Source organism: Pseudophryne corroboree, assembly GCF_028390025.1.
Source record: "Pseudophryne corroboree isolate aPseCor3 chromosome 3 unlocalized genomic scaffold, aPseCor3.hap2 SUPER_3_unloc_37, whole genome shotgun sequence".
Lineage (NCBI taxonomy): Eukaryota > Metazoa > Chordata > Amphibia > Anura > Myobatrachidae > Pseudophryne > Pseudophryne corroboree.
The window spans coordinates 850067-904161 of record NW_026967527.1 but is presented as its reverse complement, the minus strand read 5'-3'; the positions used below and the strand labels follow the sequence as shown (position 1 = coordinate 904161).

General features: G+C 46.5%; 1 protein-coding gene across 1 annotated transcript; it reads left to right on the top strand.

The window, feature by feature from the left end:
• Window positions 1-11295: 11295 nt before the first annotated feature.
• On the top strand, window positions 11296-51930 carry LOC134984116 (oocyte zinc finger protein XlCOF6-like). Its single transcript, XM_063949743.1, has 4 exons — window positions 11296-11366; window positions 11481-11582; window positions 11738-12325; window positions 48621-51930. The coding sequence occupies exons 1-4, from the start codon at window positions 11333-11335 to the stop codon at window positions 50090-50092; spliced, it is 2196 nt and encodes a 731-aa protein (XP_063805813.1). The 5' UTR covers window positions 11296-11332; the 3' UTR covers window positions 50093-51930.
• Window positions 51931-54095: the final 2165 nt, after the last annotated feature.

The following is a 54095-nucleotide window of genomic DNA, read 5'->3' as shown; positions in this document are numbered from 1 at the left end:
CCCTGTATATTATGACAACACAGGATGCTACCCCTGTATATTATGACAGCACAGGATGCTACCCCTGTATATTATGACAGCACAGGATGCTACCCCTGTATATTATGACAACACAGGCTGCTCTTCCTGTATATTATGACAACACAGGATGCTACCCCTGTATATTATGACAACACAGGCCGCTCCTTATGTATATTATGACAACACAGGCTGCTCCCCTTGTATACTATGACAACACAGGATGCTACCCAGTGGTGTAAGTGGGGCGGTATACAGCGGTATGGTATACCGCCACTTCTTCCACTGACCAGGAAATGAAAGTGCAGCAGGAGGCGAGGGAAGTGGCCATCCTGCTGCACATGTTGCTCCCGTCCCTGCTCGGCGGCCGGCGGCTGTGTAGAGCGCTGTGCTAGCTCACCTCCGCCGCCAGCCGCAACAAATGAGTCAGGTTATGTTCCTCTGCTGTCACCCTCTCTCCCTGTCGTTCCTGTCCCTACTGTCACTCTCTTTCTCCCTGCTGTCACTGTCGTCACTCTCTCTCCCTGCTGTCACTGTCGTCACTCTCTCTCCCTGTCGTCACTCTGGCTGTCCCTGCTGTCACAAATTCAGCTCATTCAGTGTTCTATAATGTGAATTTCAGCTCATTCAGTGTGCTATAATATGAATTTCAGCTCATTCAGTGTGCTATAATGTGAATTTCGGCTCATTCAGTGTTCTATAATGTGAATTTCGGCTCATTCAGTGTGCTACAATGTGAATTTCGGCTCATTCAGTGTGCTACAAGGTGAATTTCGGCTCATTCAGTGTGCTATAATGTGAATTTCGGCTCATTCAGTGTGCTATAATGTGAATTTTGGCTCATTCAGCGTGCTATAATGTGAATTTCGGCTCATTCAGTGTGCTATAATGTGAATTTCGGCTCATTCAGTGTGCTACAATGTGAATTTTGTCTCATTCAGTGTGCTACAATGTGAATTTCGGCTCATTCAGTGTGCTATGTGAATTTTGGCTCATTCAGTGTGCTATAATGTGAACTACAATGTGAATTTCGGCTCATTCAGTGTGCTATAATGTGAATTTCGGCTCATTCAGTGTGCTATAATGTGAACTACAATGTGAATTTCGGCTCATTCAGTGTGCTATAATGTGAATTTCAGCTCATTCAGTGTGCTACAATGTGAATTTTGGCTCATTCAATGTGCTACAATGTGAATTTCGGCTCATTCAGTGTGCTATAATGTGAATTTCAGCTCATTCAGTGTGCTATAATGTGAACTACAATGTGAATTTCGGCTCATTCAGTGTTCTATAATGTGAATTTTGGCTCATTCAGTGTGCTATAATGTGAATTTCAGCTCATTCAGTGTGCTATAATATGAATTTCAGCTCATTCAGTGTGCTATAATGTGAATTTCAGCTCATTCAGTGTGCTATAATGTGAATTTCTTCTCATTCAGTGTGCTATAATGTGAATTTCGGCTCATTCACTGTGCTATAATATGAATTTCGGCTCATTCAGCGTGCTATAATGTGATTTTCAACTCATTCAGTGTACAACAATGTGAATTTTGGCTCATTCAGTGTGCTACAATGTGAATTTCGGCTCATTCAGTGTGCTATAATGTGAATTTCGGCTCATTCAGTGTGCTATAATGTGAACTACAATGTGAATTTCGGCTCATTCAGTGTGCTATAATGTGAATTTTGGCTCATTCAGCGTGCTATATTATGAATTTCAGCTCATTCAGTGTGCTATAATGTGAATTTCGGCTAATTGAGTGTTCTACAATGTGAATTTCGGCTCTTTCAGTGTGCTACAATGTGAATTTCGGCTCATTCAGTGTGCTACAATGTGAATTTTGGCTCATTCAGTGTGCTACAAGGTGAATTTCGGCTCATTCAGTGTGCTATAATGTGAATTTCGGCTCATTCAGTGTGCTATAATGTGAATTTCGGCTCATTCAGTGTGCTATAATGTGAATTTCGGCTCATTCAGTGAGCTATAATGTGAATTTCGGCTCATTCCGTGTGCTATAATGTGAATTTCGGCTTATTCATTGTGCTATAATGAGAATTTCGGCTCATTCAGTGTGCTTTAATGTGAATTTCGGCTCGTACCGTGTGCTATAATGTGAATTTCGGCTTGTACCGTGTGCTATAATGTGAATTTCGGCTCATTCGTGTGCTATAATGTGAATTTCGGCTTATTCATTGTGCTATAATGAGAATTTCGGCTCATTCAGTGTGCTTTAATGTGAATTTCGGCTCGTACCGTGTGCTATAATGTGAATTTCGGCTTGTACCGTGTGCTATAATGTGAATTTCGGCTCGTACCGTGTGCTACAATGTGAATTTCGGCTCGTACCGTGTGCTATAATGTGAATTTCGACTCGTACCGTGTGCTATGTGAATTTCGGCTCGTACTGTGTGCTATAATGTGAATTTCAGCTCGTACCGTGTGCTATAAGGTGCAAGGGGCACCAGTGCTAGATAGTATAAGGGGTTCTACTACACTAGACACGCACCCTTTTAAGTGACCACGCTCCCTTTTCTTGAGTTCTGCATATCCCCACTTCAAAATTTCCACTTCGACCACTGATGCTACCCCTGTATATTATGACAACACAGGCCGCTCCTCCTGTATACTATAACAGCACAGGAAGCTACCCCTGTATACTATAACTGCACAGGAAGCTACCCCTGTATACTATAACTGCACAGGATGCTACCCCTGTAAACTATAACAGCACAGGATGCTACCCCTGTATTTTATGACAACACAGGCCGCTCCTCCTGTATATTATGACAACACAGGCTGCTCCCCCTGTATACTATGACAACACAGGCAGCTCCCCCTGTTTACTATGACAGCACAGGATGCTACCCCTGTATATTATGACAACACAGGCCGCTCCTCCTGTATACTATAACAGCACAGGATGCTACCTCTGTATACTATAACAGCACAGGATGCCACCCTTGTATTTTATGCCAACATAGGCAGCTACTCCTGTATATTTTGACAACACAGGTTGCTCCCCCTGTATACTATGACAACACAGGCTGCTCCCCATGTATACTATGACAACACAGGCAGCTCCCCCTGTATACTATGACAACATAGGATGCTACCCCTGTATATTATGACAACACAGGCCGCTCCTCCTGTATACTATGATAGCACAGGATGCTACCCCTGTATACTATGACAACACAGGCCGCTCCTCCTAATATGACAGCACAGGCCACTCGCCCTGTATACTATGACAGCAATGGATGCTACACCTGTATATTATAACAACACAGGCCGCTCTACCTGTATACTAAGACAGCACAGGATGCTACCCCTGTATATTATGAGAACACAGGACACTCCCGCTGTATACTATGACAACACAGGATGATCCCCCCGTATATTATGAAAACACAGGCCGCTCCCCCTGTATACTATGACAGCACAGGATGCTACCCCTGTATATTATGACAACACAGGCCGCTCACCCTGTATACTATTACAACACAGGATGCTACCCCCGTATATTATGAAAACAGGCCACTTCACCTGTATATTATGACAACACAGGATGCTCCCCCTGTATATTATGACAACACAGGATGCTACCCCTGTATATTATGACAACACAGGATGCTACCCCTGTATATTATGACAACACAGGATGCTCCCCCTGTATATTATGACAGCACAGGATGCTACCCCTGTATATTATGACAGCACAGGATGCTACTCCTGTATATTATGACAACATAGGCCACTCCCCCGGTATACTATAACAGCACAGGACGCTACCCCTGTATATTATGACAACACAGGATGCTACCCCAGTATATTTATGACAACACAGGTCGCTCCCCCTGTATATTATGACAGCACCTTTTGTATAGAAAGACAATACATGCCGCTCACCCTATATAATAATAGTAACAAGACACCACAGGCACCTCCCCATGTATAAAAGGACAACACATAGCGCTCCCCTGTACAGTACAATGCCATTATATGTATAGAATAACAGTAACGGCGGGGTCTGCGCCACCTGTATTACAGTAACGGCGGGGTCTGCGCCACCTGTATTACGGTAACGGCGGGGTCTGCTCCACTTGTATTACGGTAACGGCGGGGTCTGCGCCACTTGTATTACGGTAACGGCGGGGTCTGCGCCACTTGTATTACGGTAACGGCGGGGTCTGCGCCACCTGTATTACGGTAACAGCGGGGTCTGCGCCACCTGTATTACGGTAACGGCGGGGTCTGCGCGGTCTGCGCCACCTGTATTATGGTAACGGTGGGGTATGCGCCACCGGTATTATGGTAACGGCGGGCTCTGCGCCACCTGTATTACAGTAACAGCAGGGTCTGCGCCACCTGTATTACGGTAACGGCGGGGTCTGCTCCACTTGTATTACGGTAACGGCGGGGTCTGCGCCACTTGTATTATGGTAACGGCGGACTCTGCGCCACCTGTTTATGGTAATGGCATGGTCTGCGCCACCTGTATTACGGTAACGGCGGGGTCTGCTCCACCTGTATTACGGTAACGGCGGGGTCTGCGCGGTCTGCGCCACCTGTATTACAGTAACAGCAGGGTCTGCGCCACCTGTATTACGGTAACGGCGGGGTCTGCTCCACTTGTATTACGGTAACGGCGGGGTCTGCGCCACTTGTATTATGGTAACGGCGGACTCTGCGCCACCTGTTTATGGTAATGGCATGGTCTGCGCCACCTGTATTACGGTAACGGCGGGGTCTGCTCCACCTGTATTACGGTAACGGCGGGGTCTGCGCGGTCTGCGCCACCTGTATTACGGTAACGGTGGGGTATGCGCCACCGGTATTATGGTAACGGCGGGCTCTGCGCCACCTGTATTACGGTAACGGTGGGCTCTGCGCCACCTGTATTACGGTAACGGCGGACTCTGCGCCACCTGTATTACGGTAACAGCAGGGTCTGCGCCACCTGTATTATGGTAACGGCGGGGTCTGCTCCACCTGTATTATGGTAACGGCGGGGTATGCTCCACTTGTATTACGGTAACGGCGGGGTCTGCTCCACTTGTATTACGGTAACGGCGGGGTCTGCGCCACCTGTATTACGGTAACGGCGGGGTCTGCGCCACCTGTATTACGGCAACGGCGGGCTCTGCACCACCTGTATTACGGTAACGGTGGGCTCTGCGCCACCTGTATTACGGTAACTGCGGGGTCTGCGCCACCTGTATTACGGTAACGGCTGGGTCTGCGACACCTGTATTACGGTAACGGCCGGGTCTGCGCCACCTGTATTACGGTAACGGCGGGGTCTGCTCCACCTGTATTACGGTAACGGTGGGGTCTGCGCCACCTGTATTACGTTAATTGCGGGTCTGCGCCACCTGTATTACGGTACCGGCGGGGTCTGCGCCCCCTGTATTACGGTAACGGCGGGGTCTGCGCCACCTGCATTACGGTAATAGGACACTAGAGTGTCAGCCACCTGTACAGGGATAATGCAGCACCAGAGGCTGCTCCAGCTGCACTATAACAAGGCACCAGAGGCTGCTCCCCCTGTAGTACAGAACCTGACACCAGAGCTGCTCAGCCTATAGAATAATAATAATATCATTACCTGCTGCCAGACACAGCAATGGCTGCTCTCTGCTCCTGCTGCCTTGTGGGAATGATAGAAGGAAGGCGGAGCTCAGACCAGGGGAAAATGGCCGCCACTCCTGACGTCACTACACGGCCAGCGAACCTATTGCTGCTGCTGGACTGGTCTACAAGAAAATGGCCGCCGGCCTCCTGCACTGATGACATTTATATTAATAATCGTTACAGAGGGCTGGGCTGTGGGCGGGGTGGAGGAGGGGAGGGGCCAGTAACCAGGTAGCAGCGTTGCCAATCATACCCTACTTCCTGCCTGTGCGGTCCACCATACTTCCGTACTGTGCGTTCCACATACAGGAAGTGAGTTTTCGTCGACTGTTGCAGCCTCCCAGTGTCCGTGGAGATCAGGTAATGGCGTCTTACTATACAGGGGGAGCAGCCTGTGGTGTGGTGTCCTGATATTATTATTATACAGGGTGAGCAGCCTGTGGTGTCCTGTTATTATTATACAGAGGGAGCGGTCTGTGGTGTCCTGTTATTATTATTATACAGAGGGAGCAGCCTGTGGTGTCCTGTTATTGTTATTATACAGGGTGAGCAGCCTGTGGTGTCCTGTTATTATTACTATACAGGGGGAGCAGCCTGTGGTGTCCTGTTATTATTATACAGAGGAAGCTGCCTGTGGTGTCCTGTTGTTATTAGTGTTATACAGGGGGAGCAGGTTTTTGTGTACAGTTGTTATTATTATACAGGAACAGAAGCTTGTGGTGTCCTGGTATTATTATTATTACACATTGGGAGTGGTGGTGATGTCCTACAATACTGGAGGAATGGCCTGAGGTGTCCTGCTTTTACAGACATCTGTTGTTATTTTTATACTGGGGTGCAGCCTTTAGTGTCGTTATTATTGTTATTATTATTAATTTTATTATATGTAATTGTGGGGATTGAAAATATTGCTCAGTATGAAGCAAATGTATATCACACACCTGGGAGTGTCACAGTGACATCACTTATATCTATAGCAATAATTCCGGGACAGGACTGGGGAGGTGAGGGGATCTGGGAGCATCACAGTAACATCACTTATATCTATAGTCATAGTACAGGGACATGACTGGGGAGGTGAGGGGATCTAGGAATGTCACAGTGACATCACTTATATCTATAGTAACAACACAGGGACCTGATTGGGGAGGTGAGGGGATCTGGGAGTGTCACAGTAACATCACTTATATCTATAGTAATAATGCAGGAACATGACTGGGGAGGTGAGGGGATCTAGGAGTGTCACAGTGACATCACATATCTATAGTAATGTACCCCCTCTTTTACCTGGGGGTACAGTGTATATGTGCAATGTGCCTCCACCCAAGCTATTTAGAGCCCAATACTCTAATCGCTTAGGAAATAACCTACCCCTGTAGTGGTTGCCTATAACATTAGTATGTGATATAAGCAGATAGGACTATGCACATTTACCTATCATACCTTTCCTTTGTGATTTCAGGCTCTTCCACAGATACGAAGACAGTTCCACAGGTAAGTATACTAGTTTTAATATGTAACAATAGGCCACCTTATACAGTTATATCATATAATACTCAAACCATGAATGGTTCTAATAATATACCCCACCTATACATAATAATATACCCCACCTATACATAATAATATACCCCACCTATACATAATAATATACCCCTCCTATAAATAATAATATACCCCTACTATACATAATAATATACCCCTCCTATACATAATATACCCCACCTATACATAATAATATACCCCACCTATACATAATAATATACCCCACCTATACACAATAATATACCCCACCTATACACAATAATATACCCCACCTATACACAATAATATATCCCACCTATACACAATAATATACCCCACATATACACAATAATATACCCCACCTATACATAATAATATAACCCACCTATACATAATAATATAACCCACCTATACATAATAATATACCCCACCTATACACAATAATATACCCCACCTATACACAATAATATACCCCACCTATACACAATAATATACCCCACATATACACAATAATATACCCCACCTATACATAATAATATACCCCACCTATACATAATAATATACCCCACCTATACATAATAGTATACCCCACCTATACATAATAATATACCCCACCTATACATAATAATATACCCCACATATACACAATAATATACCCCACCTATACATAATAATATACCCCACCTATACATAATAATATACCCCACCTATACATAATAATATACCCCACCTATACATAATAATATACCCCACCTATACATAATAATATACCCCACCTATACATAATAATATACCCCACCTATACATAATAATATACCCCACCTATACATAATAGTATACCCCACCTATACATAATAATATACCCCACCTATACATAATAATATACCCCACCTATACATAATAATATACCCCACCTATGCATAATAGTATACCCCACCTATACATAATAATATACCCCACCTATACATAATAATATACCCCACCTATACATAATAATACACTCCACCTATACATAATAATACACCCCACCTATACATAATAATATACCCCACCTATACATAATAATATACCCCACCTATACATAATAATATACCCCACCTATACATAATAATATACCCCACCTATACATAATAATATACCCCACCTATACATAATAGTATACCCCACCTATACATAATAATATACCCCACCTATACATAATAATATACCCCACATATACACAATAATATACCCCACCTATACATAATAGTATACCCCACCTATACATAATAATATACCCCACCTATACATAATAATATACCCCACATATACACAATAATATACCCCACCTATACATAATAATATACCCCACCTATACATAATAATATACCCCACCTATACATAATAATATACCCCACCTATACATAATAATATACCCCACCTATACATAATAATATACCCCACCTATACATAATAATATACCCCCACCTATACATAATAATATACCCCACATATACATAATAATATACCCCACCTATACATAATAATATACCCCACCGATACATAATAATATACCCCACCTATACATAATAATATACCCCACCTATACATAAGGTAATGCATGCAATACAGAGCATACGATTCCACAAGAAAGTTGTGGGGCTGCGTTTGAAAAACCACCCGGGTTCTCTTACTATAATCGTGCACGGTTGGGGCCCTTTCGTGTCTGTGTATAAGAAGTACTCTGGGTTATATGGGTATCCACTTGGAGCAATTGTCCTCACGATTGTTGAGCAATCCCTACTTCACGGCAATGAATAGCATGGTTTCCATGGAAGATCTAATTGTAGCGCTCCTAGACAACCTGAAACAGGAAGGTAGTACGTGGAGCTCTACACCCTGGAATCCCTGACACCCGTGGTCTACTCGTTACATATAGTGGGGTGATGATCTGTGTTACCTGTCCCAGTATAAGCATAGCCCCACTGTAGATCCGTGGGGGTGGCTCCAGAACGTACAGAAGTCTCTGTTATTGGCACCTGTCTCTGATAGGTGGGGGGTGCTTAGTCTCCCTAGTGTACCATTTCCAAGTTTAGGTGACCCTGCGCCCTCTCCGAGCTGCTTTCATCATTATACACCCCGCACTCTATGACTGCTACCCTGCTGGTCATTATCTAATGGATATGGAGTCTCTAGAGGTGATATTCATACTCCTCAGATCCACCGATGCTGCTGGTCCCTGTGTTACTGTGCTGGGGGCTGGTACTTTAATAGTTAAAGGATGATAGGGGAGTATGCAGATTAGCAGGATTTATATGGGGGCATCCTGCACTTACAATGATAGTGTGCCCGGTCTGGACCTCCCCCCGACTCCGCCTCCACCAACAGCCGGGTTCTTCCTGCGGGTTGGATGGGATGAGGGGCACAGCTCTGCCTCGGGGGGAGGGGGGGGGGACTGTCTGCTACTGCTGGACTCCTGGTAGCTGCTGCCCGCACTGTGGTCTCCTCCCATGTACTAGCCTGCCCCACCAGTGCTCTACCTCCCAGCACTCTCCATGACAACCAGGCACCGGGATGTCCCTGCTCGGATCCACCAGGGGAAATTAACACAGCGCTTCTCACCCGCAGCGGGAGACATCCAATTCCTTTCCCCCACAGGGGCTCTCTCACTCGCAGGGAACCGCCTTCCTGTAATCTCCCTTGTCTCAGCCGCCAGCCTTTTTCTCTCCCCTTAGTCACCCCACCAACAAAACCGCCACTACACGCGCCCAGCCACCTCTCTCAGCACACGGGACCTCTGGAAGCTTCTCCGTGATCTCCCCCGCACACTGCGCGCTTACCAGAGTCCCCTCACCTTCAGCAGGCACAGAATAATAACATGCATAAACACTATACATTATTGGATCACTAGAAACATCCAAGTTATTATCACATATATGGTATACATCAGTTGGCAGCATCTCTATTACCTTATAGATCTACACATTCATTCATTGATTTGCCCCTCATAGTGTCCCAAGGCCTTCAGATCACTAGAGTACTACAGTAATAATACAGGGACATGACTGGGGAGGTGAGGGGATCTGGGAGCGTCACAATAACGTCACTTCTATCTATAGTAATAATACAGGGACATGACTGGGGAGGTGAGGGGATCTGGGAGCGTCACAGTGACATCACTTATATCTATAGTAATAATACAGGGACATGACTGGGGTCTGAGCAGACTTGGGAGTACAGTAACACCAGGGGATATGTCTGGGTGATGACTGGAGAGGTGACTGCTGGGAATGGGACATTATACAGTGGCACCGGGGGATGTGTCTGGGTGATGACTGGAGAGGTGACTGCTGGGAATGGGACATTATACAGTAACACCAGGGGATGTGTCTGGGTGATGACTGGAGAGGGGACTGCTGGGAATGGGACATTATACAGTAACACCAGGGGATGTGTCTGGGTGATGACTGGAGAGGTGACTGCTGGGAATGGGACATTATACAGTAACACCAGGGGATGTGTCTGGGTGATGACTGGAGAGGTGACTACTGGGAATGGAACATTATACAGTAACACCAGGGGACGTGTCTGGGTGATGACTGGAGAGGTGACTGCTGGGAATGGGACATTATACAGTAACACCAGGGGATGTGTCTGGGTGATGACTGGAGAGTTGACTGCTGGGAATGGGACATTATACAGTAACACCAGGGGATGTGTCTGGGTGATGACTGGAGAGGTGACTGCTGGGAATAGGACATTATACAGTAACACCAGGGGATGTGTATGGGTGATGACTGGAGAGGTGACTGCTGGGAATGGGACATTATACAGTAACACCGGGGGATGTGTCTGGGTGATGACTGGAGAAGTGACTGCTGGGAATGGGGCATTATACAGTAACACCAGGGGATGTGTCTGGGTGATGACTGGAGAGGTGACTGCTGGGAATAGGACATTATACAGTAACACCAGTAACACCAGGGGATGTGTCTGGGTGATGACTGGAGAGGTGACTGCTGGGAATGGGGCATTATACAGTAACACCAGGGGATGTGTCTGGGTGATGACTGTATCACTGTGTGTCAGGTTCCTATAAGGTGTCAGGATGTCACTGTCTATGTCTCCATGCAGGAGGGGGAGTAAATAGAGGAACACAGGGGTCTGTACAAGGACGTGATGATGGAGAATCACCGGCCCCTCACATCACTGGGTAAGACTGTCATGTATTGTACAGGGGAGAGCAGGTATGGGGGCCCCCTATATACACACATCACCTGATAATCACATATATACACTGTACTCAGTCACTGTGTGTCTCCTACAGATGGGCCCAGTAACAGAGATACCCCAGAGAGATGTCCCCGTCCTCTGTATTCCCAGGATTGTACAGAGGAGAATCACAGGACCCCACAGGAGGATCAGGTAGGTGGGATTTAGGGTCTCATCCAATATATTACAGTGACTGTCACTATATGATGTTCAGAGAAGCTGTGTGTCTTATACACTGATATTATACTGTTTCACCTCAATTTAATCAAACAATATGCAAATGCCATTGTATTTTTTGGGTTATTTAGGTAGAACATCTTTCTCGTATAAAGGCAGAAGCTATAAGGAGAGTAGAAGAGACGTATGTGACTGATATAAAGGCTGAAGATATAGAGGAAGAAGAGGAGACGTATGTGACTGATATAAAGGCAGAAGATGTAGATGGAGAAGAAGAGACGTATGTGACTGATATAAAGGCAGAAGATACAGAGGGAGAAGAAGAGACGTATGTGACTGATATAAAGGCAGAAGATATAGAGGGAGAAGAAGAGATGTATGTGACTGATATAAAGGCAGAAGATATAGAGGGAGAAGAAGAGACGTATGTGACTGATATAAAGGCAGAAGATATAGAGGGAGAAGAAGAGACGTATGTGACTGATATAAAGGCAGAAGATACAGAGGGAGAAGAAGAGACGTATGTGACTGATATAAAGACAGAAGATATAGAGGGAAAAGAAGAGACGTATGTGACTGATATAAAGGCAGAAGATATAGAGGGAGAAGAAGAGACATATGTGACTGATATAAAGGCAGAAGATATAGAGGGAGAAGAAGAGACGTATGTGAGGGGTGATCAGCAGTGTAAGGAGGAGGAGATCCCTACAGATATCAGCACAGGTGAGTAATAAACACTTATTACAGAAGTCACATATTCTCATTGCTCAGTCACTACAGCAATCTTTTATTGTACACCCTTCTCCGCCATCAGCCCTGTTCTCAGTTGGGTGTTTTTAACACAAGGCTATCCATGACAAACATCAGATGAAGAGAGTTATTACACACATCACTATAGTGTTATTAAAAGTAACAAGCAGAAGTTTATTTTTAGGGATCATATATAAGTAGTATTGTGTTTTTTGTGTAGCGTCTAATTTGTATGGGATCTAAATTTCTCAGTTTAGCAACCTTTTATTAAATAACCTTCATTTTGTTAGATGATGCAGGTATTAAATAACTTCTTGTATATAGTAGACCTATTTGGCCATTTGTGGTCAGGTTTACTATATCTTTACATTTAGCGAGGTGTAGTCGTGGTGTAAAGGACAGAGTGTGATTCCTGATTAGTTAAAAAAACAAATACCAAATACAGAGCAACATCACCAAACAGGTAATTTCAACTTTAAACTTGTCATTTATTTTGTACTGTCTGGACATGGCTACTAATAACAGATGCACAGACATAATTCTTATAGCTATGTGTGTAAATGCTAGAAGCTTAGGAGACAAAATTCCAGAGCTAATTGTGATAATGACCAAGGATAACCTGGATATTGTGTCAATTACAGAGTCATGGTGCAATGAGAATCATGACTGGGCCATAGCTATACCAGGATACAATTTATTTAGGAAGGATAGAATGGTCAGTATAGGAGGAAGGGTAGCAATGTATGTGGGAAAAAAGCAGAAATGCTACTTCAATTAATACAAAACATTGAAGAAAATCTGAGGCCCTTTGGGTCACCACAGAAACCGTGGAGAAGGACATTATTCGCATTGGGGTGATCTGTAGACCACCTGGCCAGGGGCAGGATTTGGACAGGAATCTATTGTTGGACATCACTAAAATGGATTTAAAGGGAGAAGTCATAATCATGGGAGACTTTAATTTAACTGATGCAAATTGGGAGGGGTCTTTTGCAAGTTCAGCTACAAGTGGCAAATTTCTATATTCCTTACAGGGAGCATCTCTCAATAAACAGCAGATATTTCCCTTCGGCATAGAAGAGCGGTCAGGAAAGAAAGAAGTAAACCTCCTTTCTCTATTATCCACTAGAGGACACTGGAGTCTTATACAGTAGGGGTGTGAAGCTTGCAACCGGAGGTGTGGCACAATCTAAAAATTAGTATTGTCTGCACAGCCGGCTCCTCCCCCTTCACATCCCTCAGTTTGAAAAATTGTGCCAAGGAGGTACAAGCACAAGAAGGGAGCACCTCCTCCATTTCAGTACTGAGACTGAGTTAACCTAATGTAAAGGGGGACGAAAGTCTTAAGAATAGAGAGACAATGATCCCTACTAAAGGGGATCTGCATCTCTCCTCAGAAAATCCGGAGCACAGAGTCAGCAGTGAGTACTGGTTGTAAAGGGGCCCTAGTTACAGTTAAACTTACGGTAACCATAGCTTCTTCATGGATCCAGGAGGCAGTTTGACAGACTTCCTCCCAAGGACCGCACACAACGCTGCTACCTTCTGGCTCTTAGCCCTGGGACTCAGCAGCGCAGCTTCCCCGCTGCCCCCCTCCTTCCGCTGCCGCTGTGACAGAACAATCGGTCTGAAACACTCCCTGGCCGGCTATACACTCCCGCTTCATGTCAGCTCCCCCGCCCTCCTTCCTCTACCGACAGAGGGCTGAGGGAGAAGCAGCGCGGCTGTCAGCGGCAGCGTATACCGCCACCTCTTAAACACACAGCGGGGCGCTTGAAAAGAGCGCCCCCTCCCGCCGCCCGCTGAAACGACATATCTCTCATGGCTGCAGCCACAGCTTCCCCTGCACTCGCCGGGACCCGGGCTATATCCCCCGCACACTTCCTCCCGCCATCGGCGCTAGTACGAGGGCGCGTAGGGCTGGAAAAGATGACGGGGGGAACGAGCAGCAGCGGCTTCTCATACGCTGCTGCCTTATAACTTAAGACCTGGTAGGCTAGCAGCGCAGCTCCTCCGCCGCTCCCCTTTTAAAGAGAGTAGAGGCTATTCCATTTGGGGGTTAGATGATGTTTGATGAGTTAGACAAGTGGATTTCGCAGGCAACTGCAGTGACATCTACCTTTCTACCTACTTCTTACTCGAGCACCACGTCACACGTTAGAGGAGGTTGCTCGGGACCAGTGTTTAAATTCATTTGATCGCTGTCGTAACGAGCCAGAAGAGGTTTTGGAGCAACAGACTCGTGGAACCAGAGGTAGAGGTCATTCACAGTCGACACCAGAAAAGCAGGACAGACCTGTTGACAAACCCGTGGTATGATGGTTTTCCTGCTCACCTGGGGTCCCCCTTGGGGGGCGCAGAGTTGGAAGGTTTTCGGGACGCCTGGACCAAAACATCACCAGACGTCTGGATCATCCAGATATTTCCCAGGGTTACAGGATAGTTACAAGAGCGTCCACACAGTCCATTTATTTGCAGCGCGAGGGCATAGGTGCCTGTTGTGAGCAGGAGCGTTACAGGAGGCAACTTCAAAGACTCCTGCATACAAAGGGTTAAGTCGCCAGTCCCATATCCTCAATGAGGAACAGGATTTTATTCAAAACTTTTGGTAGTGCAAAATACCTTCATATCCCGATTTGGACCCCTCACCAAGCTTACTTAAGATTTGCACCGGTGTGGGATCACTACCGAATCAGTGCCCTGCCATTCGGTCTATCATCAGCTCCAAGAATCTTTATAAAGATCAAAGCAATATTGGTGACAGGATTGAGACAGGGGTCGCGATCATACCTTATCTAGATGATCTACTGATCAAGGCCTCATCTCAGAAACAGCTGATAAAGGATGCTCAGACATCTCATCAATTTCTCATTCAATATGGGTGGATTGTGAACCTCCAGAAATCCAACCACATGCCAACTCCACAGATTCATTTCCTTGATCTCATCTTGGACACGATACAATTAAGAGTATTCCTACCAGAGAACTAGATCTAGGACCCACAGAGGTTAGTGGCTCAGGTACTAAGGACACAGACTGGTTCTCTACACCTCTGTGCTACTTCTCGAGAAGAGGGTGGCGTCGTTCGCAGCTCTCCGGTACGGCGGACTTCATTCCTGACCATTCCAGATGAAACTCATTGCTCAGGGAACAGTTTCGCACTGGCTTCTACATCGAAGAATCCAGCATCCACCACACATACGAACCTACTTGATTCTCGCAGCAGGCAAGAGATTCGGCATTTGGGATTGGAGGATCCTGACAACGGACGCCAGTCTCAGAGGTTGCGGTGCCGTCCTAGTGTAACTAATTCCTAACGGTTTGCAGATTCAAGATGGAATAAATCCAGTCAGTTATTGTGGGTTTAGAACATGGAGGGATCATGGTATCCATGGACATAAAGGATGGACGTTACAGGAGAGCAGCCTACCCATAGACATTCTCGAACTGAGAGCAGTTTACAATGTGCTTCTCTTAGCCGCAGACCTAGTCATGGGTCAACACTTAAAGATACAGTCGGACAATGTCACGATGACGTCTTACATAAACCATCAAGGAGGAACAAAGAGCAGGATGGCGTTAAAGGAAGCCACAAAGATCTTTTTGTGGGCAAAAAGGCGAAACATCATCCTCTCGGCAGTGTTCATTCCAGGTGTAGAAAACTGGGAAGCAGATTATCTCAGCCGCCAGGACATGCATCCGTGAGAGTGGTGCCTACATCCACGGATTTTCGAAATGGTGGTGAGGAGATGGGGTCTATCTCAAGTCGATCTAATGGCGTCTTGGCAAAACCATCAGCTGCCTAGATATGTGTCCAGGACAAAAGATCCAGCAGCAGAAGGAGTGGACGCATTAACACTTCCTTGGTGTTACAGGAGGGTTTACATTTTTCCACCTTTCCCACTCATACCCAGGGTTCTGAAACGGTTGAAACGAGAACGAGTGTGGGCATTTCTAATCGCACTAGATTAGCCCCACAAGAGTTGGTACTCAGACCTGCGAGGGTTACTAGTGGAAGATCCTTGGCGGTTACCTCAGAGGGAGGACCTGCTGTCTCAGGGACTGTTCCAACACCCAGACCTGCACAGGCTGCATTTAACGGCGTGGCTATTGAAACCCGGATCTTAAGAAACAGAAGGATACCAAGAACGGCCATTCCTACAATGTTTGCCGCTAGGAAGCCGGTCACAGCCATGCACTACTACAGGATTTGGAAGAGGTACATGGACTTATGTCAAGAATGTGGGTGGAATTCATCGATCTTCCACTTATTCAGACTTCTACTTTTCCTTCAGGCCGGTCTAGATGTAGGACTGAGGCTGGGCCCTCTGAAGGTTCAAATTTCGTTTCTCTCTATACTATTTCAACAAGCGGTTAGCATTCTTGCCAGAGGTTCAAACCTTTTTACAGGGGGTTCTGAGGATACAACCCCCTTTTCGTCCTACCACTGCGCCATGGGACTTAAATTTGGTGTTGGAATTTTTGAGATCTCCAACTTTTGAGCCGTTAGCAAGAACAGACCTGAAATATCTCTTTTGGAAGGTCACATTATTGATTGCCTTGGTTTCGGCCAGGCGGGTTTCTGAGTTGGGAGCCTTATCGTGTAAGAGTCCTATGAATGTTTCATGAGGATAGGGCAGAACTCCGTACAAGAGCAGGTTTCCTTCCTAAGGTTTGTTTCACGTAAACCAGCCAATTGTGGTCCCATCTTTTCAGGGTCTCGCAGATGGGGAAGTGTCCTTGGATGTTGTCTGAGCTTTAAGGGTATATGTACAAGTTACGTCGTCCTTCAGAAAGTCGGACCATTGTTTGTTCTTTATGATGGGCCAAAGAAGGGGTGCCAGCACCTAAGCAGCCTTTGTCTAGATGGATTCGACTTGCCATTCGGCAAGCTTATATTTCCTGTGGCAAACAGGTTACGGTTCAGACGGGTGCTTATACCACCAGATCAGTGGGTGCCTCATGGGCGGCTGCCAGATGTGTTTCCACTACTCAACAGACAAAGAGGAGTGGTGCAAATCCCCTCCCCTAAATTCCCTTCCGCAAACTGAAAATTACCCTATGTGTTAATAAAATTCAGAGAATTAGTCATAAATGTTTGCAAACACATGTTTAGCTGCTGAGCCACGTCACGCCTTCTCTGATACAGCAGTCCTAACCTACATAATAGCAGTGCCCACATAGGGCCATGTAATTTGTCACAGTAGGCCTCATGATAAAGGCTATTACTAAAACACTTCCAGACAGAGAGCTAACTTACCCTGGAGTCACCCACAGGATCTCCCATTGGCACTACAAGGAACAGCATGCCTTCCAAATGCTGCTCCCATTCAATTCCACTACTCAACTTTGGAGAGCGGCGACGTGGTCCTCAGCCCACACGTTCGTGAAATTTGACAAGTTTGATACCTTTGGGTCCGTAGACTGTAAGTTCGGACGTTTTTTTGGGAGCACTCTTGTTAATTTAATTGCAAATAAAATATAACCTTTAGGAAATATTCACTAAAAATTCATATAAATTGATCCTACTTGTGGCCGGAGAGACCAACCAGCCACACGTGTAATGGCGGCTGCGGCACTGAAGGTGTTAATCCTCGTGCCCGGCGCCATATTAAGGGACAATGGGCGCTTGGCGCCACTTTAAAATTGTGCACTGGTGCTAAGCGCCATCTTTAAATGTAGTGTGGGTGCTAGGCACCGGGTATTTAAAAATATATTTAATACTGTGTTTTCACCAATGTTATATTTAAGGCAATAGGCACAGTTGTAAGACTGCACATTTACATTGCAGCAAATGCCAGCACTTAGAAGGAATGTGTAAGCTGTGTTGGTTTTAAAATGCATTTACGTTTGTGGACAAATGGCTTGGAAGCTTCTCACCTAGGGATTGAGATGCTGATGACCCTGGCACCTGGAAAGGGGTGTATGGACAAGCCATTTGTTTGAGATTGAGATGCGTCTGTGTAACTTTATAGACACATGCAGGTGAAAGGATTTGTTGCTGTCTTCTCTGAATATTGTGTGAACTGGGTTTGCATGGAGATGTTAAAGGGAGACAGGAACATGTTGATCAGATTGTTTTACAAATGCAAACTAGTGGGTTTTGTGTAACAACAGTTTGATGTAAGATTTCTTAGGCTGCATTATGTGTGATGCAGATTATGTTTCATTCACAATATAAGAACGTTGTCTATGTGTGAGAGGGTGAATGCAATTGAAATGCAAGTTACATTTACATTTGTGAAAGAGACAGGAAGATGATAATCAGATTGTGTTTGGGAAAGCCACTGGTTTGGTTATATATGAAGAGGAGCAGGAATGTGCTTTATCTAAGTCTTAACTTTTGAAATGTAAACTTGTATTTCTTTATATTTTCTGCGATAACCTGATTGGTTGGAGAAGACAGGGAGGGCTTACCCCCCTGTGGTACTGTGTGTAGAACTGAGATAAAAAGAGGATGCCTGTGAGCCTCCAGAGTATTATTCCATATTATTCTGCTGAAAACATCTTGATTGTATGCTGTTGCCCCTAGCAATAGGGAGGAGCCTTTTTAAAGGTTATTTGAGCAATAAACACCTTTGCCTCAAGAAGACTGCTTCATCTTGTGACCTACAGGGTTAGGCCAAACCTAGCCCCGTTCTCCGGCTGTCCAGGGAAGCACCTGACGTCTCCAAGCTCCGCCTTCCGCCAGCTACCGGTAGAGGCCTAGCAAGTGGCTAGTGGGGATTCGTCGACACCACACAGGTGTGGTAAAGCAGTGCGTCGGCACATACAGAGCAGAACCGTGGTTCCAAACGCCACGGCAGGTTAGGAGTTTGGTGGTGGCAGCGAGAACACGCCCACAGCGCAGTGGGTGGAGTCAGTAACAGGCGGTTACTGACGGTAAGCGGGAATCCCCTATGTGGTCAGGCCTCGTGCGGCTTGACCTTCCATTCTGTGCGCAGTCGACGGGACGCGGCAAGCGGCGAGTGCTTCCGTACGGTATCGTCCTGTCACAGAAATTGGTGGCATAGTGGTGGGATAATCCCAGGCGGCTTTTCATCACCCGATTGGAGAAGCCGAGTTACTCAGGAGAGGAGTAACTGCAGCGCAGGAGAACGCACAAGATGGCGGAATTCAGCGGAATGTCCAAGGAGGATCTGGAGATCGTATGCCAGGGGAAGGGTGTGGATATCCCTTCCAACGCGTCCAGAAGCGTCATGAAGGCGGCGCTCAGGAGCGTGGAGGAGTCTCATCGGGCGGAGGTGGAAAGCACTGACGGCGTCAGCATCGCAGAGGACGGCCCAACAGTGGACCTTCGTGAGGAACCGGTGAGAACCACAAGCCCCGCCCTCTCTTACAGCAGCAATGTTTCCCAGCAATCCCTAGCAGGGCCAGGATCCCAACGTCCCAGCGGGGGCAGTACGGATAGCCTAGCAGATCGGCTAGCGGAATTGGGGGAAAGGGCAACGGAGCAAGAACGCATGCTTGTCATTCGGATGTGGCATGCGGAGCGGGCATCACAGGCCGTGGTACCCTGGGAGCCGTTGTCAGCTGTTGTACACAGATCAGGACGAGTTCAGTTTGCCAAGTTTGCAGACAGTGATGGGGACATTGATGGACATTTGCAAGTTTTTGAAAGGACTTGTAAACTACACGATCTACCCAAGTCAGAGTGGGTGAGACACCTTGTGCCCACTCTACATGGAGAGGCCTTGGAGGCCTATCGAGGAGTGGCGACGGAGGACTGTGGGAACTACGACGAAGTCAAGAAGGCCCTCCTCCAGCGATTCTTCATCACTCCGGAGTCTTACAGGAAGAAGTTCAGAGACTTGCCCAAGAATCCTAGCAGCACCCATGAGCAGTTCGCCACCCAGCTGCGGCAGTACGTGGTGAAGTGGGTGAAGGATTCAGAAGCCACTACATGGGACGCACTAATCGACCTGATCTGCAGGGAGCAGTTCTACCGCCGGTGCGCCCAGGAAGTGAAGGAGTGGGTGCTAGATCGGGAGCCACCCAGCTTAAAGATGGCTGCCCAATTAGCCGACAAGTATGTGGCAATTCGGCCACGGGGGCAGAAGCGCCCCACCAGCAGCCAGCTCCAACAGACTGTACCACCAAGGGGACCCCCCTCTTCAGCTCATCACCCCCAAAGACAAGCATCTTCCAACCCAGGTGCTCTTGGCCAGCAACCGCACCGCAGCGTCCCTGCAACTGATCAGAGATCATCGGTGCCACGACTGGAGAAGAAGTGCTACGGCTGTGGGAAAATCGGACATCTGAGGATGAACTGTCCTGCATCCCAAGCACCCCAAACTCGTGCCCCAAATCCGAGTGCTGGAGCCCGGATCGCTTGTTTGACGAGAGGAGATGAGCCTACAGAGACTGTTCCCCCTCCAGTCAGTCCGATGGAGTGTGGCGAGAGACAGGTGCACTCTGCGGAGAGAGTCACCTGCATGGCCAAACAGCCCCTACACAACATGTGGGGGCACCTGCAGCCAGTCCACGTGGGACCCCTGCAGGGAGAAGGCCTAAGAGACTCTGGGGCCTCAATCACTGTGGTGAGCCCCCACCTCCTAGATCCTGCTGCAGTATTGCAGGGTCGCACTGCCACCGTCACCCTGGCAGAAGGAACAGAAAAAGTGGTTCCCATGGCAAGAGTCTACCTGGACTGGGGAGCTGGACCAGAGTTGCGAGAAGTTGCCGTCATGGATGGTCTCCCAACTGATGTGGTCCTAGGAAATGATCTGGGTGGTGGGATCGTCACTACGTTTGTTGGCGCCATTCCCCGGAGTCAAGTTCAAAACCCACCGTTGACATCAGCTACTCCAGCACAGCCCAGCCCAGAGGAAAAGACTACAGCTGCTAGACAACTGCCAGCACAGCCAACCACAGCATCAACCAGCCCAGAGGAAAAGATTACAGCGGCTAGATCAGTACATCGACCCCGCATGCCTTTTGCCTCTGGTATGCCCACGTCCCCTAGCAACGCAGAGGATGTCGGTTCCAGCTCGTTTGATCCTGTGGGGGTGCCCAATGATGTTCCTGACCCAAGTGGTTTGCCAACTCCGGCGGTGAGTATGAGAAACCACATTGACTTTTCCATGACTGACCCCTACCAGACTGACCCTAGTAGTCCCCACCTAGATCCCCCTGCAGAGTGTCCCAATTTAGGAGAGATTGAGGGCCACAGGCAGGAGTTTAGGGAGGCTCAACTCTCTGACCCATCCCCGAAAGACATGAGGCGCCACTCTGGCAGCGGCCTTGACAGGGTTGGGGCGGGGAGGTTGACCTGGCGGGAAGGGTTAAGGTACAGGGTAGCCAGGAAAGTGGGAGGGGATAGACCAGATAGGGAATGTGTCCAACTGGTCCCCTCAGGGTACGTTCCTGTGCAACCGGTGTCGGTTGCCAGCGAAACCCCTTTGGACAGTAACCCGGAGACAGACCGTACCCTGAAGTGCCTGACACAGAGCTTACCCTGGTCTGGAATGTCGGATGACGCCCAGACCAACTGTAAGGCTGGTGCCATGCGTTGGCAGCCGGGGCACTCCAGCGGTTGTGTTGTCTCTGGGCCTCTGCCCATAGGAGAACCCTTGCAGCAAGTTGCTGTGGACATAGCAGGTCCCCTGCCTGTGCGCAGTAGATCGGGGAAGACACGCAGCCTCCCTGTAGTGGATGCCACACAGGATCCAGAGGCTGGTGGTCTGGCCGCCATCACTGTGGCACAGGTAGCGGACGAGGAGGAAGGAGTAGGCCTAGGTGACAGGGTAGGTTTCCCGAGTCATAGGTCGACAGAAGAGGATTGGAGGGCAGGTTTGACAGTTAGGGCAGACAGTTGCCAGATAGGTATGACGAAGGTGCAGTGCCTGGGGCACCATGTGGGAGGAGACAGGGGTAGGCCCAACACAGAGGGGGTGGAGGCAACCAGAGGCTGTCCCCGGCCCACATCACCCAGACCGGTACTGACCTTAGAACCTGTAAGGCCCTACGGACATGTTGTCATTAACTTTAGTCCTGTAGTGAACCCCTTGACAGAGATGGCTAGGAAGGGCATTCCCAAGTCAGTGAACTTTGCACCCGCTTGCGAGTTGGCATTCCAGTCATTGAAGGAGGCTCGGGTACCCGCTCCAGTGCTGATGGCGCACATTCTTGACCAGGACTGTGTGTTACGAACTATTGCGCCACTGCACGGACTGGGAGCTGTACCAAGCCAGAAAGAGCCATATGGGCAGGAGCACCCTGTGGCCTGTTTGAGCATTATACTGCTATTGTGGGAGGTGGGGTATGCCCCAGTTGGGACACCGTGGGTGGCACTTGTTTGTAACCAGCCCCCCGCCGTGGTGACTTACCACCCACCTGTTAGGTGGCTGCAACCTACCTTGAGGAAATTTGACAGACTTTTGTGGTGGAGCCTTGAACTTGGACTTCAGGTGGCCTATTTGAACATTGTGCACACACGAAGAGAGGCCCACTACACTATGGATGAACTGTCTAGGCCAGAGCCTACACATCCCAGGTAGCGTCCCCTTCACCCCAACGGACTGCGGACCAGGACCCAAATCGTTGGGACATGGGTCCCTGGTTGACCCGCTTGAATGGGGGGGGAGGAGTGTGGCCGGAGAGACCAACCAGCCACACGTGTAATGGCGGCTGCGGCACTGAAGGTGTTAATCCTCGTGCCCGGCGCCATATTAAGGGACAATGGGCGCTTGGCGCCACTTTAAAATTGTGCACTGGTGCTAAGCGCCATCTTTAAATGTAGTGTGGGTGCTAGGCACCGGGTATTTAAAAATATATTTAATACTGTGTTTTCACCAATGTTATATTTAAGGCAATAGGCACAGTTGTAAGACTGCACATTTACATTGCAGCAAATGCCAGCACTTAGAAGGAATGTGTAAGCTGTGTTGGTTTTAAAATGCATTTACGTTTGTGGACAAATGGCTTGGAAGCTTCTCACCTAGGGATTGAGATGCTGATGACCCTGGCACCTGGAAAGGGGTGTATGGACAAGCCATTTGTTTGAGATTGAGATGCGTCTGTGTAACTTTATAGACACATGCAGGTGAAAGGATTTGTTGCTGTCTTCTCTGAATATTGTGTGAACTGGGTTTGCATGGAGATGTTAAAGGGAGACAGGAACATGTTGATCAGATTGTTTTACAAATGCAAACTAGTGGGTTTTGTGTAACAACAGTTTGATGTAAGATTTCTTAGGCTGCATTATGTGTGATGCAGATTATGTTTCATTCACAATATAAGAACGTTGTCTATGTGTGAGAGGGTGAATGCAATTGAAATGCAAGTTACATTTACATTTGTGAAAGAGACAGGAAGATGATAATCAGATTGTGTTTGGGAAAGCCACTGGTTTGGTTATATATGAAGAGGAGCAGGAATGTGCTTTATCTAAGTCTTAACTTTTGAAATGTAAACTTGTATTTCTTTATATTTTCTGCGATAACCTGATTGGTTGGAGAAGACAGGGAGGGCTTACCCCCCTGTGGTACTGTGTGTAGAACTGAGATAAAAAGAGGATGCCTGTGAGCCTCCAGAGTATTATTCCATCTTATTCTGCTGAAAACATCTTGATTGTATGCTGTTGCCCCTAGCAATAGGGAGGAGCCTTTTTAAAGGTTATTTGAGCAATAAACACCTTTGCCTCAAGAAGACTGCTTCATCTTGTGACCTACAGGGTTAGGCCAAACCTAGCCCCGTTCTCCGGCTGTCCAGGGAAGCACCTGACGTCTCCAAGCTCCGCCTTCCGCCAGCTACCGGTAGAGGCCTAGCAAGTGGCTAGTGGGGATTCGTCGACACCACACAGGTGTGGTAAAGCAGTGCGTCGGCACATACAGAGCAGAACCGTGGTTCCAAACGCCACGGCAGGTTAGGAGTTTGGTGGTGGCAGCGAGAACACGCCCACAGCGCAGTGGGTGGAGTCAGTAACAGGCGGTTACTGACGGTAAGCGGGAATCCCCTATGTGGTCAGGCCTCGTGCGGCTTGACCTTCCATTCTGTGCGCAGTCGACGGGACGCGGCAAGCGGCGAGTGCTTCCGTACGGTATCGTCCTGTCACAGAAATTGGTGGCATAGTGGTGGGATAATCCCAGGCGGCTTTTCATCACCCGATTGGAGAAGCCGAGTTACTCAGGAGAGGAGTAACTGCAGCGCAGGAGAACGCACAAGATGGCGGAATTCAGCGGAATGTCCAAGGAGGATCTGGAGATCGTATGCCAGGGGAAGGGTGTGGATATCCCTTCCAACGCGTCCAGAAGCGTCATGAAGGCGGCGCTCAGGAGCGTGGAGGAGTCTCATCGGGCGGAGGTGGAAAGCACTGACGGCGTCAGCATCGCAGAGGACGGCCCAACAGTGGACCTTCGTGAGGAACCGGTGAGAACCACAAGCCCCGCCCTCTCTTACAGCAGCAATGTTTCCCAGCAATCCCTAGCAGGGCCAGGATCCCAACGTCCCAGCGGGGGCAGTACGGATAGCCTAGCAGATCGGCTAGCGGAATTGGGGGAAAGGGCAACGGAGCAAGAACGCATGCTTGTCATTCGGATGTGGCATGCGGAGCGGGCATCACAGGCCGTGGTACCCTGGGAGCCGTTGTCAGCTGTTGTACACAGATCAGGACGAGTTCAGTTTGCCAAGTTTGCAGACAGTGATGGGGACATTGATGGACATTTGCAAGTTTTTGAAAGGACTTGTAAACTACACGATCTACCCAAGTCAGAGTGGGTGAGACACCTTGTGCCCACTCTACATGGAGAGGCCTTGGAGGCCTATCGAGGAGTGGCGACGGAGGACTGTGGGAACTACGACGAAGTCAAGAAGGCCCTCCTCCAGCGATTCTTCATCACTCCGGAGTCTTACAGGAAGAAGTTCAGAGACTTGCCCAAGAATCCTAGCAGCACCCATGAGCAGTTCGCCACCCAGCTGCGGCAGTACGTGGTGAAGTGGGTGAAGGATTCAGAAGCCACTACATGGGACGCACTAATCGACCTGATCTGCAGGGAGCAGTTCTACCGCCGGTGCGCCCAGGAAGTGAAGGAGTGGGTGCTAGATCGGGAGCCACCCAGCTTAAAGATGGCTGCCCAATTAGCCGACAAGTATGTGGCAATTCGGCCACGGGGGCAGAAGCGCCCCACCAGCAGCCAGCTCCAACAGACTGTACCACCAAGGGGACCCCCCTCTTCAGCTCATCACCCCCAAAGACAAGCATCTTCCAACCCAGGTGCTCTTGGCCAGCAACCGCACCGCAGCGTCCCTGCAACTGATCAGAGATCATCGGTGCCACGACTGGAGAAGAAGTGCTACGGCTGTGGGAAAATCGGACATCTGAGGATGAACTGTCCTGCATCCCAAGCACCCCAAACTCGTGCCCCAAATCCGAGTGCTGGAGCCCGGATCGCTTGTTTGACGAGAGGAGATGAGCCTACAGAGACTGTTCCCCCTCCAGTCAGTCCGATGGAGTGTGGCGAGAGACAGGTGCACTCTGCGGAGAGAGTCACCTGCATGGCCAAACAGCCCCTACACAACATGTGGGGGCACCTGCAGCCAGTCCACGTGGGACCCCTGCAGGGAGAAGGCCTAAGAGACTCTGGGGCCTCAATCACTGTGGTGAGCCCCCACCTCCTAGATCCTGCTGCAGTATTGCAGGGTCGCACTGCCACCGTCACCCTGGCAGAAGGAACAGAAAAAGTGGTTCCCATGGCAAGAGTCTACCTGGACTGGGGAGCTGGACCAGAGTTGCGAGAAGTTGCCGTCATGGATGGTCTCCCAACTGATGTGGTCCTAGGAAATGATCTGGGTGGTGGGATCGTCACTACGTTTGTTGGCGCCATTCCCCGGAGTCAAGTTCAAAACCCACCGTTGACATCAGCTACTCCAGCACAGCCCAGCCCAGAGGAAAAGACTACAGCTGCTAGACAACTGCCAGCACAGCCAACCACAGCATCAACCAGCCCAGAGGAAAAGATTACAGCGGCTAGATCAGTACATCGACCCCGCATGCCTTTTGCCTCTGGTATGCCCACGTCCCCTAGCAACGCAGAGGATGTCGGTTCCAGCTCGTTTGATCCTGTGGGGGTGCCCAATGATGTTCCTGACCCAAGTGGTTTGCCAACTCCGGCGGTGAGTATGAGAAACCACATTGACTTTTCCATGACTGACCCCTACCAGACTGACCCTAGTAGTCCCCACCTAGATCCCCCTGCAGAGTGTCCCAATTTAGGAGAGATTGAGGGCCACAGGCAGGAGTTTAGGGAGGCTCAACTCTCTGACCCATCCCCGAAAGACATGAGGCGCCACTCTGGCAGCGGCCTTGACAGGGTTGGGGCGGGGAGGTTGACCTGGCGGGAAGGGTTAAGGTACAGGGTAGCCAGGAAAGTGGGAGGGGATAGACCAGATAGGGAATGTGTCCAACTGGTCCCCTCAGGGTACGTTCCTGTGCAACCGGTGTCGGTTGCCAGCGAAACCCCTTTGGACAGTAACCCGGAGACAGACCGTACCCTGAAGTGCCTGACACAGAGCTTACCCTGGTCTGGAATGTCGGATGACGCCCAGACCAACTGTAAGGCTGGTGCCATGCGTTGGCAGCCGGGGCACTCCAGCGGTTGTGTTGTCTCTGGGCCTCTGCCCATAGGAGAACCCTTGCAGCAAGTTGCTGTGGACATAGCAGGTCCCCTGCCTGTGCGCAGTAGATCGGGGAAGACACGCAGCCTCCCTGTAGTGGATGCCACACAGGATCCAGAGGCTGGTGGTCTGGCCGCCATCACTGTGGCACAGGTAGCGGACGAGGAGGAAGGAGTAGGCCTAGGTGACAGGGTAGGTTTCCCGAGTCATAGGTCGACAGAAGAGGATTGGAGGGCAGGTTTGACAGTTAGGGCAGACAGTTGCCAGATAGGTATGACGAAGGTGCAGTGCCTGGGGCACCATGTGGGAGGAGACAGGGGTAGGCCCAACACAGAGGGGGTGGAGGCAACCAGAGGCTGTCCCCGGCCCACATCACCCAGACCGGTACTGACCTTAGAACCTGTAAGGCCCTACGGACATGTTGTCATTAACTTTAGTCCTGTAGTGAACCCCTTGACAGAGATGGCTAGGAAGGGCATTCCCAAGTCAGTGAACTTTGCACCCGCTTGCGAGTTGGCATTCCAGTCATTGAAGGAGGCTCGGGTACCCGCTCCAGTGCTGATGGCGCACATTCTTGACCAGGACTGTGTGTTACGAACTATTGCGCCACTGCACGGACTGGGAGCTGTACCAAGCCAGAAAGAGCCATATGGGCAGGAGCACCCTGTGGCCTGTTTGAGCATTATACTGCTATTGTGGGAGGTGGGGTATGCCCCAGTTGGGACACCGTGGGTGGCACTTGTTTGTAACCAGCCCCCCGCCGTGGTGACTTACCACCCACCTGTTAGGTGGCTGCAACCTACCTTGAGGAAATTTGACAGACTTTTGTGGTGGAGCCTTGAACTTGGACTTCAAGTGGCCTATTTGAACATTGTGCACACACGAAGAGAGGCCCACTACACTATGGATGAACTGTCTAGGCCAGAGCCTACACATCCCAGGTAGCGTCCCCTTCACCCCAACGGACTGCGGACCAGGACCCAAATCGTTGGGACATGGGTCCCTGGTTGACCCGCTTGAATGGGGGGGGGGGAGTGTGGCCGGAGAGACCAACCAGCCACACGTGTAATGGCGGCTGCGGCACTGAAGGTGTTAATCCTCGTGCCCGGCGCCATATTAAGGGACAATGGGCGCTTGGCGCCACTTTAAAATTGTGCACTGGTGCTAAGCGCCATCTTTAAATGTAGTGTGGGTGCTAGGCACCGGGTATTTAAAAATATATTTAATACTGTGTTTTCACCAATGTTATATTTAAGGCAATAGGCACAGTTGTAAGACTGCACATTTACATTGCAGCAAATGCCAGCACTTAGAAGGAATGTGTAAGCTGTGTTGGTTTTAAAATGCATTTACGTTTGTGGACAAATGGCTTGGAAGCTTCTCACCTAGGAATTGAGATGCTGATGACCCTGGCACCTGGAAAGGGGTGTATGGACAAGCCATTTGTTTGAGATTGAGATGCGTCTGTGTAACTTTATAGACACATGCAGGTGAAAGGATTTGTTGCTGTCTTCTCTGAATATTGTGTGAACTGGGTTTGCATGGAGATGTTAGAGGAGACAGGAACATGTTGATCAGATTGTTTTACAAATGCAAACTAGTGGGTTTTGTGTAACAACAGTTTGATGTAAGATTTCTTAGGCTGCATTATGTGTGATGCAGATTATGTTTCATTCACAATATAAGAACGTTGTCTATGTGTGAGAGGGTGAATGCAATTGAAATGCAAGTTACATTTACATTTGTGAAAGAGACAGGAAGATGATAATCAGATTGTGTTTGGGAAAGCCACTGGTTTGGTTATATATGAAGAGGAGCAGGAATGTGCTTTATCTAAGTCTTAACTTTTGAAATGTAAACTTGTATTTCTTTATATTTTCTGCGATAACCTGATTGGTTGGAGAAGACAGGGAGGGCTTACCCCCCTGTGGTACTGTGTGTAGAACTGAGATAAAAAGAGGATGCCTGTGAGCCTCCAGAGTATTATTCCATCTTATTCTGCTGAAAACATCTTGATTGTATGCTGTTGCCCCTAGCAATAGGGAGGAGCCTTTTTAAAGGTTATTTGAGCAATAAACACCTTTGCCTCAAGAAGACTGCTTCATCTTGTGACCTACAGGGTTAGGCCAAACCTAGCCCCGTTCTCCGGCTGTCCAGGGAAGCACCTGACGTCTCCAAGCTCCGCCTTCCGCCAGCTACCGGTAGAGGCCTAGCAAGTGGCTAGTGGGGATTCGTCGACACCACACAGGTGTGGTAAAGCAGTGCGTCGGCACATACAGAGCAGAACCGTGGTTCCAAACGCCGCGGCAGGTTAGGAGTTTGGTGGTGGCAGCGAGAACACGCCCACAGCGCAGTGGGTGGAGTCAGTAACAGGCGGTTACTGACGGTAAGCGGGAATCCCCTATGTGGTCAGGCCTCGTGCGGCTTGACCTTCCATTCTGTGCGCAGTCGACGGGACGCGGCAAGCGGCGAGTGCTTCCGTATGGTATCGTCCTGTCACACTACTTAATTAAAAGAAAGATTACTATTGACTGAATTGTCTTACTATCAGTATTATATCACTCAGGGTGAGAAATATTTTATTTAGAAGAAATATGTTCATATGTGTAATACTTTACCATCTAGAACACTGCCAGACAGCCGTGGGCTCTCCCTATTGTTTCCTGTAAATAGAATCAGTTACATGTGCATGGTATCCACACATACACCGTATTCATTATCATTTTCAGAAGGGAGAGGCTGAGGCTTATATATACTGTCTATGTATGGTAGGTATCCCTTCCATACCTACCATACATAGACAGGAAAACTATGTATATAGGAAACTATAGGTCTGTAAGACAATACAGAAGGAAACTATAGGTCAGTAAGACAATACAGAAGAAACTATAGGTCAGCAAGACAATAGAGAAGGAAACTATAGGTCAGTAAAACAATACAGAATAAACTATAGGTCAGTAAGACATTACAGAAGAAACTATAGGTCAGTAAGACAATACAGTAGGAAACTATAGGTCAGTAAGACAATACAGAAGGAAACTATAGGTCAGAAAGACTACAGTAAGCCACTATACGTCAGTAAGACAAACTATAGGTCATTAAGACAATACAGAAGAAACTATAGGTTAGTAAGACAATACAGAAGAAACTAGGTCAGTAAGTCAATACAGTAGGAAACTATAGGTCAGTAAGACAATACACTAAGAAACTATAGGTCAGTAAGACAATACAGTAGGAAACTATAGGTCAGCAAGACAATACAGTAGGAAACTATAGGTCAGTAAGACAATACAGTAGGAAACTATAGGTCAGTAAGACAATACAGTAGGAAACTATAGGTCAGTAAGACAATACAGAAGGAAAATATAGGTCAATAAAACAATACAGAAGAAACTATAGGTCAGTAAGACAATACAGTGAGAAACTATAGGTCAGTAAGACATTACAGAAGGAAACTATAGGTCAATAAAACAATACAGAAGAAACTATAGGTCAGTAAGACAATACAGAAGGAAACTATAGGTCAGTAAAACAATACAGAAGAAACTATAGGTCAGTAAAACAATACAGAAGAAACTATAGGTCAGTAAGACAATACAGAAGGAAACTATAGGTCAGTAAGACAATACAGTAGTAAACTATAGGTCAGTAAGACAATACGGAAGGAAACTATAGGTCAGTAAAACAATACTGTAGGAAACTATAGGTCAGTAAGACCATGCAGTGAGAATAGTGGGGATGGCAGTAGTGAATGAAAGGGGGGAGGAGTAGGGGGTAGGGAAAGAGCAGCCGGCAAGGGTATAACATGGCTATTAAAGTTTTTACCAAAACACTAGCTAATAATGATTATGGGTCACCGTTGCTGCATAAAGAGAATGATGCGCCTAGCACAGGGGGAAATACTGATCTTAATTGTATGTATGTAAATGCTAGAAGCCTTACAGGAAAAAGGGGGAACTAGAAATCCTTGCAGCAAGCAAACAGTATGATACTATAGGCATTACTGAAACTTGGTGGGATGAATCTCATTATTGGACAGTCAATCTAGAGGGTTATACGCTGTTCAGGACAGACAGCTTAAATAAACGGGGTGGAGGGGTATGTCTTTATGTAAAGCCGTTATTAAAACCTCATATACGGGAAGATATTCAAGAGGGGACTGTAAATACTATTGAGACGTTATGGGTAGAAATTGCATGCGGGGGTAAAGCAATAAAAAAGTTATTGGTGTTATGCTACAGGACGCCTGGTATTAATGTGTCTGATGAGGAATTGTTACTGAAGCAAAGTGAAAGAGCAGCAGGAGTAGGAGACATAGTAGTGATGGGAGACTTTAACTATCCAGAGATAAATTGGAAAAACGATTCATGTGATACTGCTAGGGGTAATATGTTTTTACACACACTAATGATATCTACTTCATTCAATTAATCGAGGACCCAACTGGTACAATGCAATCTTAGTCCTGGTATTAACAAACAATGGGGAATTGGTATCAAATATTATAGTAGGGGAGCCCATAGGAAACAGCGACCACAATATGGTCTCATTCAATATCAGTTTTCATAAGCAGTCCTTACTGGCTCAAGGATTGTAACAAAATATGCAAAAAAGAAATAAGAGCGGCTAAAGTAGAAACTGAAAAACTAGTAGCGAAGGAATGCAAAGCAAATCCAATTTTTTTTTAAATATATCAACAGCAAGAGATTAAAGGAGAGTATAGACCAGTGTTTCCCAACCACGGTCCTCAAGGCACACTAAAAGTGGGTACACACTAATAGATATATCTGCAGATCAGTTGATCTGCAGATATATCTATGGACGGATCGGGCAGTGTGTTCAGCATTCACACTGCCCGATCCGTCGGGGACTGACGTCATGAACTGGGCGGGCATGTACACACGCCTGCCCAGTCCAGCTTTCAATCACCGCCTGCCGCCGCAGCATGTGTGCGGGTGGTCGGCCAACCGCCCCGTACACACACAGCGACGCGTCAATATATCGGTAGATATATTGGCTGTCGGCTGTGCTGCGCAGCCGACGCGATACGTCTGTGAACGACGGAGTTCACAGACGTATCGGCCATACACACTGGCCGACGGTCCCGCGATATATCGGCCATTCAAGACAACGGCCGATATATTGACCAGTGTGTACGGGCCTTAACAGTCCTGGTTTTAGTGACATCCAGGCTTGAACACAGGTGACTTAATTAGTAGCTCAGTTATTTTGATTTAACCATCTGTGCTGAAGCCTGGATATCACTAAAACCTGCACTGTTGGTGTGCCTTGAGGACCGCGTTTGGGAATGCCTGACCCTTTAAAAGACAAATTGGGTGTCTTAATCAAAAATGATAATGACATAGCGGACAAACTAAATTAGTTTTTTTTCAACTGTATGTACAAGAGAAGACCAAATGCAGGGACTAACACACAATGTCACCAAAGATAATGTCCCACTGCTAAGTGCTTATTTATGTGAGGAGGTAGTCTGTGACCGATTAATAAATGTAAAGATTAATAAGTCACCGGGTCCCGATGGAATTCACCCGAGGGTTCTTATGGAGCTTCACTCTGAACTTGCCAGACCGCTATCTTTGATCTTTAAGGATTCAGTTATATCAGGTATGGTTCCCAAAGACTGGTGTATAGCGGAAGTACAGATGGGTCTACGGTTATCTTGACTAGTTTTCTGCACCTAGGCACAACATGACTTATTAACATAAACCCTTCATCTATTGTTCTCAGCAGCAATTCAATACAAAGAACAATACAGCAGGGGATTAAGTCCGTCTGGCCAGTCTCAGTTAATCCTATTAAAGGTCAAGATAAACGTGGACCCATCTGTAGTGCCAGTATTCAAAAAGGGGAGTAAAGCTGAACCAGGTAATTATAGACCAGTTAGTCTTACATCTATAATGGGGAAAGTATTGGGAGGTATTCTAAGGGATAGTATTCAGAAGTTCAATAGGGTCATTAAAAGGAACCAACATGGATTTGTGAAGGACAGATCATGTCAAACCAACTTACTTGGCTTTTATGAAACAGTAAGTGCGATCCTTGATCAAGGTAAGGAGGTGGATGTAATCTTTTTAGACTTTGCCAAAGCTTTCGACACAGTACCACACATGCGTCTTATCTATAAGCTACAAGGAATAGGGCTAGGGAGCACAATATGCACTTGGGTCAGTAATTGGTTAGATAATAGGGAGCAGCGCATTGTGGTTAATGGATCATTTTCAAATTGGACTGAAGTGCTAAGTGGTGTGCCACAAGGGTCTGTACCAGGACCACTATTGTTCACGACCTGTCAGAAGGTCTATGGAGCATGGTGTCAATTTTTGCAGACGATACCAAATTGTGTAAGGTTATAAATAACGGAGGGGGATGCGGAGTCTTCAGAACGACTTGGTTAAACTAGAAGCATGGGCAGCCAAATCGAGAATGAGCTTCAACACAGACAAGTGTAAAGTAATGCACTGTGGTAGCAAGAACAAAAATAACACCTACCTACTAAATGGGGTAAAATTAGGGGATTCTGTACTGGAAAAGGACTTGGGTGTCCTCATAGATAGCTAGCTAAGCAGCAGTACCCAAAGTAGGAGTGCAGCAAAGAAGGTTAATAAGATATTAGCATGCATAAAACGGGGAATTGATGCTAGGGACTAGAGTATTATACTCCCGTTATATAAATCACTAGTGAGGACACATCTTGAATACTGTAACAATAGTTTAAGGGAAAAAAATTGTGTGCAATCTAGCTGCTGGAAGAGACACACTTTCCTGAAGGATTCTTCTCCCTTAACCATAAGTGCCACAATAAAAGAAAAAATGGAAAGCGTAACTTATCCTGCGCTCGTCTTTGTTTCCATCGACAGTATAAAATTCATAAAATACACTTATAAAATCCATACACATATTTATAGCAGCAAAAATTTCATTAAATAGATTGCACAGAAGTCCTCATGGGCAGAAAAAAGACTGGTGGATAATTACCAATGTGTATAGAACTGTGAAAACAGTTCTAAACCAGCATGCAGGTTTTTGTTTTGGAGGATCCCGGGAATCCCTGGAACAGAATGGCAAGTCCTCCAGTAAAATGTCCCACGGCTCCTGTGCGTTCCACCGACGCGTTTCTACTCCAGACCGGAGTCTTTTTCAGGTGTGATGTTCAGTGATTCAGGAACTCTGCTGCCAGACACAGCAATGGCTGCTCTCTGCTCATGCTGCCTTGTACTGATTTAGAACTGTTTTCACAGTTCTATACACATTGGTAATTATCCACCAGTCTCTTTTCTGCCCATGAGGATTTCTGTGCAATCTATTTAATGAAAGTTTTGCTGCTATGAATATGTGTATGGATTTTATAAGTGTATTTTATGAATTTTATATGTATTAAATTGTGATTCACTATATCGATTTCTTTAATTTTTTTTATGCACCAATATAATTTGCACTGAGCATCTGAATACTGTCGATGGAAACAAAGACGAGCGCAGGATAAGTTACGCTTTCCATTTTTTCTTTTATTGTGGCACATCTTGAATACTGTGTGCAGTTGTGGGCACCGTACTACAAAAAGGATATCCTGGAGCTAGAAAAGGTTCAGAGGCGGGCGACCAAACTAATTAAGGGCATGGAGACTCTGGAATACGAGGAAAGGCTTGCTAGGCTAGGCATGTTTATACTGGAAAAGAGGAGACTAAGAGGGGACATGATCAACATCTACAAATATATAAGGGGACAATACACGGAGCTTGCGCGGGACCTGTGTTTGGTAAGATCAGCACAGAGGACACATGGACACTTGCTTAGGTTAGAGGAGAGAAGATTCTGCACAAAGCGGGGAAATGTTTTTTTCGCAGTAAGGACAATACATGTTTGGAATTCCCTGCCTGAGAGTTATAATGGCGGACTCAGTCAACACCTTTAAGAATGGGTTGGATAAATTCCTAATGGATAAGGATATCCAGGATTATGGTGCGTAGTCACGCACTATAGTTATTAGAAAAAAAAGGAATAAACACAACGGCTGACATCAGCATCAGACAAAATTTAGTCCAAAAATAATACTGCACAGGAAACCACAAATAGGTTGAACTCGATGGACAAATTGTCTTTTCTCTTACGTCCTAGAGGATGCTGGGGTCCATATTACTACCATGGGGTATAGACGGGTCCAGCAGGAGCCACTGGCACTTAAAGAGTTTAATAGAGTGGGCTGGCTCCTCCCTCCTACCAGACTCAGTTTAGAAAATGTGCCCGGAGGAGCCGGTCACAGCTAGGGGAGCTCTACAGAACTTTCTTAGTAAAAGTTTTTCTTAGAGTTTTTATATTACAGGGAGGCTGCTGGCAACAGTCTCCCTGCATCGAGGGACTGAGGGGGGGAGCAGTGTCCGCCCTGCGGAGGTCTGAGCCACTGTCTCCGCTGACTGGACACTGAGCTCTAGAGGGGGTAGATTGCTCCCCGCCACAGGGAAACGCTCACCCCAGCAGCATGCCGCCACCTCCTTGCAGATCTGAAGTGTGGCGCTGAGTCACCGTCCCCCCCCTAACAAGCAGGGAGTCGGTGTGAAGATGGCGACTACAGGGTAGGAGCGCAGTATTAACTGTGCTCCCGGACGGCTCAGCGGTACATAGGTGCGGTGCTGTGAGGGGCGCCCCGAGCCAGCGCCTGACCCTACACTGACCATTCCAGCCTGTCGGGGTCTGCGGATCTCCGCCAGCACACACAACCTCAGGCCAAGTGGAAGTTCAGTCCCTCCAGTGCAACTCCAGCTATCTGTACGGTACCAGGGGGTTGTAGAAGGGAGGTGAGGCTGTGTAAGACTCTGTCACCTATTAAGGGACACAGTCAGCGCTGGTTTGGGGTCTCCCTATACCTGTAATAGCGCTGTGTGTGTGTGGGTGGGCTCCAATCTCTGCGTCTCTCTGCCATTTTTTTTGGGGGGGGACTCTGTCTGCCAGTACCCTGTGTGTATGTTGGGTGATTGGTGTGTAACAGCAAACATGTCTAGAGACTCTGTCTCATATGCTGCAGAGGATTTATCTTCTCAGGAAGATCCCATCCCATGTAATCAGGATTGCACTGTTGTAGCGCAGATCCCAGCTAGAGAACTGGAGTGGTTAGCCTCTCTTAGGGGAACTATTCCTCAGATTTCTGAGAGGGTTACAAGAACTGAGCATGCAACTCATGTATTACAATCCTCTATGGTTGTATGGTCTGATACTGCTCTCTCAGGGTCCCCTGCGGTACATTCTCACAAACGTGCGCTTGCCAAGATTATGCAGGATGACACAGACACCGATTCTGACACTGCAGACGGTGACGGGGATGTATCGTGGGGGACGCAGTTGATGATTGAGGCCGTACGGGATGTGTTGCGTATTTCGGACACTCCTCCTGAGCAGGTAGAGGAGGCCTTTTTCACGGACAGTATGAAGTCCCTCTCACCTTTCCAGCATCTAAGGAATGAAATGCTATATTTGAAAAGGCCTGGGAAAATCCAGTGAAAAAATTACAGATCCCTAAGAAGGGTCTTGGCTGCTTTTCCATTCCCAGAGGATCATAGAATGAAATGGGAGTCTCCACCTATAGTGGACGCCTCTGTTTCCAGGCTGTCAAAATAAGTGGTTTTACCAGTCCCGGGATCTACCACGTTGAAGGACCCGGCTGATCGCAAGGTGGATGCTACGCTCAAATCCATATATACGGCTTCAGGGGCTATACTGCGGCCTACTATTGCCTGTGCATGGATTTCTAAAGCTATAGCCAGGTGTTCAGTCACTCTGCAGGAGGACTTGACTACAATGGATAAAGGTGACGTTGATTTATTCTTGCGTAACATTCAGGATTCTGCAGCGTTCCTGGTAGATTCCAAGAAGGACCTGGGTTCCACGGCTGCGGGGATCTCCTCCATGTCTGTCTCGGCTCGCAGGTGTCCTAGGCTGCGCCAATGGTCTGCAGACGCAGAATCCAGGAAAAGCGTGGAGGGCCTACCCTACACAGGTCAGGCTTTATTTGGGGAGGCGCTGGATGCATGGATTGCCACGGCTACCGTGGGTAAGTCTCCTTTTCTCCCCTCAGCTGCACCGGCTACGAAGAAGCCTTTTACACCAGTCACGTCACAGGCCTTTCGTCCCGCGAGGCCTAGAAAGAACAAGCCTTCTCACACCTTCTTCAGAGGTGGTTGTGCTATAGGAAAAAAGCCTGCTCCTGCAGGTTCCCAGGACCAGAAGCCTGCTTCTGGTACCCTCAAGTCCTCCGCATGACGGTGGACTGCACAGCCTGGAGGAAGGTCAGGTGGGAGCAAGACTCTGACATTTCAGCCATGTCTGGGTGTCGTCTGGCCTGGACCCTTTGATATAGGATATAGTGTCCAGGGGGTACAGACTGGCGTTTCAAACTCTCCCACCTCACCGTTTCTTTAAATCAGGCTTACCGGCTTTGCCAGCAGACAGAGCTATTCTTCTGGAAGCTATCCGAAAATTGGTAGTGTGCGAGGTTATTGTTCCAGTACCGCCTCATCGGTGGAACAGGGGTTACTATTCGAACCTTTTCGTGGTACCGACGCCGGAAGGTTCTGTATGGCCAATTCTGAACTTGGGGATGTGGATGTCCTTGTCCACCTAGGGACAAATAAATCTGGCAAATGCTGAACTCATTGCCGTAAAAGATGAATTTAGGAAGTTAGGGACTGCTCTGAAGCAGGTGGCAACCACTGTATCTTTTTCAGAAGTATTGACAGTACACCGAGGGGAAGACAGAACTCATTGCATCAGAAAATTCAATGTTTGGCTGAGGACATGGTGCAATGAGGAGAGATTTGGATTTATAGGCCAAAGTCACACCATCTGGCAAGATAGCAGCTTATACAAAAGTGACGGCCTGCACCCATCTTCAAGAGGAACAAGAATACTAACTGAACAGTTTGGATGCTTCATCAAGAACTATTTAAACTAACAAAGGGGGGCAGTGAACCAAACAGGAATAACACAGAGGTATTGTTTCTGCAGGCAAAGGGAATAGGAAGCATATCCACAGCAACTGAAGATAATGCAGATCAAAACCAAATAAAAATAGGTAGAGAGAAGAACATAGCTAGGAAAAGAAAAAGCACAAACAAAACTTATGTGTGCAAATGCTAGGAGCTTAGGAAATAAAATCCCAGAACTAATTGCAATAATGACAAGGGATGATCTAGACATTGGGGCAATTACAGAGTCATGGTACAATGAAAATCATGACTGGGACATAGCTATACTGGGATATACTTTATTTAGGAAGGACAGAATTGGAAAAATCGGAGGAGGGGTAGCAATGTATGTAAAAAAAAAAAGCATAAATACTACATTAATACAAGTATTGAAGAAAAAACGGAGGCCCTTTGGGTGACCATAGGAACAGGGGAAAAGTCGATTATTCGTATTGGCGTGATATACAGGCCACCAGGTCAGGAAGAGGAACTCGACAAGAACCTATTGCAGGACATAACTAAAATGGCATTAAAAGGAGAGGTAATAATCATGGGAGACTTTAATCTTCCTGATTTAAACTGGGAGGTGTCTGTTGCTTGTTCCACTAGAAGTAGGGACATTTTAAATTCCTTTCAGGGAGCATCCCTCCACCAATTGGTGAGGGACCCACTCGGAAAGAAGCAATATTAGACTTAATACTTAAATGGAGACAGAATATCGGACGTAAAAGTGGGTGAAAACCTGGGATCCAGTGATCATCAAGCAGTATGGTTCAGCATAAAGACAGAGTATGACTCAAACCATACAAAAACAAAGGTGTTGGATTTTAGGAAGGCTGATTTTGTAGGGATGGGAAAATTTGTAAGTGATTCTTTGGCAGCGTGGACGAACTTGGAAACAGTGCAGGAGAGGTGGGAAACATTAAAATGTGCAATATTAAAGGCAACAGACCTTTGTATCAAAAGTGTTAGGAAAAACACAAGGAAAAGGAAGCCAGTGTGGTTTGCGAAAGAAATAGCAAATATTGTGAGAGCAAAAAAGATGGCTTTTAGGAAATATAAGCAGACACAAAATAATGAATACAAAGATATATATCTTGTTAGACAGAAGGAGACTAAGAAGGTAATCAGAAGTGCAAAGTCACAAGCTGAGGAGAAAATGGCCCAGTCAGTGGGTAAAGGAGGCAAAACTTTTTTTAGGTATATAAGCGAAAGGATAAAAACAAAAGGTGGAATTATAAAACTAAAGACAGAGACTGGGAGTCTTGTTGAGGGAGACAATGTAATAGCAGATCATTTTAATGATTATTTTTGCTCAGTATTCGCTATTGAAAGAGAAGGGAAGGGGCCACAGTTAAGTTGCAGGGATATTCAGGAAAATGAAACAAGTACATTTACAGAGGAGAAGGTCCTAACAGAACTCTCAAAGCTGAAAGTGGACAAATCTATGGGGCCAGATGGGATACAACCAAGGATACTAAAAGAACTTAGAGGTGCTGGTAGCACCATTGACATAATTATTCAACCAGTCATTAGCTACAGGAGTAATTCCAGAAGACTGGAAAAGAGCAAATGTAGTCCCACTGCACAAAAGTGGAAGCAAGGAAGAGGCAAACAACTACAGACCAGTGAGTCTTACATCTGTAGTAGGGAAATTGATGGAAACACTCTTAAAAGGAAAACTTGTGGATTATCTCAAATCCGGCAATTTACAGGATCCCAAACAATGGACTCACTGGGGGGAGATCATGTCAAACAAATCTTATTGACTTTTTTGACTGTGTGACTAAAGTTATGGATAAAGGTGGAGCCATGGATATAGTTTATCTAGACTTTAGTAAGGCTTTTGACACTGTTCCACATCGCAGACTGCTAAATAAACTTGAAAGTTTGGGATTGGATATTAGGATTATTGAATGTATAAGATCTTGGTTGAAGGATAGAAAACAGAGAGTTGTGGTAAATGGAGTGCATTCACAGGAGGGAAATGTTACCAGTGGAGTACCCCAGGGATCTGTACTTGGGCCAGTGCTTTTTAATGTCTTTATTGGTGACATTGCAAATGGCATTAAAGGGAAAGTATGCCTTTTTGCAGATGACACAAAGGTATGCCACAGGGTAGACACACCAGGTGGGGTAAAACAAACGATTGAGGATCTAGGTAGACTAGAGGAATGGTCAAGAGTGTGGCAATTACAGTTTAATGCCAAAAAATGCAAAATCATACACTTGGGTCTCAAAAATACAAGGGCTAAATATAGTATTAATAGCACTATACTGGAAACTACTGAGGAGGAAAGGGAACTAGGAGTCACTATTTCAGATGACTTAAAGGCAGGTAAGCAATGTAACAAAGCAATCAGGAAGGCTATTCAGATGCTTGGCTGCATTGGGAGAGGAATCAGCAGCAGAAAGAAAGAAGTAATAATCACTGTATAGGTCATTGGTACGGCCTCATCTAGAATACTGTATTCAGTTCTGGAGGCCATATCTTCAAAAGGATATTAATACATTAGAAACTGTACAAAGGAGGGCAACTAAAATGGTGCATGGCCTACATCACAAAACATACCCAGAAAGACTAAGAAATCTCAATATGTATAGTTTGGAGCAGAGAAGGGAAAGGGGGGACATGATAGAAACTTTCAAATATATCAAGGGTTTTAACAAAGTCCAGGAGGGAAACATTCTCCAAATGAAGAGAAGCAATAGGACACGAGGACATGCACTGAGACTGGAGGGGGGGAGGTTCAGGGGAAATTTGCGGAAAAATGATTTCACAGAAAGGGTAGTGGACAAGTGGAATAGCCTCCCATCGGAGGTGGTAGAGGCTAAGACAGTAGAGCAATTTAAACATGCATGGGATAGACATAAGGATATCCTTACAAAGAAATAAGGATCAAATAAGGTTAGAGATAAAAATAATGTAATAAAAAATGGGACAGACTGATGGGCCAAGTGGTTCTTCTCTGCCGACAAATTCTATGTTTAAAGTCTTTGACCCCTTATCTCAGGGAGTTCAAGCTGTCATCTCAGGACTGACAGAGGGGGAATTCCTGGTGTCCCTGGACATCAAGGATGCGTACCTCCACATTCCCATTTGGTCGCCGCATGAGGCTTATCTCAGGTTTGCACTGTTAAACGATCACTATCAGTTTCAACCGAGGGTCTTCACCAAGGTGATGGCAGAGATGATGGTTCTCCTCAGCAAGCAGGGGGTGAACATAATTCCATATCTGGACGATCTCCTGATCAAGGTTTCGTCCAGGGAGAAGTTATTAAGATCCATTGTTCTCACGACACTCTGCTCAAGGAGCACGGTTGGATACTGAAACTTCCAAAGTCTCACCTGGAGCCAACAAGGAGCCTGTCTTTCCTGGGAATGATCCTCGACACGGAGGTGCAGAGGGTGTTTCTACTGGTGTAAAAAGCATTGGTGATTCAAACAATGGTCCGGGGTGTCTTGAAGCCTTCCCGGGTATCGGTTCATCAGTGCATCTGCCTTCTGGGGAAGATGGTTGCCTCCTACGAGGCTCTGCAGCATGGAAGGTTTCATGCTCGATCCTTTCAGATGGATCTCTTGGACCAGTGGTCGGGATTTCACCTACATATGCACCAGAGGATACGTCTGTCACCATGAGCCAGGATTTTGCTCCTCTGGTGGCTACAACTACCACACCTTCTGGAAGGCCGAAGGTTCGGGGTTCAGGACTGGATTTTTCTAACCCCGGATGCAAGTCTAAGAGGTTGGGGAGCGGTCGCTCAGGGAGAAACCTTCCAAGGAAGGTGTTCGTATCAAGAATCTCTTCTCCCAATAAACATCCTGGAGCTAAGGGCCGTGTACAATGGCCTTCTTCAAGCAGCACACCACTTACAGGATCGAGCTGTTCAGGTGCAGTTGGACAATGTGACAACAGTGGCCTACATAAACCAACAAGGTGGAACAAAGAGCAGGGCTGCAATGTCAGAGGTGTCAAGAATCCTCCTCTGGGCAGAAAGGCACGCAGTGGCGATGTCTGCAATCTTTATTCCGGGAGCAGACAACTGGGAAGCAGACTTCCTCAGCAGACACTATCTCTATCCAGGAGAGAGGGGCCTCCACCTTGAGGTGTTCGATGAGGTAACCTGATTGGTGGCGGTACCTCACATAGACATGATGGCCTCCCATCTCAACAAGAAGCTGTGGAGGTACTGTTCCAGGTCGAGAGACCCGCAGGCATTGGCAGTGGACACACTGGTAACACCGTGGGTGTTCACGTCAGTGTATGTGTTCCCCCCACTTCCTCTGATTCCAAGAGTTCTTCAACTTGTAAGAAGAACAAAGGTTTTGGCAATCCTCATTGCTCGGGACAGACCAAGAAGGGGTTGGTATGCGTATCTGCTGGATCTTCTGTTGGAAGATCCATGGCCCTTACTTCTTCGGGAGGATCGGTCCCGCGAGCTCTGATTGGCTCACGGGCAGCACTGACTTGAACAAAGGCACCTGTACCCGCCGGAGACTGAGGGGAAGGAGAGGCGCAGGCTGCACTCTCCTCCCCTCACATCAGCGGTGGTGCGGGGATCAGCAGAGGCAGGGAGGGAAGAGGAGCGGCGGCCCGTCGGTGCGGGTACGGCATACCCACGGCTAAATTCTTAAGGGTACGCCGTTCCTGCCCGTACCCGCATACTTGCACCGCTGCTCATAACTCACTGGTAACAGGGTGTTATAAGTATAGGGGGATGTATTTTGGGATGATGTTAATGTATTACTTAATTCAGTAGAAGGTTATAAAAAAAGTTTCTAGTAGCGCTGGTATGTGGCTGGTTCATACTTCTGTATTGATCTGATTATTCTCTGAGGTAAATGTTGCAGACCGTCTTGGTATGAGGGTGAAAGTTCACATTATCAGTCTAAAGAGTATATCAGAGGATGTGGACTGTATGAATTCCTGTCCTATTAATCTGATAAATCAGTATACAAACTGTGTATCTGTGTATGTGTAACATTACAGTATATCATGTCTATAAGGAAAATATATATATATACGTCAGTCAATGCAGAATGTAATTCAGCTATTGCTTCATGTCAGTAAGACAGGACGGTATCATGTCTCCTGGTCCCCATGATGAGGATTTACAGAAGTTAAGTTTATAATTTCTCAGTTGAATGATATATTTATACAATTTGAAAACTTCTTTAGACCCCTCATGTCCCTCGAAGCGTGCTTTTACACGTATAATGCAAGTCGTCAGATGTCGACACGGGGACGTGAGAGGGGATCTGTAGACAGAATGCTATCCTAGCAAAGTGTATTCAAACTATGATGCAAACTTCGGGGAAGAGTTAGAAATCGCTGTTACACTCCTGCACAGGAGATGAGAGATTATTTTACTATAAATACGAAGCTTGTGATAACATCCCCTATTTCTGATGATATGTTTGAACACACCTGGAAAATCCCAGGCACATAAGTCCTGATTCTTAAGGGTATTTTCACGGCTTAGCCTTGTCCTGAAAAGGATAAGACATATTGGGGGATTTCTCCTGTGGTGCACACCGCTGTGTCCAGATTATCAGATTACTATTACCTGACCCGTCCCCGGTTCAGCATCACTGAAAGAACAGGCTGGCCGCATACTTGAGCCTACACTCCCATTTATATACTCGGACAGTAAAACTGTCTTCAGGCCACCTATTGTGGGTGCATGGGTTTCCAGTACTATTGGAAAGTATGCAGGACCTCTGTTAGAATTTTATATATGTATATAAATGTTCGATTGGTAGGGATGCTCTTTTCTTGACCCTAGGGGCCGGATAACGGTAAGGTCCCGAGGTCCCCGCCTTTTTTTCAGGAAAGGAGGGGCAGGAACAGAATATGACATCTGTTCCACCTACTATTTTCGCATGACGCTTCCCCCTGGAAGTCCACTCAGGTGGGAGACAGGGATCCGCTACGGGTATGCATTACCTACGGTCGCAAGTCAATGACTTAACTGGCTCCCACCTGGCGGAATTATCAAAAGAAATTTGGAAACTAAATCTCTGATTTCCATTTGGAAAGGCAGTCTCTACGACTGGCGGGGCTAGGCCCGCTTCCCACTTGACCTTTGCTTCATACCTACATATGGTTGGCAATGCGACACTGTTAGATCAGTTCCGGAGGTTCTTAGGCCTCTCGTAGTTGCAGAGGATCCTTGTCCAGATGTTCACATCTTCCCTAATCCCATAATATCTCACAGCACTGCTGTGGCGTAATTTAACGATTCCAGAACGAGTTCTTCTAGCGAAATCTCTAGGACAAGTGTTCAGAGCACATCTTGGGATGTAACAGTGAGCACGCCGTTGAGCTTCCACCTAGATTTCATTCCCTGAAAAGGGGTAAAATGGTTCCATCTACTCGAGGAACGCAGGTTCAGAAGTCGGACCTGGATCCTCCTCTCTCAGGAGAAAGTTTGACAGACATTCGCGCAAGGGGAGAACTTCCACGACTTGTCTGACTTCTTCGCACAAGCATTCTGTAACGAAGGTCGGACTGACATAGTTTACGTCAAAAAACTAAAACATTTGGTACGTTCCTCTGTAGGGTGGAACGAATGTTTTATCTCAAAATAAAGTTTTGAACACTGGGTTCCAGAACAAACCCACATTCAGTGGCAGTCAGCCCTCTGTTGGTTCCAGGGGCGTTTAGTCAGTGGAGGTGTTCTCTCCAGTTACACTTAATGGAACATAAAATCTAGCGTCCCTCATTGCCCTGGGACGGCCAAGGAGAGCTTGTTTTCAGGCTCTCAGGTTACTTCCTAAGGTTTGAAGGCTTCCGCATCATCAAAAGGACCTGCGTATGCAGGGGTCAGTTCTTAATAAACACTTACCGCATATCAGTTTGATGATATGGAAGTTGTGCGGCTGATATTAGCTCGGAATGGTATTCCGAGCAAAGTCATCCCTATGCTATTCAGGCAGGGGATGGAGTCACGTCAAGACTTTACCATAGTTATTGGAGGAAAGATGTCTTGGTGTACGTCCAAGAAACTTCCTTTAGTGGGGTTCCACTTAGGTCTTTTCCTTCTCTTTCCACAGTCCCGTGTGGTTGTGGGCCTACGATTAGGCTTGCTCAAGGTTCAGTTTTCGGCCTTGTTTGTTTTTTCTTCCGGAAACCATTGGCTGCGTTTCCTGCGGTGCAGACTTTCTTGAAAGGGATTCTGTGGATACAGCCTCTTTTTTTTTGTGTGCCTCCTACGGAGCCATAGGATGTTGCTGTTATGTTACAAGTCCTGCATTCAGATTCATTGAACCTTTATGAGAGGCAGAATTTCAGTTTCTTACATGAAAGCTGATCACTTTGTTAGCATTGACATCCGCAAGGCGGGTGTTGGAATGTGGGGCCTTATCCCACAAGAGCCCTCTTTGTTTTTTCATGAATTTTGAGTTGCGCTAAGGACGCGTCAACAATTCCTTCCAAGGGTTGTGTCGGTTTCTCATATCAACCAAAATATAGAGATATGGATCAGACAATAGCGCTTAGTGGATTAAAAGCTGCCCAGATACATTCAGATGATTCCCAATCACCAATACTGAATAATCTAAATAAACAAATTTTGAATATAGCTTGGGCGCTACCACCTTAAACACATAGGTACAAAATTAATAGTTCAGAAACGTCTACGGTATTGTCCCAGCACGATTTCCTTATTCTTCACAGGTCCACCTTTCTCCAAATAATCCTCTCATAAAAGAACGTCTTGTGTAATTGATGTCCTTGACAGCAGGTGATCACTTGTTCGCACTTTCTTACAGGTCTCCCGTGCACCCGGCGCCTCCTCGGTCGGGAAAGGGACGGAAGTGATTGCGGTAAATCTCGGTTCCTCGCACGGCCGCTGCCGCTACAGCCAGCACACTCCAAACCAGGCCGGCCACTCCCCCCACATTCACTGACAGACTGCGCCCGCGGCCAATCACGTGTCGCATGCAAAAGTCAGTGAATGTGGGGGGAGTGGCCGGCCTGGTTTGGAGTGTGCTGGCTGTAGCGGCAGCGGCCGTGCGAGGAACCGAGATTTACCGCAATCACTTCCGTCCCTTTCCCGACCGAGGAGGCGCCGGGTGCACGGGAGACCTGTAAGAAAGTGCGAACAAGTGATCACCTGCTGTCAAGGACATCAATTACACAAGACGTTCTTTTATGAGAGGATTATTTGGAGAAAGGTGGACCTGTGAAGAATAAGGAAATCGTGCTGGGACAATACCGTAGACGTCTCATATCAACCAACCTGTTGTGGTGTCAGTGGCTACTGACATTTCTACTTCAGTAAGTCCTTGGACGTGGTCCGGGCTTTGAAGGTATATGTGAAGAGCATTGATCCCGATTAAAATTGGGTGTGCTGCTTCTAAGCAGACTATTTCTCGCTGGATCGAATGTACTATTCAGCATGTTTTCTGCGGCAGGTTTGCCGGAACCTAAATCGGTAAAGCATCACTCTACTCGTATAGTGGGCTCTTTCTGGACATCTGCCCGAGGTGTCTCGGCACTACAAATTTGCTGAGCAGTTGCGTGGGCAGGATCAAACGCATTTGCTAAATTCTACAAGTTTGATACTTTAGCCTCTGATGACCTCCAGTTGGGTCAATTAGTTTGCAGGGTACATCAGCACTTTCCCTCCCCTAGTGGGAGCTTTGGTATAGGCCCCATGGTCTTTGATGCATCCCCAACATCCTCTAGGAAATAAGAGAAAATAGGATTTTAATATACCTACCGGTAAATCCTTTTCTCGTAGTCCATAGAGGATGTTGGGCGCCCGCCCAGTGCTGATGTTTTCCTGCACGGTTGTTACTTGTTCAGTAATGGCAGCATTTGTTGCCACTCTTTGGTCATGTATACTGACATGTTTTCATTGAGTTACATGTGGTTGCATGTTATAAATTCAGTGTGATTTGGTGAAATCTCACCACACAATTTTGTAGTATCCTCTCTCGAGGTTGTCCATCTCCTCGGGCACAGTTCCTAAACTGAGGTCTGGAGGAGTGGCATAGAGGGAGGAGCCAACCTACACTATTCAAATTTTATAGTGCCCAAGGCTCCACAGGACCCGTCTATACCCCATGGTCTTTGATGCATCCCCAACATCCTCTACGGACTACGAAAAAAGGATTTACCGGTAGGTATATTAAAATCCTATTATTATTGCGCAAACAGGACAGCACTTTCTCTTCTTTGCTGTTTTATTATTGCAAAGCCCATGTCACCTGTAGTAATCCCACATGAGCGTTCATGTCACCTCTAGTAATCCCATATGAGCGCCCATGTCACCTCTAGTAATCCCACATGAGCGTCCATGTCACCTCTAGTAATCCCACATGAGCGTCCATGTAACCTCTAGTAATCCCACATGAGCATCCATGTCCACTCTAGCAATCCCACATGAGCGTCCGTGTCACCTCTAGTAATCCCACATGAGCGTCCGTGTCACCTCTAGTAATCCCACATGAACGTCCATGTCACCTCTAGTAATCCCACATGAGCGTCCATGTCACCTCTAGTAATCCCACATGAGCGCCCATGTCACCTCTAGTAAACCTACGAGCGCCCATGTCACCTCTAGTAATCCCACATGAGCGTCCATGTCACCTCTAGTAATCCCACATGAGCGTCCATGTCACCTCTAGTAGTCCCACATGAGCGTCCATGTCATAGAAACATAGAATTTGACGGCAGATAAGAACCACTTGGCCCATCTAGTCTGCCCCCTTTTTTTTTTTTTACATTATTTTTATCTCTAACCTTGTTTGATCCTTATTTCTTTGTAAGGATATCCTTTGTCTATCCCATGCATGTTTAAATTGCTCTACTGTCTTAGCCTTTACCACCTCCGATGGGAGGCTATTCCACTTGTCCACTACCGTTTCTGTGAAGTAATTTTCCCGCAAATTTCCACTGAACCCCCCCCTCCAGTCTCAGTGCATGTCCCCGTGTCCTATTGCTTCTCTTCATTTGGAGAATGTTTCCCTCCTGGATTTTGTTAAAACCCTTGGTATATTTGAAAGTTTTCTATCAAGTCCCCCCTTTCCCTTCTCTGCTCCAAACTATACATATTGAGATTTCTTAGTCTTTCTGGGTATGTTTTGTGATGTAGGCCATGCACCATTTTAGTTGCCCTTCTTTGTACAGTTTCTAATGTATTAATATCCTTTTGAAGATATGGCCTCCAGAATTGAACACTGTATTCTAGATGAGGCCGTAGCAATGACCTATACAATGGCATTATTACTTATTTATTTCTGCTGCTGATTCCTCTCCCAATGCAGCCAAGCATCTGACTAGCCTTCCTCATTGCTTTGTTACATTGCTTACCTACCTTTAAGTCATCTGAAATAGTGACTCCTAGATCCCTTTCCTCCTCAGTAGTTTCCAGTATAGTGCCATTAATACTATATTTAGCCTTTGGATTTTTGAGACCCAAGTGCATGATTTTGCATTTGTCACCTCTAGTACTCCCACATGAGCGTCCATGTCACCTCTAGTAATCCCACATGAGCGTTCAGTGTTGATCAAGCTCCAGTCTAAGCATCCTAGCTTTTTTTTGTTTTTTAATAAACATAAAAGCAATGATTTCAGGTAAAACATGTCAGTTATAGAATTATATATTGTGTCCTGTAACACCCTGTGTATTGTCTATTCATTTTATATATTAATGTATTTTATTTCCAGCAGATGGACACACAAGCAGGAATATCTCAGAAGGACATCTAATGTTATCCCTGGATTCTGAAATAACCGATAACGACAGTAGACAGGATTCTCCAGGAGCTAACCCCATTACCCCAATTATACATCCAGCTCTATCAGCTGGTCTCTCTGATCCTGGGAAATGTTCTCCTGATCACTCTGATATTGGTGCATCTGTTACAGCTCTGACAGTAGATACAGTGTTTCCCTGTTCTATAGATGCCAAATGTTTTACACAGAACACAAAGCGTATTACCAATCAGACAGCTAAGGCAGGTGAGAGTCCATTTCCATGTTCTGAGTGTGGGAAATGTTTTACATATAAATCATATCTTGTTAGACATGAGAGAAGTCACACAGGTGAGAAGCCATATTCCTGTTCTGAGTGTGGGATATGTTTTACACAGAAATCAGCTCTTGTTATACATCAGAGAAGTCACACAGGTGAGAAGCCATTTTCCTGTTCTGAGTGTGGGAAATGTTTTGCACTGAAATCACATCTTGTTCCACATCAGAGAAGTCACACAGGTGAGAAGCCATTTTCCTGTTCTGAGTGTGGGAAATGTTTTGCACACAAATCATATTTTGTTATACATCAGAGAAGTCACACAGGTGAGATGCCATTTTCCTGTTCTGAGTGTGGGAAATGTTTTGCACACAAATCATATTTTGTTATACATCAGAGAAGTCACACAGGTGAGATGCCATTTTCCTGTTCTGAGTGTGGGAAATGTTTTTCATCGACATCACATCTTGGAAGACATCAGAGGAGTCACACAGGTGAGAAGCCATTTTCCTGTTCTGAGTGTGGAAAATGTTTTTCATCGACATCACATCTTGTTATACATCAGAGAAGTCACACAGGTGAGAAGCCATATTCCTGTTCTGAGTGTGGGATATGTTTTACACAGAAATCAGCTCTTGTTAGACATGAGAGAAGTCACACAGGTGAGAAGCCGTATTCCTGTTCTGAGTGTGGGAAATGTTTTGCACACAAATCACATTTAGTTATACATCAGAGAAGTCACACAGGTGAGAAGCCATTTTCCTGTTCTGAGTGTGGGAAATGTTTTTTATCGACATCACATCTTGTTATACATCAGAGAAGTCACACAGGTGAGATGCCATTTTCCTGTTCTGAGTGTGGGAAATGTTTTGCACACAAATCATATTTTGTTATACATCAGAGAAGTCACACAGGTGAGATGCCATTTTCCTGTTCTGAGTGTGGGAAATGTTTTTCATCGACATCACATCTTGTTAGACATCAGAGGAGTCACACAGGTGAGAAGCCATTTTCCTGTTCTGAGTGTGGGAAATGTTTTTCATCGACATCACATCTTGTTAGACATCAGAGGAGTCACACAGGTGAGAAGCCATTTTCCTGTTCTCAGTGTGGGAAATGTTTTGCACGGAAATCAGTTCTTGTTAAACATCAGCGATTTCACAGATGAGAAGCCATTTTCATGCTGTGAGAGAAATAAATCTGCTCTTGTTGAACATATTAGACATTACCCAAGTACGGAACCATTTACATCTTCTGGAGTATAATTATCACTGCCGTCCAATGTTCCTCAAGGGTGAATACGATCTCTTATGCTTTATAAAATATACATGCTACCACTGGGTGATATAATCAGACGTCATGGCCTGGTCTACCACTGCTATGCAGATTGCCTGCTTTTTGCACCATGTACTGAGAACCTAATACCAATCCTAAATGGTTGTCTAGCTGAGCGCCTGGGGTTGATGATGCCAGTTGGCTGTGACTCAGTCTTTGTGAAACATAATAGAAGCTCACCAACAAAGGACAAGACTACAGCTTTACCAACCATCTGGATTTTTGCTTTGGTGTTCAGAATTGCAAAATACTAAACATGTGCTGAATCTTTGTGTTGTCCTGGTATGTGGCTGACACAGACATCAGGTATCTGCCACATACTAATCCTAATTCTTCCATCTGTGGACCATAGCCAGAATCAAGCACTTGATTCCCTCAGAAGTTCATAGACTACTGCAATGCCATCTACCTGGGTCACCCAGCAAAAGAATTACAGAGCTTGCAGCTAGTACAGAATGCAGCAGCCAAGCTGTTACCTAACCAGCTCATTCCTGCCACATAACACCCATTCTCTACTCCCTTCACTGGCTGCCTGTAAGATGACAAATCTATTTCATAATTGGCTAACTGACCTTCCCAGCCCAACATTACATGGTCCAAGGTACAGGTTGAGTCTCCCTTATCCAAAATGCTCGGGACCAGGGGTATTTTGGATATGGGATTTTTCCGTATTTTGGAATAATTGCATACCATAATGAGATATCATGGTGATGGGACCTAAATCTAAGCACAGAATACATTTACGTTTCATATACACCTTATACACACAGCCTGAAGGTAATTTTAGCCAATATTTTTTAGAACTTTGTGCATTAAACAAAGTGTGTGTACATTTACACAATTCATTTATGTTTCATATACACCTTATACACACAGCCTGAAAGTCATTTAATACAATATTTTTAATAACTTTGTGTATTAAACAAAGTTTGTGTACATTGAGCCATCAGAAAACAAAGGTTTCACTATCTCACTCTCACTCAAAAAAGTCCGTATTTCGGAATATTCCGTATTTCGGAATATTTGGATATGGGATACTCAACCTGTACTAGAAGCAGCTTCTGCCTCCTTACTGCCCTGCTTGCTTGCTTGCTTCTACAGATGGACTGTTACCAGCAGTACCAAGAATCTCCTGTCATTCATTTATGGGTTGAACGTTTAGCTTTGACCATGGAACTCACTGCCTTGCACAGTCCAAGAGGCCTGCACTCTAGAGACCTTCACAAGCAGACTGGTGACTGTTACTCACACTTTTCATTAATGTACCTCTATTTACTTCCTAAATAATACATCCCAAATGCTTAGGTCTTTTTTCTGCTGTTTATTTTGTATCTTGTGCTTTATGTAAATGTGAATGTCTAATACCAGTTTGCACAATCTGTATTGCTGCACGACAATATGGCGGCCATTGGAACGTGTTTTCACTTCTTCTAGTTTGCCTAACTTGTTGCAGACACTCATCTTGATCAGGAGTGTCGAGTGTTTTCTTATACAAGATCCTGTCCATATATACACCCTGTACATTATCATGTGCATTAGAGTCACCCGGGTTCCATCTGCGGTGGTTTGTTGTATGTTACATCTATATGGTGCGGATACTCCCCTGTGTTTCATAATAAAAGCTTTTGTTTGCATCTAATTATTACATTAAAGCTTTTATTTTTTATTCTGTTTTATATTCCCGTCTGAGTAATTACGCCATAATGTCTAATCTCGGAGTGGACCCCAGAAGATGTAAAGAAACCGTGAAAATTTTCCATCATTCTGTTTCGTGTAAGCATACAGGTAAGTGATGGCACGGTGGACACTGCAGAAATAAAAAACTCAGCCTTTATCCTGCTTAAAAAAATTACAAAGCCCGTAAATCAAGCTTGGTCGGACAAGACAGAATCCACATTAATGGTGGCACATCATATAGGCTGAGGACCCATGCTGCTGAGATATATGGCATAACTCCCTCTTTTCCCACAAAACCTTCCCTTCACCAATCACAATGTCCACCATTGCCCCTTCAGAAGGGTCACAACTCTCCTTTGCTTTTTCCACCTACTCCACAGAGCCCAGGACCATCTCCATGACCATTTCATGTTTATATGGAGGCCTGGCATCTGGGAGGTTCATGGCCTGAGATGACCACAGAACTGCCAGGTAGTGGGCAACAAGGATCCACAGCCCCCTGAGGAACTGGAGAGTCCAAAGATCGACCCTGCATGAGGTAAAGAAGGGTCAAACACGGTCTGTCTTACCTATTTCCTTCCTAAGAGCTGCTCTTTACCCAGTTTGGTACCTGTGGGATCCCACTCCAATTTTCCTTGAGAGTCCTTACCCTCACTAATCCCTTCTGAACCTACCAGATCCTTCCCCATCCACCCACTCCTTTTTAAGCTTTTCACCACCTGCTGTGTGAGTCCCATCCAACTACTCCATTCCTTGACTCATTGGTGTAGCAACCCCCTTCTCCCCACCACACTGCTACACTGCAGTACTCACTAAGCATACACACTCACATCATGATTACACAGCTGTGCCATGTCACAACTGAGGGCCTGAGCTGACGGGAGGAAGCCTCAGTTGTAGGGGCTGAGATGTAGTGGAACCTGGGAGGTTGAATCAGACCCCTGGACATGTAAGTTACACGTAGGAAGATTGCCCGAAGGCGTGACCACGACAACCAAAGTAAAAGTCAATAATCATTTATTAAACAAGCTCCATGTGTCACAGCAGTGGTAAAATAAATATTATAATCAACAGTAAGTATATCACAGTTCCTGGGTACTACGGGTTGGCAATGGCCACAGGGCTCTGGTAGAATTAGGTACAGTTCTTATTGTCCTTGAGATGGAAAGTCCTTACCAGGCCCGACTGTAGTAGTGAGAATAGCCCAGGAACACACCAGCTGATGTTCCTCGGAAAGCTGGTCCGCTGTTGATGAAGTAGCTGCTGTGGGTACTGGTTGGAACCAGTCAGGTGTTAACACGGAGTGGATGCTGGATGGTACCAGCCAAATGATCGTATGAAGCTTGGGAGCGATGAAATACTGGTACCGGTGGTTTGTGGAAATCTGCAGGAAAAGCACCGGCACTTTAAGAGAAGCTGATCTCTGCTGGAAGCAGATGGATCTGTAGCTGGAAACTGGAGTAGTCACGGAGGACTGCAGAGTCAGGCTGCACCGCAGGTGGTAGGCTGGTGCGGGTCTCTTAGTGGAGGCTGGAGACAGGAGCTGGAAACCTGGAAAAACAACCACAGGAGAGAGAGACTGGAAACAAGGTTTGACTACCAAAGCACTGACGATTTCCTGGTTCAGGCACAGGATATTTATACCTGCAGCAAGGCAGGCATTGGCTGAACAATTATGCAGATTCCAGTAGAGCAGCGGATTGGTGGAAACTGAGGCATATGATAGAAACCAACATGGCTGCGCCCATGTTAGCACTTGGAGGGAAAGCTAGTTTGAGAAACCATGTGGAGATTCAGCAGTAATGGCGGCGCAGGCCGCGGAGGGCAGGAGACGCCACACTGACAACTTGCATACTGGAACCACATGGATGACAGTGGAGGCCGCGGCAGGCATGAGACGCCACACTGATGAATCTGTATACTGGAAACACAGGAACGGCGGCAGAGGCCACGGAGGGCTGGAGACGCCATTCTAAGACTTAACATGAAGCCGCTTATGACAGCGCTTTAGAGTGACAGGAGGGAGATGTACAGTATGGACATCAGCAACGCAGGCGAGATCCGTCCCTGGAACGCTGAGCCAGCCTCAGGAGACATCTGAATGGTAAGTAATGGCGTCCAGATACCCGGATTGTGACATGCCAGAGACACTGTCTCAC

What these genes read in the sequence shown, in the direction of transcription:
- LOC134984116 (XM_063949743.1), top strand. Translation starts at nt 11,333, where the DNA reads ATGATGGAGAATCACCGGCCCCTCACATCACTGG. An exon ending in CCCACAGGAGGATCAGGTAG is followed by an intron (nt 11,583 to 11,737) that starts GTGGGATTTAGG and finishes TTATTTAGGTAG; the next exon opens with AACATCTTTCTCGTATAAAG. An exon ending in CCCTACAGATATCAGCACAG is followed by an intron (nt 12,326 to 48,620) that starts GTGAGTAATAAA and finishes TTTTATTTCCAG; the next exon opens with CAGATGGACACACAAGCAGG.